Source organism: Coffea eugenioides, chromosome 4 (assembly GCF_003713205.1).
Source record: "Coffea eugenioides isolate CCC68of chromosome 4, Ceug_1.0, whole genome shotgun sequence".
In the NCBI taxonomy this organism is placed as follows: Eukaryota; Viridiplantae; Streptophyta; class Magnoliopsida; order Gentianales; family Rubiaceae; genus Coffea; species Coffea eugenioides.
In genome coordinates this window covers 39,167,436-39,239,524 of record NC_040038.1, presented here as the reverse complement: position 1 = coordinate 39,239,524, position 72,089 = coordinate 39,167,436, and the positions used below count along the sequence as shown (strand labels likewise).

General features: G+C 38.5%; 2 protein-coding genes across 2 annotated transcripts; one reads left to right on the top strand and one right to left on the bottom strand.

The window, feature by feature from the left end:
- Positions 1-37,338: 37,338 nt before the first annotated feature.
- On the bottom strand, positions 37,339-38,916 carry LOC113768826 (GDSL esterase/lipase At5g22810-like). The gene is made up of 5 exons (XM_027313327.1): positions 38,667-38,916; positions 38,428-38,561; positions 38,099-38,332; positions 37,693-37,948; positions 37,339-37,531 (listed from the first exon to the last, which is right to left on the bottom strand). Exons 1-5 carry the CDS (start codon positions 38,902-38,904, stop codon positions 37,341-37,343), a joined length of 1,053 nt encoding a protein of 350 aa, XP_027169128.1. The 5' UTR covers positions 38,905-38,916; the 3' UTR covers positions 37,339-37,340.
- Positions 38,917-49,279: 10,363 nt separating this feature from the next.
- LOC113769328 lies at positions 49,280-49,585 on the top strand. Its single transcript, XM_027313786.1, has one exon. It carries the CDS (start codon positions 49,280-49,282, stop codon positions 49,583-49,585), a length of 306 nt encoding a protein of 101 aa, XP_027169587.1.
- The last annotated feature ends 22,504 nt before the right edge of the window (positions 49,586-72,089 follow it).

Here is a 72,089-nt window from a genome sequence, read left to right as displayed (position 1 = left end):
GCCAGTGAGCATTTCATTTTGTACCGCCACTAGCCGTTGGTTCAGTCCCACTAGTGCGCCTTTCATTTTACCCTGCCGCTAGCCGTGGGTCAGTCCCACTAGCGTGTATTCCATGATTTTAACTTTATTCGGGTCAGTCCCATGATTTTAAAGCTTGTTCGGGTCAGTCCCATGATTTTAAAGCTTGTTCGGGTCAGTCCCATGATTTTAAAGCTTATTCGGGTCAGTCCCATGATTAAAAGCTTGTTCGGGTCAGTCCCAGGATTTTAAAACTTGTTCGGGTCAGTCCCATGATTTTAAAGCTTATTCGGGTCAGTCTCATGATTAAAAGCTTGTTCGGGCCAGTCCCATGATATTAAATTTTGTTCGGGTCAATCCCATGATTTAAATTTTCTCGTTGGGATCAGTCCCCTTTTAAACTTCTTATTCCAGTCAGTCTTGTTTTAAAATTCTCGTCTGGGTCTATCCCATTTACATTTCTGTCTGGGTCTATCCCGTTTACGTTTCTGTCCGGGTCTATCCCGTGGGTCTATCCCATTTAAATTTCTGTTTGGATCAGTCCCGTTTTAAATTCCTGTTCGGGTCAGTCCCGTTTTAAACTCTTGTTTCGGGTCAGTCCCGTTTTGAATTTTCTGTTCGGGTCAGTCCCGTGTTAATTTCATGTTTGGGTCAGATCATTTTTGCAGCCGAATAACACAGGTAAGTATTTGGTGTCTACTTCTTTGTCTCAAGTTTTTCCAAAACTCAGACAAAGAGGGGCAAACTGTAGACACCAAATTTTTGGTGTAATTTCATTTTTAGTTTTTTTTATTTGTCGTATTCGTTTTTTAGTTTTAGTTTCTAGTTTTATTTTTATTTTTAAGTTTTATCATAGAATTTCTTGGAAAAAGGGAAAGAGAAAAAGAAAAGCATTCAAAAAAAAAATATGATTTAGTCATTTGTAATTTAAATTCAATGCTTTCTTGAAAGTGAAAAAAAAAAAAAAATGAAAAATGAAAGAAAAAGATTGAAAATGGCAATTTTGTTGTTTTAGTTTGTTTATTTTGATGTAAAATTGTTGTTTTTTTATTACTTAGTTTTTATTATCAATTTTGTTTTAATTAATTTAAAAAAAAAAAAAGAGAGCAAAAATAGCCGCGGCATGCAAGCTGCATTTTTTTGCAGTTTGCAAAGGACGGCCACAGATGCTTTTTGGAAGGCTGGATTTTAAGGCAAAGCAGGCCTTTCATCCTCACCATTGGGGTGAGGGTTTAGGAACTTGGATTCCCATATAAATAGCAAGGGAAAGCAGCAGCCGCAGGGTTTTAGGAGGAGAGAGCTGACGGAAGGAAAAACCGAGAGCAAGAGAGAAAATCTGGGCTGAGGTCAGAGAGAGAAAGAGAGAGAACAGAGGGCTGTGCAAAAGGTTGGAGCTTTGAGGGAGGGAAAAGCAAGAGAGAAAGAGAGGTTTTAGAGAGCGGCGACTGAAATTTGGACAAAGGGCAAAAGAGTGAGAGAGTGGACGGGCTAAGAGGAGAGATAGCTAGGGTAGCCGAAAAGAGAGCTTCCGTGAGAGGAGGGCAGGAAGACTGAGAGTGGACGGCTGAGAGTTTGAGAGCTTCGTGAGAAAAAGGGACGGCTGAAAACCTGCAAGAGAGGGAGTGCAAAACAGAGGGGGACGGCTGCAGAAATCTGGAAAAAGAAAACGTGAGAGAAAGGAGAGTTTTGGGTTGACGGGCTGAGTGAAAAGGCTGCGGAAGAAGCAAGGTGAAGAGAGCTTCAGGCCAAATCAAAAGAGAAAGAGAGGCTGCCGTGGAGAAGAAAGAAAGAGATCTGAAAAAGAGAAAAGAAAAGCTGCAATTTTTTTCCTCACGACAAGGGTACGAGTTCGAAGCCGCAACGGGACGATTGCAGCAGCTCGTTCACGACATTTCCTGTCCGGATTGTGATTCAAAAAGCTTGGGCAGGTACTCTCCTAGATTGGTGTCTTGGTCCCTTCCAGTTTTGTTCATTGTTGAGTCGTCGCTTTGAATTTCTTGTGTGTTATTGCTGTTTACTTTCTCTGTTTCCATTCATTCCCGGTTCCTCCATGCTAGTTCAACTTGCCGATCCTCTTGTTCGAAACCTGGGGTTGCATGGTCTTGCTTTGGTTAGGATAATTTGTAGATTTGGATTTAGGGTTATGTGATGTTTGATTGGGTCTGTGATATGATTAGCTTCTTGATTTAGATGACTCATGCGGAGCTTGTTAAAGATAAATCCAGAAATCTGGTTGTTGTTTCTGTGTTGCTCGCTGGGTACCTCGTTTGATTTTTAATTGTTTGGTGTTTGCAACTGGGTTGTGTTAATCAAAATGTTCAGTTTGTTAAAGGTTTTGAGTGATGGGTCTGCTGACTTTGGTTCGAAGCTTGACATGAATTTTCTGCTTCAAAATTGCAGAATGTTGTTCTTCGATGCTTGCATGGTCTTTTTCGTCCAATTTTTGTGCTTAAATGCTTGGTAATCTAGTTACTTCAGTCCAGATTTTTTGTTTATTTGAGCCGTTGGTTATGTTCGGATTGCATTCAAAAATTCACCAGAAAATTGAACCCAACATTCAGGAACCTAGTAGAAGCAATAAAAGATGTTTTTCTGTCTTTGTGAATCTGTCAAGGCAAAGTAGTGAAGCTTAGCATGAGAAAACTGCCGAGAACTTTGTTGCATTTTTTCCTCTTACTGATCTTTCCGTGGCTGCTCTCTGAGTTTGTACTTCAGCCGCATGCTTAATTGTGTTTTGAAGGGAGGAAATGGAAGGTTGGGTGTTGAGTTTGAATGTTTAAACATCTGAAATGCTTGAGCTGGAAAATGGATTTCAGATTGCTGTCACTCTGCATGAATGTCTGTCCAGAATTTCTGTAATGCATTAGCTCCTTTATTGTTCTTGCTTGTTTGGAGTTTAAAGCTAAGTAGCTTGTTGCTTAGTTGATGTTGGGTTGGAAAATATCTAGTCCAAGCTGTGTATTTACATCAAAAATCTGGTTTGCATGATGAAGTAAAAAAGTCTCGGCTGGGAAAAATTGCAGAAACTTGCGGCACTTCCTCTCTTTCCTTCTATTGCTGTTTTGCTGTTTACTTTCACCCTTGATGATCATCTCCCTTTCCTGATTCAGTCATGTAATGAAGTTGCATGATTAGTGGATGCTGGATAGGCAGGATCTTGGTGTTGGATAAATCTGTTTTGCATGATGAATTGGATAGAATTGCGGCTGGAAAATTGCCGCAAGCTTGGAAGCAAAAGTCAGCAGATTTCATTCTTTTTAGTTGCAGATTTTGAAGCCCTTTACGTATGCATGCATGAAAGCTTTCTGAAATATTACACTTTGACCCCCCGAGTCTCCTTTTGTTTCACTATGACCCAACCAATTGAATAATCTCCTCAATTTGGTCCTTGGTAGTTTTTAATTTTACAACTTCATTGCTTGTTTGCTTCAATTAACTACTATGCTTTGTTTAAATTGCACTTCATGCATGAATTTAAGAGCTTTATGATCATGTGAGCCCGTGTTCGCATGTTTTCTTTAATTTTTACAAATAAATTGGTACCTTGACCATTTCTTTTATTTTGGAGGATAAATAAGTGACTTCACCCCATTAGAGCTCCAACTCAAGGGAGGTATAACTTCTTTTATTTTTTTTGTCTCTCCTATGTGATCCAACGTGCTACGTGAAAATTGCATGTCTACTTGCTTCCCTTGTTTTTCTTTAATTCCTTTCATTTACTTCATTTCCTTTTGCTTTTTATTTTAGTTATTCTTTATGGGGTATGTGTACACCTCTTGGCTTGTAATAGATAGGGCTTGGAAAGCACTTGATGAAGACCTATTGAAGACGTGTGCCTAGCTAGCAAATGTAATAGGTCCATTAGTTTGATTGCTTGCTTTTGTGGCTATGTGTTAATTTGCTTTATTAGGCTTTTGCATCTAGTCGAGCATGCTAAGTGTTATGTGCTACTTGTTTACGAGTGTTTGGCATGTCTACTCGCTTTCCATAGCCATGAATGAATGTGGTGGATGAATGTACGTCACCACACTAGTCCAACGCTAGTTGTGGCTTCTTTTATCGTTTCCACTAGTCTAATGCTTGTAGGAATTCATAGGAAGGGCTAGTCCAACGCTAGACCCAATAGGATTTTCCCTTTGTTTTTCATTAATGCATTATTTGCCTGTTCACTACATATCATGCATTTTTCCTTAGTTTTATCATTGGCATGCTCCTCGAACCCCTTTTTCCCCTCATTTTTAGGTTTTGCATCTCATACTAGTTATAGGGTTCATTTGCTTGAGTGTCCCCTTTCGATAAGGGAAACGAGCGAGTGTGGCTATCCAATAGCCTTAGCACGCTAGTTCCCCCTTCTAATCAAAGGGAAGATTAAAGTCACAAAGTTAGGACTCCCCGTTCCCATCTTGATGCATTCCTATAGGATTCATGCATTTTATTCATTCACTATCACATACACTTACTTTATATTCTATCCTTTTTCTCACTTCACACTACTTTAATTTTGCACGTTTTCACTCAACCACTTACACTTTATATAATATCACTCGCACACATGCACTTTATGTTGTTTTCACATTATCATTCTTTACTCACCTCACCTTGTAAATACATTTGCACACCTCCACTTACATCCTATTAGTTTATCACTTTTCTCACTTCACACAAACTCACATTTTCACATGGCATGCACTCCACTCATTTTTACGTCATTTAGGATTATATGTGACCTCTCCAAAGGATCATTATTGGGCTTCACAATTAATGTGATTGGCACCACTCAACCTTTGAAGAGAAATTTCCCCATGTCCCCCTAGGTCTAGGTTTTTGCATTCATATAGTCATATCCAACACGCGATACATAATTGGGTAGAAAAATTAGGAAAGGTGGGGCTAAATCACGCAACTAGCCTTGGCTAGGTCGAAGGGGTGCCTTGGATTTTTATCCTTGCCTTCCCCTTCGTCAAATGTGACTCCCGAACCTTTTTCGTTGGTTTACGTGGACTAGGAGTCGTTCAAAAGGGGTTTCTTTCTATCTTTCCTTTAGAAAATTTCTTTTTGGGTGACTTGGTACACCCTAACTCTATACCAAGTGGCGACTCCATTTTTCATTAAAAACCCCCTTTTGAACTTTGTTTTGGCCAAATCGTCGCATTCTCAAGTCCCATGGCCTTTTACTTTTCATTTACACACGTTCACATTCCACTACACACTTGCCGAAAGCTTCATAGGCTTGCTGAAACCTTGTTGCAGTTTGATTTTTGCATCATTTCTTGCTGTGTTTTCCTGATTTGAACGTCCAAGTTGTATGTTGTGTGGTTTAATTCAAAGCTTGGCCATTGGTTGAGAAAGTTTGTGCAAAGCTTGAGTTAGTTTTCTGAAATTTGTGGTTGAAGATGAAAATGCAGCAAGCATTCTAGTGGTAGCAGATTTTAAGTTGCAGAAGCATTCTTACGTGTATGCATGCTTTGCATGAAGAAATAAGTTCCAAAAATTGCACTCCAACCCTTTGACTTCCATCTAATCCTTCTAAGGCCCATAAGCTTTGAAAATCAATCAATTGGGTCCCTGAAATTTTGCAGTAATATTACAAAGACTCAATCAAGTCCTAATTTTTGCAAATAGATCTTGGAATAGTTGAATTTTAAGCCATTACTTGACTTTTTCTTTGCCTTTGGATTTTTGAAGTTCCTAGAAGTATTTGATAAGCTTGAGTGTTTGGTTAGTGTTCGCATTTGAGTCCTTGGTAGCCTCAATTTTCCAACTCGATTGCTTGTTTGCTTTCATTTGTCTTGGTGGTACTTAGGGCATGAATTTGTGAACCTTATGTCTACATGAGCTTATGCTTGCCTATTCTCTTCAATTTTCCTAAATAAATTTGTTACTTGACCTTTTTCTTGTTTTGGGACCTTTAAGGTTTTTAAAACGTTTTAATTGATTTCGGTTTGATTGATCAATGGTTGTTTTTGGATCCCAAAATGCAAAAAGTGAAATTCATGCATGAAGTGAAATTTAAACAAAGCATAGTAGTTAATTGAAGCAAACAAGCAATGAAGTTGTAAAATTAAAAACTACCAAGGACCAAATTGAGGAGATTATTCAATTGGTTGGGTCATAGTGAAACAAAAGGAGACTCGGGGGGTCAAAGTGTAATATTTCAGAAAGCTTTCATGCATGCATACGTAAAGGGCTTCAAAATCTGCAACTAAAAAGAATGAAATCTGCTGACTTTTGCTTCCAAGCTTGCGGCAATTTTCCAGCCGCAATTCTATCCAATTCATCATGCAAAACAGATTTATCCAACACCAAGATCCTGCCTATCCAGCATCCACTAATCATGCAACTTCATTACATGACTGAATCAGGAAAGGGAGCTGATCATCAAGGGTGAAAGTAAACAGCAAAACAGCAATAGAAGGAAAGAGAGGAAGTGCCGCAAGTTTCTGCAATTTTTCCCAGCCGAGACTTTTTTACTTCATCATGCAAACCAGATTTTTGATGTAAATACACAGCTTGGACTAGATATTTTCCAACCCAACATCAACTAAGCAACAAGCTACTTAGCTTTAAACTCCAAACAAGCAAGAACAATAAAGGAGCTAATGCATTACAGAAATTCTGGACAGACATTCATGCAGAGTGACAGCAATCTGAAATCCATTTTCCAGCTCAAGCATTTCAGATGTTTAAACATTCAAACTCAACACCCAACCTTCCATTTCCTCCCTTCAAAACACAATTAAGCATGCGGCTGAAGTACAAACTCAGAGAGCAGCCACGGAAAGATCAGTAAGAGGAAAAAATGCAACAAAGTTCTCGGCAGTTTTCTCATGCTAAGCTTCACTACTTTGCCTTGACAGATTCACAAAGACAGAAAAACATCTTTTATTGCTTCTACTAGGTTCCTGAATGTTGGGTTCAATTTTCTGGTGAATTTTTGAATGCAATCCGAACATAACCAACGGCTCAAATAAACAAAAAATCTGGACTGAAGTAACTAGATTACCAAGCATTTAAGCACAAAAATTGGACGAAAAAGACCATGCAAGCATCGAAGAACAACATTCTGCAATTTTGAAGCAGAAAATTCATGTCAAGCTTCGAACCAAAGTCAGCAGACCCATCACTCAAAACCTTTAACAAACTGAACATTTTGATTAACACAACCCAGTTGCAAACACCAAACAATTAAAAATCAAACGAGGTACCCAGCGAGCAACACAGAAACAACAACCAGATTTCTGGATTTATCTTTAACAAGCTCCGCATGAGTCATCTAAATCAAGAAGCTAATCATATCACAGACCCAATCAAACATCACATAACCCTAAATCCAAATCTACAAATTATCCTAACCAAAGCAAGACCATGCAACCCCAGGTTTCGAACAAGAGGATCGGCAAGTTGAACTAGCATGGAGGAACCGGGAATGAATGGAAACAGAGAAAGTAAACAGCAATAACACACAAGAAATTCAAAGCGACGACTCAACAATGAACAAAACTGGAAGGGACCAAGACACCAATCTAGGAGAGTACCTGCCCAAGCTTTTTGAATCACAATCCGGACAGGAAATGTCGTGAACGAGCTGCTGCAATCGTCCCGTTGCGGCTTCGAACTCGTACCCTTGTCGTGAGGAAAAAAATTGCAGCTTTTCTTTTCTCTTTTTCAGATCTCTTTCTTTCTTCTCCACGGCAGCCTCTCTTTCTCTTTTGATTTGGCCTGAAGCTCTCTTCACCTTGCTTCTTCCGCAGCCTTTTCACTCAGCCCGTCAACCCAAAACTCTCCTTTCTCTCACGTTTTCTTTTTCCAGATTTCTGCAGCCGTCCCCCTCTGTTTTGCACTCCCTCTCTTGCAGGTTTTCAGCCGTCCCTTTTTCTCACGAAGCTCTCAAACTCTCAGCCGTCCACTCTCAGTCTTCCTGCCCTCCTCTCACGGAAGCTCTCTTTTCGGCTACCCTAGCTATCTCTCCTCTTAGCCCGTCCACTCTCTCACTCTTTTGCCCTTTGTCCAAATTTCAGTCGCCGCTCTCTAAAACCTCTCTTTCTCTCTTGCTTTTCCCTCCCTCAAAGCTCCAACCTTTTGCACAGCCCTCTGTTCTCTCTCTTTCTCTCTCTGACCTCAGCCCAGATTTTCTCTCTTGCTCTCGGTTTTTCCTTCCGTCAGCTCTCTCCTCCTAAAACCCTGCGGCTGCTGCTTTCCCTTGCTATTTATATGGGAATCCAAGTTCCTAAACCCTCACCCCAATGGTGAGGATGAAAGGCCTGCTTTGCCTTAAAATCCAGCCTTCCAAAAAGCATCCGTGGCCGTCCTTTGCAAACTGCAAAAAAATGAAGCTTGCATGCCGCGGCTATTTTTGCTCTCTTTTTTTTTTTTAAAATTAATTAAAACAAAATTGATAATAAAAACTAAGTAATAAAAAAACAACAATTTTACATCAAAATAAACAAACTAAAACAACAAAATTGCCATTTTCAATCTTTTTCTTTCATTTTTCATTTTTTTTCTTTTTTTTTTACTTTCAAGAAAGCATTGAATTTAAATTACAATGACTAAATCATATTTTTTTTGAATGCTTTTCTTTTTCTCTTTCCCTTTTTCCAAGAAATTCTATGATAAAACTTAAAAATAAAAATAAAACTAGAAACTAAAACTAAAAAACGAATACGACAAATAAAAAAAACTAAAAATGAAATTACACCAAAAATTTGGTGTCTACAGAATACATTCGAACCTCTAATCAAAAGTGCCTCTAGTCGGCTTCTCCATAACTCTTTCCATTTCGGTCCCTACTAAGGAAAATAAATCTAATAAAATGAGCTAATACTCAATGAGACCAAGAAAACATGCAAAACACATAATTCAGGTAGTGATAGCATTTAAGCAGGAATCAAAGCTGTAACATTCAAGCAATTCACAATTTTCAATTGAACACATTTAATGAGAATACAGGAGCTCTCAGGAGCTAAATTCTACTTGCTTCGCCAAACCTCGATCGCATATCTTCCCGTGATGACACCTCGTCAACCGGGTCGGCATTTAAGTTCGTAGAATTACACTTATTTCACAGTTTCGTCCACCATACACCACACCGGGCCCAAACTTCTATAAAAGGAGCTACTACTCGAGTAGGCCAAGCAAGATCTCTCAATAGATCAAGCTTACAGTTATCTCATGGTTCACCAAGCTTCTCGACCAAGACCTTGCTGGCTCGAGTCACAAGGTCGACCAATTGAGATTTGGGCGTCCCCACAATTCAGTTATAAGTAGAGGAGATTCACTCCAACGACATGCAACAGTTCAGATATAGTTTAGTTACAAGCAGTTTAGTTCAGTTGTTTAATCAGTTAAAAGAGAACGAGTGCGATAAAGTACACACTCGACTCAACAGTTATAAACCATTCAGTCCATAAGAAGCAATTCACATAATTGCAACAAATCATGCACTTCTCAAACAATTTTTAAGTGTCCGCTTCGAGATCCTCTTGAAAGTCCCCTTGAGTGCTTGAGCAAATAATAATTGACTATCACACACTATTACTTACAAACGCCTTTGCTAACAAGGAAGATTGTACACCTGTACAATACTAAGAAAATGTCATAAAAGAGAGATTTAGTTACTCGTAAATTGAGACTCAAAAGTGGGGTTTAATAATACCAAGAAAATTGATTTCCTTCATGAAATCAAGTTTAAAATGGTCAATCAATCTCAAAGGATGGGGAAGAGTTTTCCAAAAACTCATTTCCCATCGAGTCGAAAAATTTCAGTTTTGCACGTCAAATTTAGAAAAATTAGAACTTGCAATCAGTAGGTCCAAAATTGGAAAACTTTATACCATTGGAATCTTGGTTCAAATTACTAAAAGTTCCTAGAGGACACTTTTCCAAGATTCTAAACGGAAGACATTCAAATTTCAGCTTAAAGTGGCTGATCTGAACAAGCAAGGCAGTTTCGGTCATGTTTTTCGGCAAACTTTGGAAATTCGGCAAAATTCACAGAAAGTGAACTAGCCTCTGAAATGTATACCACAAACGGGACTAAATTCGGAGTCTTGAGTATCGAAATATAGCAGTCCAAAGTCGGCTGGAATTTGAGCAAAAGTCAGGAATTTTTCAGATTTGAAAAGCAAACTTTGGGACATCATTTGGGTATCAAAATGATTTTAGAATAACACCAAAATTGGTACAATCCAACTTCCATATGAGGATTACTCCTCTATCAAATTTTACATAAAAAATTGCACGGGAAGGTAGTTAACAAAACTACCAAAGTTTAGGAAATTCTTAAAGCAAATCTGTCTCCTTGTTTTCTTTTCCATTTTCAAACACTTTGCACCATGAAATCAGTCCCATTTTGGTTTATTTGTAAAACCAAGGTCCAAGAAACATTTCAACTTTTATACAAATAGTTATGTTCGATCAAAGTAGTACTGTTCAGACTGCTAGAAAACATTTTCCAGTTTTCTTCAAATTTTGAAATTTCAAGTTTTGCTCAACCAATTCAAATGATTTTTGGTAGAAACTTTCTACACACCATATACAACATATATCAACCAATTTCACAGCAAAACAACCCACAAAAATTTGAAAGGAAGGTACGAAAAATACTGGACAGATTCGGCCAGTTCTAGCTCCTCTCATTTCTCAACTTTCTCTCCATAATCTTTTCATCTACACGCATAACAATCATATTCAAGCAATTACACCTCAAGCCAGCTACCTAGAGGTCACCACAAGACCACTAGCCTAACATTTAAAGCAAGAAAATAGATTGCTCAAGTCCTCTACCTAGTTTCATGCTTAGGGTTGCAAAACCTTGCAAATAAAGCTCCAATCTTTGAAGAAAATGGAAAGGTTCAAGGTTGATGAAGGCTACCTCTTAGCTTTGTGAAGAAACCAGAAATTTTGACCGAAAATCTCCCAAGAAAACCCGTAAGAAGGTGTCTTCCTCCAAACTTAAGTGAATCTCCAAGTGGTTTCGAAGTTGGTTGCAATTTGAGTGGTGAAATGGAAGCAAAAATTAAAATGAAATGGAGAGAGCTTTTCTTCTTCTTCTCCTTGAGGTTCAGCCGGCTATGAGAGTGAGGAGAGAGAGTGTGGTTTGATGAATGAAGCTTCTCTTGGAAGCTTAAGGAGTTTGTGGCGAAAAGTTGTCCAAAAGTCAATTAGGAATAGTGCGTGCGCGTGAGTACCGTACCACCATTTTCTCTCTTGTTTGTTGCACTAGTGCACTAATCCTCAAATGTAATTCCTTTAATACTATAATTATTCACTCTTAGTAGTCTAGTATAAATCTTAAATTTTCACTTAGTCGTTTTGACGCGAAATGCGCGAACTTTCGATTTACGCGCGATAAAGCGAAACTTAAAAGAAATTCTTGTAACGATAATATAACTAACTAATACTAGGGCAAATAATCATAAAATAATTATTTTAGAAATAAAAATATAAGTCCTCACACTCATGCTCTCAGCTATATGACTGGTCTAGTCAACAAGGTGGTGGCATTAGAGTTCAACTAGTGCGGTGGAGGACGAAGGAATCGGGTTGTCTAACACTGAATACGGGACTGTTCTTCCAAGGGCAATCCTGGATGGAGTGGCAGTAGAGGGGTCTTACGAGACATTTTAGGACGGCTTATATTGGCTTTCTCGGCGTTCTTTGGCAAACGGTTGAGTTTACATGCGGAAGCCCTCGCATTGTTAACTGGATTGCAGCTATGTGTAGAGAAGGGGTTTGCCAATATGGAGATTCAATTGGATTCTCATGTATTGGTGGGAATACTTCAACGACGCTTCAGGTGTCCATGGCAGATCCGGAACGAGGTAGAACAAATCTGGGAGTTGGTAGTGGATGTGGCGAGATTCTCTCATTGCTTCAGAAAAGCCAATCGAGTGGCAGATATTCTAGCCAATTGGGTGTCTCTCATCAGCATCAGAATTATATCATCTATGATCACATAAGCATGTTCCCAAAGTTAGCAAGGGGAGAGATCCGTCTAGATAGGTTAGGCATGTCATCTATTAGGAGGGTAACAGGGCAAAGGTGACAATACCGCGTGTTGGGGAAAATTTGTAGTTTTGACTCTTCTTATTTACTTCAATAAATAGAAAATTTACCAAAAAAAAAGAGATATGAGATAAGTATGATAAAATGTATCAATTACATGAAGAAAAAGGTATTAATTACATGGTGAACATGTAAGGATATGTGAAGTCATCTATTTGACTATTCTCAAGGATAGTCATTATGCTTTATTGGAAGCTAATCTTTATGTATAATTATAAGTTAGTTGATTAAGTTTAATTAGTAATAAATTAAAGATTTTAATTTATCTAGTTCATATTATTAAGGTACTAACTTCTATTTATTGCTAATGTAGTAAAAAGCCTAATGAGTCACATACATTAAGAGCTTCTTATTCAAAATTGAAAGACAAGTAAAGATTTGAATGACGAGTTTATAAAACTTATAGTTTACAAGATTGAATTTTCTAAAATAATAGTTAGGGTAAAAAAACTCAATGGTCCTCAAATTTTCCATTTGGCGCACTTTTAGTCCTCACACTAATAAATATATATATACTTTTAACCCTTCCGTCCAATTTTGCTATTAAAGTAGATGGGAAATGTATCATGTACTGCTCATAGGACAAATTAAGGGGGTTATTTTGTCAGCAGATGCAACACAAGGACCACAAAACTATAATAATTGGGCTTAAGAAAAAAAACTTAAACCCTGAGCTTCTACCTCCTCCCTATCAAATTTTCAGAAAAGCAATACAAAAAAATAACTATTAAAATGAAATTTAGATTCACAATCAATTGTCGATGACCATGTCGTTGTGGTATTGGATGGAATGGTGATTCAATCTGAATCGTAGAAAAGATTTGCTGCTATTCGATGATTGGAGGGAGAGATGGAAGTAGAGGAGAAGGAGATTTAAATAGATTGATGATGGTGTTACCCAAGAAGATATTGAGTAGTTTAATGAGATAGAATATCTCTACAGTAGCTAGACTACCCATCCTTCTCTATTTTACTTTCTAGGAAAGAGCTATTAACATTAACAAATACAGTAAAACCTCTATAAATTAGTACTTGATAAATTGATAGTCTTCATTAAATAATGATTTTTTTCAATCTTGACTTGGGCTACCAAGGTAAATTAATAATTTCAATAAAATAATAATTTTTTTTTGAAATCTTACATAACCCTTTGATTCCATTCATATCATAAGTTAATAATTCATTAAAATTACATATCATATTTTCCTAAAACATAAGTGTATTATTGTTTTTTATTAAAATTTAGATCTCTCTGAATCTCATCTCTAATTTTTCTTATTGCATCTGAAAAGTTCTAAACTTGAATTCTCATACTGCAATAAGAAATTATGAAGAGTTACTGATGCTTTAAGTGCTTCTTTCAGCATAACAAGCTCCAAAGCTACTATACTTACATAATACTTTATGCATTTGATTAGTCATGGTTAATTTGTGAACACCTTTTAGATAGGAAACTATAGTTTAATACTGAGACATGTAAAAAGTTTTTGTATTTATTTATTATAAGAAGACTTCCTTGTCATTTATATACATAGGGATATTATTAATTTGATTCATTGTATGCATTTAATAGAATGGGTGTGGACATTTATCATTTACTATTCTAAATTTTTTTGACCTCTTGTTAATAGAAAAATGATATTAGATACGTAAGTACATTGAAGACATTCATAGAATTAAATTATACTTGCAAATCAAGTTGATATGGATTAGTTTATATTCTTTAGAATTTTAGTCACCTTTTATTAATAGGATAATTCATATTTTTATAAAATAAAATAAAACTTTAGTTGATTAAATGAGTGTTTTTTAAATTGTAAGTAAACTCGATAAATTAATAATTAATTAATTTATCAATTGATTAATACCTCTTTAAATTAATAGAATTTGTAGGGTACCAAAGTTATTAATTTATACAAGTTTTACTATATCAGATAAGCAAGTCTACTCTTTTAAGAATTCAAAATGAGGGGCAAACAAATAAAAATAACACAAATATCAAGAGCTTCTTTCTTGCTGTTGCTACATCATCATTCTCTGTATCCTCACCATCAACACTGCCAACAATACTATCACCACCACCACTACTCACCCTCTTCATCAACATTAGTTGCTCCTAGATTTTCGTTTCAGCCTCCATCTCTATCTCATCTCCGACTTCCACGCCGCCATGTTTATCGCATTCCCCCTGTTCTCGCCTCTTTTTCTCAATTACTAGTTGTAGTACCAGTACTAAGTATAGTGTAACATTTTTTTCATTGATGTCTAATTGAAGATTTTTATGGTCTTTTTGTCTCTGTGCCGTACTAACAAAATTACCCCCTAAATTTGTCTCCGTGAATCATAAGTGATGTGTTTCCTGTCCACTTTAACAACAAAATTGGATTGAAGGGTTAAAAGTGTACATATTTTATTAGTTGAAGGACTAAATATACATCGTTATTAGTTGGAGGACTAAAAGTGCACCAAATGAAAAGTTTGAGGACCATCGAGGTTTTTACCCGAAGAGTTATAATTAAGGACAGAAATGAAATCCTTTCAAAAACTGTATGTGTTTCTTGTTGGAAATAAATTTGTCTATAAATACCTTAGAATTTAATTAAACTACGAAGATAGAATAAATTTGTGTATGATTTTAGAGAAAATTCGGAGAGAGAAAGATGGTGGATCGACTAGAGCAAACAAACCACATCAAGTCTCTCTCTCTCTCTCTCTCTCTCTTTTCTAGCCGTCAACCTTGGTTTTCAAGACTAGGGTTTCTTCTTCATCTCTTTAATCAACTTATGTAGTGTAATCTTGGTAAAGAGCTAATATTCATCTAAGTTAAATACATTTACCTAGGAGGTTTCTTGCACTACAATATTTGCAGATCCACATTAAAGTTTAGACACATGAACAACTTGAGTAAATCACAGAATTTTTAATAACTCTACTACAAAATGAAATCATCGTCTTCTTAAAGCGCAATTTTTCTTAATTGACTTCTAGTCAGGTGGAAATTAATCAAAGTGATCCACTTGAAGCATTAAAATTCTAATTTCGACTGCTTATACCTATTTGATTATCCTTACACTTTAGACTAATTATCCAATTGACCTACAATTTTGGGTTATGGTTTTTGGTTGAACAATCCCTAAATTGATAGGCCTTTTTTCTTTTTGTTTTTCTCTTTGGGGTTTAACTCTATTATTTCTCAACATATAATTTTCAACCATTTGTGAATTTTCTGGTCTACCCATAACTAGACTTATCAAATGTGAGAAAAATTACTTTTGGTAGTGCCATTACATAATGATAGGAATGGCCACAAACTTTTCCTTCAAGGACTTTATTGCTAAATTTTAGAACAAGGAACTGGTTTGGTTTAAGTAAAATACTTATAGCAATATTAAGATGGTTTTCCTTTCTAAAAATGTTTCTTTCTAGAAAATTCACCAAATATCCTGATGAGGCAAGTAAAAGTGATATTTAACAGAATTGACAAAGAAGGACATGCGACATAGTTTCAAGAACATAGCAACTTCATAGAAGCAACTGAAATGATAAAGTTTTGGCTAATAGCTAAGGCTACAAAGCATTTGTGACACGATTTTAGCCGCAATATATAGCAGGACAAGTTATGGGATTTAGATGTTGATGTCTAAGTTTGGTAGCAGAAAATCTAGCTCGATCTCTACATTTCTAGATTGATAAGTCGGATGAACACCAAAGGTCAACTCTAAGATTCTTAAAGAAAGCTTGCAAGAAGCCAAGAAAATTTTACTCTTTTTTTTTATTGCTGGAAATCTCAAGTTAATGTTTTACATAGCGAAAGTAAGGCTATTTATAGCCAAAGCTTTAGTCAAAATTTGAATCGAATATGGATTACATCACTTATTGCATTTAAACAACTAATGTAGTGACCCAAATAGCTAACATAGTTCGCCATTTATTTCTAATAACCAACAATTAAGTAACTAAATAAAATCCCAACAAATCCAGGAAAAATTAGAAAAAACTCTAAAAATTGTCCGAATCAAATCGGCGTATGAATTCTTGGCCGGATTCTCATGCGGATTGAAGGCAAAGACTGAACAAGAAGAAACTAAAATTAGTCTGTGACGCCCCACTTCTCCCTAAGGCGAACCAAAGGGTATTGACGGGACGCCTGCCCAACTCTCGTCAGGACTCGGTACAATTCCCTTCAAGCTTATTACCATAATAACTAATAAGACAAGACGAAATAAGAAAGAGAAGTCGCTTCCATATATAAATATCTAATCTTACCCACAAGTTCAAAATACATCCACTTTTCAAAATATACAACTTCCAAAAGATGTCTAGACAAAAACATTCTAAAATTCTAGCCAAAAGAGCCATCAAGTAGGCTTTTTCGTAATTCCTTCCAGTTTAGCTCCTGTTAAGGAAAACAAATCTAACGGGGTGAGCGGATGCTCATAAGGCCAAGAAAACATGCAAAACACGTAGTTCAAATAACAATAACACTTGAATAAGAATGAAAGCTGTAACATTCAAGTAATTCACAATTAACAATAAAACACACGTGATAAGAATACAGGATCTCTCAAGAGCAATTTTCCACTTGCTCAATAGTACCTCCACGCGTTGACACTCCGTCAACCGAGTAGGTTAAAAGTCCGTAGAACTTCACTTATTCTTCCCTGTTCACCGTTACTCCCCCTGCTCCGAACCCGCACTTTTTTTATATAAGGCGATACTATTCGAGTATGCCAAATGAGATTTCTCCAATAGATCAAGCCTATACACTTTTCCCATGACTCACCAAGTTTCTCGACTAAGCCCATGCCGGCTCGAGTCGCAAGGTCGGCCGATGAGATTTGGGCGTCCCCCACTATTATCACTAGGAGTCGAGGAGATTCACTCCAATCGACATATGCAACCATAGCATAATTAACCATTGCAACACTTTACTTAATACACTTAACAATTCACTTCAAGCAATTCAAATATACTTCACTTAAACGAGAACGAGTGCGATAAAGTACACACTCGACCCGGCATATTCAACTTACTCAATCAATAATAACAATTAAGCACGTAACAATTTTTCACACACTTGACACTCACCAAGTCAAGATAAGAGTGAGTGAACGAGCAATTAAGTTGTTAGGCGTCCGCTTCGAGATTCTCTTGCAGATCTCCTTGAGCACCTGGACAATTAACAAGTATTCTCACTCACAACCATGTATTTATCAATAAAGACGATACACTTATTTAGACTAGTCAATACCTCAAACAAAGAACATTAACCACTCAAAATAAAGGTTCGAAAGTGAGGATTTATTAGCACAAGAAAACTGATTTCCTCCATGAAATTGAGTTTAAAACGATCAATCATTATCAAAAGGTAAGGGAAAAATTTCCAAAACTCATTTCTCATCAAGTTGGAAAATTTCAGTTTTGCACGTCAAATTTAGGAAAATTAGAATTTACTCTCAGGAGGTCCAAAATTGGAAAACTTTATACCGTTGGAATCTTGGTTCAACGTACTAAAAGTTCCTAGAAGACGTTTTTCCAGATTCTTAATGGAAGACATTCAAATTTCAACTCAAATTGGCTGATTTGAGCACACAAGACAGTTTCAGTCATGTTTTTTAGCAAACTTTGAAAATTCGGCAAAATTCACAGAAAGTGAACTAGCCTCTGAAATTCATAACACAATAAGAGTTCTAAACAAAGTTTCAAACACAATAAGCAGAACTACATTTGAAGTTTTGAACATCAAGATATAGTAGCTTAAAATTGGTAAATTTTCACTACTAAACAATGAATTTTCCAGATTTGAAAGTAAACTTTGGGACATCATTTGGTATCAAAATAGTCTTTGAATAACACCAAATTTGGTACAATTCAACTTCCATATGAGGACTACTCCTCTGTCAAATTTCATGAAAAACCTCGTACGGGAAGGTAGTTATCAAAACTACCAAAGTTCAAGAAATTTCCAAAGCAAATCTGTCTTCTTGCTTTCTTTTCGTTTTTAAACACTTTGCACTATGAAATCAGTCCCATTTTGGTTCATTTGTGAAATCAAGGTCCAAGAAACATTTCAAAAGAATTGATAGTTGGTTGACATCAAAATTTCGAAATAAAACATCTCACAAACAACTAAACCAGTCGGTCAACAAAAGGAAGGGTTTTCCAGCTTTGCCGCAGTTTGGAAATTGAACCATATTTCACTCAATACAAATTGGAATCGAGAATGGTTGGTGGCGTTGGAAACGAGAATCATAAAGCTACATTTAATCAGAACAAATCATTTTCAAAATCAAATCATAAGTGAGATAAAATAGAGCCACAAAATGCAGCTACTACTTTTCTCTCGGATAGGCCATCAGAACAGGACATCAAACTTTGCCGAATCACTACAGCTCACTCATTTCGAACTAGAGGGTGAATTTTATACCGTTGGAAAGCTACAAACGTCTAGTTTCAAATGCCATAAACAGCACTCAATTTTGACTTTTGTACGAAGAGTTATGTTCAATCAAAGTGGTACTGTTCAGACTACCAGAACACATTTTCCAGTTTTATTCAAATTTCGAAATTTCAAGTTTTGCCCAGCCAATTCAAATGATTTTTGGTAGAAACTTTCTACACACCATATACAACATATATACACCAGTTTCACAGTCATTTGAGCATCAAAAATTCAAAATATAAGCTAGGCAGTAACATGACAGATTTGGCCAGCATTCCTGTAAAATTTTCCTTTGGTCTTTCCTTCATTTCTCACCATAATCTTTTCATCTACACACATAACAATCATATTCAAGCAATTACACCTCAAGCCTGCTACCTAGAGGTCACCACAAGACTACTAGCCTAACATTTAAAACAAGAAATTAAACTCCTCAAGTCCGCTAGCCTAATCCATGTGTAGGGTTCAAACCCTTGCAAATAAAGCTCCAATCTTTTAGGAAAATAGAAAGGTTCAAGGTTGATGAAAACTACCTCTTCACTTTAGAAGAAACCAGAAATTTTGGACCGAAATTCTCCCAAGAAAACAGCAAGAAGGTGTCCTCCTCCAAGCTAAAGTTGCTCTCCAAGTGATATGTGAGTTGTATGAGAAATTTGAGGTGAAATGGTAGGAAGAATTTGGAGTAAAAACGGTGAGCTTTCTTCCTTCTTCCCTTGCTGTTTTTGGCCAGCCAAGATGAGAGAGAACAGAGAGGTTGGTTGTGTGAATCTTCCTTTGGAAGATTGAGGGATTTGTGGTCAAAAGTTGTCCAAAAGTCAACTAGGAATAGTGCGCGCGCGAGTACCATGCCACCGTTTTTTCTCTTGTTTGTTACACTTGTGCACTAAACCTCCAATGTAATTCCTTTAACACTATAATTATTCACTCTTAGTAGTCTAGAATAAATCTTAAATTTTCACTTAGCCGTTTTGACGCGAAATGCGCGAACTTTCGATTCGCCCGCGATAAAGCGAAATTTAAAAGAAATTTTTGTAACGATAATATAATTAACTAATACTAGGGCAAATAATCATAAAAAATAATTATTTTAGAAATAAAACATGAGTCCTCACATAGTTGCTCATGGGGACACAATCCGTGACCCAATCTGAGGGTGAATCCAACCATAGATCCGTCACCCTTTATTTTCTCAGCTTGAATCAACATATAATGATCAGTTCCCTCAAGTCCAACTCCTATTATGTGTTTGTAAGATCCAAATTGATCTTGAAAGGCATGAACCAAAGTTTGCAATACATCTTTAAATCTCTTAGCCACAAGCTCTAGTGACCAGACCTAAAGGAACCTTCACTCGAACATCACTTGAAGTTGGATCTCCCGCATCATTCCTCTCTTCTCGAGAAGGATTTGTCCTCAAATCACATTCATCATCTATAATAAAAGGGTTTAAGTCAGCAACATTAAATGTATCATTTACATTATACTCACCTAGAAGATCAAATTTGTAGGTATTGTCATTGATCAACTCCACCACTTGGAAAGGTCCATCACCTCTTGGTGATAATTTGCTATGCCTTTGGATAGGGAATCTTTTCTTGAGCAAATGTAGCCCAAACCTAATGACCGAGCTCAAAGACCATCTTATGATGACTTTTGTTAGTTTGTTGAATATATTGAGAAGTTTGTTTCTCAATGTTGATACAAACTTTCTTATGCAAAGCATGAACAAAATCTACCTTTTTCTTACCATCTAAGTTAACATATTCATTCATCGGTAAAGGCATCAAATCCAAAGGAGTTACTAGGTTAAAAAAATATTATATTCCTTCTATCCCATTGAAAGTATCATACTTTCCTTTTTGGTCTGTTACAAAATTAGTGTCACTTACCACAATTGGCAATGAAAACTTTCCCCCATTCCCATCTCATGCCCTTAACTATACCAGATTCTTTTAATCTTTCGATGGGCCCGAAAAAACTACAAGAATTGCACTTGATACGCGTGAGTCCCACAGCAAGTGCAAACAATGGCCGTGCAAGATACTTTCTCAAAAAATAGCTGGAGAAGATCTTGAGGCATGGGTCCCACACATCTTGTCACCACTCCATCATTTTTCTGCCATTCAACAAGTTATAATGCATAGAAATTGAATAAGGGTATTGCTAGAACTTAGACCAAAATCATTTCAAATTGTGGCACTGTTGAAAATAAGTATGAGACCCGAAGTGGAACAAATATTTCGGGATGGAGGGAGTAACTCTTTTTGTATCACCTCATTAAAATAATCATATTAATCTATATTTAATTTGTCGCGCCCCATTTTTAAAAATAAAAATCAATTACGAGTTTATTCAGTGAAAAATGAACTTTGATTTAAAAATGAATAACAAAATGGATTTTTGATTTATTTTTTGATTAAAAAAATGAATTCTAATTTTTAGAAAATAAGTAAAGAAAACGGGCTTAAATGGGACTAAAAATGCGACGATTTGGGCCCAGATTATAGTTTAAAAAGGGTTTTTGAATAAAACATCGGAGTCGCCACTTGGTATTGAGTTAAGGTGTACCGAATCAACTAAAATATTTTGAAGAAAAAATAGAAGAACCCTTTTTAAACTACTCCAAGTCTACGTAAATCAAAGAAAAAGGTTCGGGAGTCACATTTGAAGAAAGGGAAGGTAAGGATAAAAATTCGAGGCACCTTTTCGACCTAGTTAAGGCTAGTTGCGTGATTTAGTTAAAGATTTTCTTATTTTAACCTAAACATTTATCACATTTGGATGTACTATATGAATGCAAACCCTAGACCTAAGAGAGTATCGGGGGGTCAAAATATCTCTTCAAAACTTAATTGGTGCCAATCACATTAATTGTGATGCCCAATAGGGGCTCTTTGAAGAGGTCACGAATAATGTAAAAATATGAGACTCTAAGAAAAGAAAAGGAAAATAATAATATACAAGTATACATGACCTAAAGGGATGCATCATAACCAGTATGGGGAGCTAATGTTCGTGACTTAATTTTTCCTTTCATAGAGGGAATATGAACGAGTTTGGCTTAAAAAAAACGTGCTAAGGCTAGAAAGCCAAACTCGTTCATATCCCATACTCAAGGGGTTTTTCCTATCTAATCATGCAAATGTATTAGTCTAATTTTAATTCTTAAATGGGAACGCAAGTCTAATGTCATGTTTTCATACAAAGGGGTAAGAAATATACATATAAGGGGAAATACGGAATAGGGAATATAAATAGAAGGGAATATGGGATAAAGGATGTACATATATAAGAAAAGTGTCATGCAACATGGTAAAAATCCTAAAAAGTGAAAAAACATGCATGAGATGAAGTGACTTTATCACACAATCATAATCTAAAGGACGAATGAGTCTTAAGGGTCTAGCGTTGGACTAACTCATATCTATGAATTCTCACTAGCGTTGGACTAGTGAGAAGAGTCAGAGTGAAGGAACCACAACTAGCGTTGGACTAGTGTGGAGACGGGAAAAGGGGCCACAACTAGCGTTGGACTAGTGTGGTGACGTCACACATTAATTATAACTAAACAAAAAATATAAAACATAATAAAGCATGTAAACACATAAGATTACATAAACACATAACACATAATCATGATATCTAGATGCAAGACCCTAAGAAAGCGATGAACATGTAACACATAGGCATGCAAAACACACAAAGCAAATATTACACTTGGGGCCCTAACTATTACACTTGGGGCCCTAACTACAATCGAAGGGGGGAAATGAAATAAAATAAGCCTAACTATTACATATTCTATCTAAATACATATCTTGAACCCCCTAACTATTACAATTTAGCATTTAAATGCCTTTCAAATAATCAAAATTGAATTAAAACAAATATACAAAATTAAAACAACTCAATCCTAAATAAATAAATAAATGAAATGAAAACATTCAAAAGGCATGCAATTAAACACATAAAGTCATATAGGGGCACATAGGGTCAAGTAGAAAATCAAAATAAAGGGGTAGAGTGTACCTCCCTTGAATTGGTACCCTAATGGGATGGAATTTCTATTTTTACCCTCCAAAACAATAAAATGGTCAAGGCATCACTTTAATTAACTAATAATCACAAGAAATAAAGATTAAACATGAAATGAAAATTAAACACGAAGTGAAATCAATTAAAGTATTTACATAAAACAAACCATCCATGTGCAAGAAATTAAAGCCAACAAGAACCTAATTAAAATAATTAAAAAGTTTTAAGGGTCTAAAACAAAATACTAAAATTGATGGCTTAAGATGCGATCTATTACATCAAATGCTAAAACTTCACAAAAAATGAATGGTAATCTATTTATCATAATTAAACGACAAATTATTCGAAGTTCCACTAAAATCCAAATCAAACTATGAATCTATTACCAATTGTTAAACCTTCAAAAATCATCATAAAATTCACTAAAACCAACCCAAAAGAAGTTAGATTAAATCATATCAAAGAGATTAATACTTTAAAGGGTCAAGATTGACTAAATTTCCAATTTTATGAGCCATGGTAGCATTAAAGGAAAATCAAGGGGTTAAAGTGCAAAATTTGGAAAATATTTCCATGCATGCTACGAAGAAAGCTGCTGCAACATTGTTCTGCAACCAAAAACCTTTGCAATCTTCTTCTGGGTTCAAGATACAAACTTCCATTTGCATAAAGTCTCAACCAAACATCAAAAACCTTAATCTAAGCAACAAAATCACAGGACTTCAATCGTCCAAACAAGCAACAAAATATAGAAAGAAATGATGCAAATTCTTGGAAAACTTTCATGCAAAAATGGTTCGGCAATCTATTATTCGACCATCTGCAACTTCGCAAAAGCTTGGGCATAACTTTCATGGTTTCTTATCAAAGAAAATCAACACTATCCATTTTTATGATGACCAAATAATTCATGCACCAAATCCAATCATTCTAATGGGATTGATGACCGAATTCAGATCACAAACCAAAAGCATGCATCTTCAACTTGAATCAAAAATAAACCCCAACCCGAAAGCATAACACAATACAAGGACAGAAAAATAAGGAAAACATCAAAACCCCCAAGACATGATTCTCATCCTTTTTAGCTTCACACATGAAAACTAACAGCTTTGATAACAAACATGTTCATGGCACCCCAGTTAAACAACAAACAAAACAATAACGTCAAACACAGCCACAACTTCAGCAACCAAAGAAAGAAAAGGAAAAACTGCTGCAACAAGCCGAGATATTCAAGCTTGTTGCAGCAAAACCCCTCAATCTGGCTCTAAAGATCCTAACAGACTTAACTCGCTATCATGATGGATCTAGGGACAAGGGCAAGAGGCCATACTCACAAGAGAGACATCAACGTTAGCCACAACAAATAATACATGAGTCATCAACGATCAAAACAAAAGAAAAGCATGAAAGATACACGAGGAAAAGAAAAAAAATGCACTGGGTTTGTATTTCTGATAAGACCGATAGTGGCATCATCAGGAACCAAAAGAAATTTTCCAGTTACATCATCAAACATCCAAAATGACAGCCATAACACAGATCCACCCTTCAACCGTGTCTAATATTCTTTTAGTAAAACTTTTAGTCATTTAAAAATAGATCTTTGAATAAAAAACAAACAAAAAAGGAACTAACAGATGAAATATGTATTAACCAAGAAGAACTAATGCGATGGTTCACCAAACTTCATAAAATGGACTGAATTGGCTAAATCAAGATGCATTTGTTACCTGCAAGTAATTACAAACCGAATCAATATAGAGGAAGCCGAGAACTTGCGTCTGAAGCGATGGAGTGAAAAATTTTCCACAGTTTCGTAAATCTGGTGAAGCCAATAGGCAAGGTCTCGTCCCAAGTTCCTTCCAGATTTCCAAGCCTTGAGCTTTTCTCCCTCTCGGTCTCTCTTTCTCGATATTTCCATTGATGTCTTCTTTTCTTAGTTAGTTTTATTTATTTTTTTTACTTCCTGCCCTTCACTCTCAGCTCTCTCTCTCGCTTTTTCCTCAGTTTTTCTTCTCAATCTCGTTTCCTCTTTTCCCTTTGGTTTTTCTCTCTAACTCAGCCGCCACCCCTTTTTCCATCTCACTTTTTTTCTCTTTCAACCGTCACTCCTCTCTCAACCCTTGCTGCCTGATGCGACTGCCAGAAATGTGATCCGAGCCGAGGTGCTGCGAGCTAGGCGAACAGAGGAAGGTCGAGCTGATGGGAGGAGATCAAACGAACTGTCTTGCAAAAAGTAGGAAACGAGGGGACTAGTTTCCCGGAGTGGCTCCGACGATCAAGTCAGTAGAGCTTATAAGTAGGGAATCAGCATAGAGTACTGTTGAAGGCGTACCTTGTATCGTCTTGTGGTGATATATTTATAGGCTTGAGGGTGAGAGTTTCCTTATAGGACTACGAGTCCTAGTCAAGGGGGAATCTTTCCAGGATATCCCCTGCTAATTCCGAAAGGCGCGGGAGGCGTGGCCCACTACGCCCTTACGGTTGAATGGCGGTGGAAACGGCCGAACTGGTGCCCACTATGTCCGAACTGATCTGCCCGAGCTGCTGCATACGGGCTGATACGTGGCGTGTATAGATTGGCCCCACTACACTAGCCCCCCTTTAAGTCTAGGGTCATCGAAAAGTCGCATGAACCTGGACCAAATTTCGAGACAAGTCAGTTCCTTGTGGGGCCCACAATCCCATGATAGCTGCTTTTCCTCGGGTAGCTGTCACGTCTGTTGACGTAACTATCACTTCAAGCGTCACGTCTCTCATAATGGTAGTTACCAGCTCAACCGTCACGCAACACAGCGGTTTTTCGGTAATAAATTCAAATTTCAAGTCGGGACGCTTCGTCTTCCCACCCTGGTGGCCTATAAATAGGCCCCACCAGATGTCACTTTCACACTTCCTTTCTCATTTCCTCCTCTCTCCAATTTCTAGCAGCTCGCACATCTCTCCCCTTCCAAGTTTGTCCGATCGCTTAGTGAGTTCGACCAAGAGTCAGTTCGTGCCACCTTTTAAGCACTTCTTAGCTTTCCTTCCCTGTTCGGCAGTAAGTCCTCTCTCTCTTTTATGTCTTCTTCTTCTACACATTTCGATATAACCAGTTCGCCCCCCAGGCGTAAAGTATTCCGGCCTATTCCCATAGAAATCATTTCTTCCTCTCCCTCTTCTTCTAGTTCTTCGTCTCCAAGTTCATCCGAGTCAGAGTATATTTCTTTCTCCATTCCTTCTCCTGTCCGAGCAATGGTTCAACCCAACTAACCTGCTCAGCCCGTAGCTGGAATTGCTGATGAAGCAATTCCGCTCGAGGCAGCTCCATTCCGAGCCAGGGAAGAACCCTTCAGGGGTCCTGACATTGATTTCGGAGAGGTAGACCTTATCCCCCCTATCCTAGATCAGGGGAATGTGGATAAATTGGTGGAGAAATATGGCATTCCCTATCAGTTTGAAACCCGAGCTGCCCAACCTGGGGAGATTGCCTGCCGACCTCCTCCTGAGTTTGTGGCAATGTACAAGGACCAGCTCATACAGGTCTCCGCCTTGCTATTCCCCAGTTTTTCTTTCAAATTCTGATTTTTTGGGGGATCCGGGCGACCCAAATTGCTCATAATACAGTTCGGTCAATCCTAGGTTTTTTCATGCTCTGTAGGATCCTGGAGATTCCCTACTCCTTAGAGCTGTTTAGATCCTTCTTCCAAATGAAGGTCATCGGTCAAGTTCACGGTTGGTTCTACTTCGCTCGTAGGAACGGAGTGGAGCTCCCAACCCGTGAGCTGTTCTTTAGCGCTCTTTCCTTTATCAAGGGCTAGGAGGCCTAGTTCTTTTTCGTGAAGAACACCGGTTTTTCTCCCCCGACCTGGAGGGAGAATGTCCAAGTGTCCGACCCACTCCCTTCATCTCTTCCTGTTGTCGAGCTATAGACCGTTTGGTCAGTTCGGACACGCGTTTGAATGTGAAGGAGTTCAATAACGCCCAACTCTGGTCTGCGGGACTGATTCTGACAGAGGTGACCGACCCTATTCCTGATCTCCGGCCACTCATTCCAACTTTCCCGAGATCATCGTTTTATCAAGATGGCCTCGAGTCTCAAGCTGCTCGGACATTACTACCTCAACGCGGCTCAAGTGAGTTCCCAATGCTGGCCGCTAGATTCTATTCCTTCCACCTTTCCTGCTTGTCTAACTTTACGTTTGAACGTAGCTCAACGTGGCGGGCGCCGAGCTGACGCAGAGGTACGCGAACATGGGGGTGAATCTGTCCCAGGTCGGGCTGCCAGGGACAAGCTGGTGAACCAGCTTGAAGCGGCTGACGCTGAGTTGGAAACCGTCAAGAAGCAGCTCGCGGATGCCCAGTCCACCTGCGAACTGGAGAAGAAGAAGGTGGCCGAACTGACCTCCCAGCTGGAGATCGAGCAGAAGAAGTCCTCCGAGCTCCCCGACTAGATCGAAGCGGCTAGAGAGGAGGGGCGTCAGCTAGGCATCCAAGAGTTCAAGAAGTCAGAAGGCTTCATGAACGATCTAGCCATTCTAAATGGCCCAGTTCTACAGCTCGGATATATCAAGGCCATAAACGATGTGCAGGCCATGAACTTGCCTGGTTTCGAGCGGGGAGTGTGGTCGGACTACAATCCGGGCGCAGTTGACCAGATAGACAGGCTGGTGGCAGGCTACGCACACTGCCGCCAGCTTACCGACCTCGTGGTTGATCCCTCTCTACCCGCGACCTCCCCCGAGGCCGAACAAGAGGACCAAGGGGAGAATTAAATAGTACTTAGTGTAGGCGTAGTCAGAGTAGGGTAGGAACCCGAACTGGCCAGTTCATTTTTGTATGGCCCTCGTTTTGTACGCTTACTTGAAAATGAATGAATTTTTCTTTGTTCAACACTTAGCCAAAATTTCATTTCATGTCATAATATCTCAATACATATATGTGCAGATTGCCCTGCCAAAAATTGCGCTTAACATGTGTAAAAACAGCTCATCCAGCTCCCCCTAACTGACTTCTAACTTATCCAGACACGCGAATTAATCCCAGGTCATGCACTCGAATACTAGCGAAAATTCCTTAGATTGGTCCCTCCCGATTAGGGCGAGCTAACTTACAGTAGCCAGCTCGGTCTGCCTCCTTCACCATGTAGGGGTCTTTTCAGTTCGAGTCTAGTTTGTTCATGCCCACAACTCGATTTACCGAGTTCTTTCATAACACCGGGTCTCCTGGTTTGAAGGAGAGGTGTCTTACCTTAGCGTTGTAGTACCGTGCGACCTGTCCTTTATACTTTGCCATTCTTATGGCTGCTTCCTCCCACTGTTGTTCTAGCAGGTCTAAGTTGAGTCGCATTTCCTCCTCATTATCTTGGGCCACAAAATGCTGGACCCTGCCCGAGGGTATTCCAATTTTTGCTGGGATTACAGCATCTGCCCCATAAGTTAAGACAAACGGAGTTTCCTGTGTAGCAGTTCGGGGCATGGTTCGGTAAGCCCACAGTATGGTTGGCAGCTCGTCTATCTACCCAATTCGGGCAGATTCGATCCGTGCCTTCAAGCCATGCAGGATGGTCCTATTGACATTCTCGACTTGACCGTTAGCTTGTGGGTGCCCTACGAAAGTGAAGTGTTGCTGTATTCTGAGCTCGAAACACCAGTCTTGGAAGGAACTGTTAGTGAATTGTCTTCCATTGTCTGAGATTAGGGCCCGTGGTATGTTGAATCGACAAACTATATTCTTCCAGAGGAACTTTTGAACCGACATGCTGCTGATGGTGTTGAGGGGCTTAGTTTCTACCCACTTAGTGAAGTAGTCTATTGCCACAACTAGATGCTCATATCCTCCGGGAGCTCGGGGAAAAGGACCAAGCAGGTCAATTCCCCACTAAAAGAATGGCCATGGGCTTTGAAGAGGGACCATCTCTTGAGTCAGGGCATGATGAACCGGTGCGTGTAGTTGGCATGACCTGCACTTTGCCACCAGTTCGGTCGAGTCCCAAAAGATGGTCGGCCAGTAGTATCCGGATAACATGCCCTTCTTGGGCAGAACTCGCGGACCGACATGATTTTCGCATATGCCCTCATGTAGTTCGCGCAGAATGTAGCTCCCCTCCTCAGGCGTCATGCAGCTCAACCATGGACGTAGATATGACTTCCTATAAAGCACTATATCCGCGAGAACATACCTCTGTGACTTGAGAAGGACCTTGCGAGCCTCTATCTTGCTCAGGGGAAGTTCTCCCCTGACTAGGTACTGTACAATGGGATCCATCCAGGAGCTCATCACTTGTACTACTGCCATGTCTAGCTGCTCATATGCACGATTTTTTACGACCTCTACCAATACTTCCCTGTTCAGCGTGCCAAAAGAAGTGGAAGCTAGTTTAGACAAAGCATCCACTCTCTTATTGCGGCTTCTCGGGGCTCGTTCGAGGGTGAACTGCTTAAACCGGCTCCTTAGCTCAAGTATTTTAGCAACGTACTTCTTCAATGGCTCTTCCTTGACCTCGTAGTTCCCCAAGACTTGGTTTACTATCAACTGAGAGTCGCTATGGACCCTTATTGATTCAGCCCCCAATTTTCAAGCCATCTCCATCCCTGCAATTATGGCCTCATATTCAGACTTGTTATTGGAGGCCCTGAAATCGAATTTCAAGGAGTAGACCAGCTCTTCCCCGGTAGGGCTGATTAGAAGGAGTCCGGCCCTGTACCCTTCTTTGCTGGAGGAGCCGTCGACGTATAGTGCCCAGACTGGAACAGCCTGTCCGGCAATCTCCTCGGTTTCATTGATGTCAGCCCGTACAAGGGCTTGTTCGGCCTCAGCTGATTGGATGCCAGCTTCTCTGGTCTGCTTGGCCTCGGCTCGCATGGAGCTTCTCTGGCCCGTATAGTCTCAGCTCGCATAAGAACCTCTCCGGCATGCATGGCCTTATCTCTGGCCTGTATGGTTTCAACTCGTCCGGGAGTCTCTCCGATCTGTATAGCCTCATCTCGCATAGGAACCTCTCCGACCTGTATGGCCTCGGCTCGCGAGAGAGTTTTTCTGGCCTGTTTGGCCTTAGCTCGCAAATGAGTCTCTCTGGCCTATTTGGTCTCAGCTCGCAAAGGAGTCTCTCTGGCATGTATGGCCTCAACTCGCATAGGAACCTCTCCGACCTGTTTGGCCTCAGCTCGCGAGAGAGTTTCTCCGACCTATTTGGCCTCAGCTGGCTTGGTGCCAGCCTCTTCGGCCCATTCGAATTCTGGCTGCCCAAAGGAAACGCCATCCGCTATGAAGTCCGCCAATCCTGGGGCTTTGATGGCCGTCCGGGGCTGGTACCCGAGATCGTACTCGGAAAACTCGACAGTCCACTTGACCATCCTCCCTGACACGTCCGGTCTGGACAGGATTGATTTCAAGGGTTGGTCAGTCACTACCATAATGGGATGAGCCTGGAAGTATGGCCTGAACTTTCGTGCCGCGTGAATTAATGCCAGGAAGTAGCGCTCAACCGGCGAATACATGACCTCCGCCCCCTGTAAAGCACGCTGACATAGTACACCGGTCTCTGGACCTTGTTTTCTTCTCTTACTAGCACCGCGCTAACGGCCTCCTCCCCCGGCGCTAGGTAGATGAATAGAGTTTCACCTCGTTCTGGGGGAAGTCAGGGCAGGCAGCGTGGCAAGGTGACTCTTCAGTTGATCGAATGTTTTCTGACATTCTGAGGTCCATTCAAACTAGGGACCTTTCTTTAGGGCCTTAAAGAAAAGCAAGTCCTGGACTGCCGATTTGGACAGGAATCTATTCAAGACTACCATCCTACCAGTTAGGCGCTGCACCTCCTTAATGTTTTTGGGAGGAGCCATATCCATGATAGCTTTTACCTTATCCGAGTTAGTCCATACCCCGTCTTTGGATATCATATATCCTAAGAATTTGCCCGACCTGATCTCGAAAGTGCATTTCTTGGGGTTCAGTTGCATGCGTGAGCTCCAAAGAACGTTGAAAACAACTCTGAGGTCTGTAATGAACTGCTCCTCAGTTCGACTTTTCACCAACATGTCGTCCACGTAGACCTCCATATTCCGACCTATCTGATCTTTGAACAGTTTGTTCACCAATCTTTGGTACATCACGCCCGTGTTTTTTAGTCCAAACGGCATGGTGACATAACAGTAGGTACCATACTCCGTGATGAATGAGGTCTTCTCTTGATTTTCCTCGTCCGTAGCTATTTGGTGGTACCCCTTGAAAGTATCCAAGAAACAGAAGATTTCATACCCAGTGGTCGAGTCCACAAGCAGGTCGATTCGGGGAAGAGGATAGCAGTCCTTCGGGCAAACTTTGTTCAAGTCGGTGAAATCCACACACATTCTCTAAACTCTATCGTCTTTCTTGACCAACACAGGGTTGGCCAGCCAGGTCGGATAGAAGACCTCCTTCACAATTTTGGCCTCTAGCAGCTTGCCTACCTCATCTTTGACAACCTCATTCCGCTCAAGTGCAAAATTTCGCTTCTTCTGCTTCACAGGTCGGATATTGGGATCTACGTGTAACTTGTGAATTGCCAGCTCGGACGAAATTTCAGGCATGTCATCTGCACTCCAGACGAAGATCTCCGCATATTTCTCAAGAAGAGCTTCGAGTGCCCTCCGTGTCTGTTCGCCCAGGTCTGAGCTGGTTTTGACCACATGATCGGGTCTCTCCCTACTTACTGGCAGTTCGAGTAGCCCCTCGTCGGTCTCCAACCGCTCTTTCTTCTTTATTGGCTCCCAGGGCTCTAAGCGAGTTGTCTGAGCCACCAGTTTCTCCTTACCCTTGAGAGTCGTAATGTAATAGACCCTAACTACTTCTGAATCCCCTTGCACCTCGGCCACCCCTGCCAGTGTAGGAAATTTCATGCTAAGGTGCAGGGTGGAGCAGACGGTTCGAAACGCGTTTAGGGTAGACCGTCCCAAAATCATGTTGTACGACGAGGGCTCTTTTACCATTTCAAAATTCACCGAAACAGTTTGACATTTTGGCGACATCCCCACCGTGACCATGAGGTTATTATCCCTTCCGGTCTCACCGGTGGACCTGCAAAGCCTATCAGGGGAGTTCTGACTGGTATGAGCTGCTTGTCCTCCAATTGCAGTTCTTTAAAGATCTTGTAATATAACACGTCAATGGCACTCCCATTGTCTATATATACCTTTCTGACTTTGTAGTTACACGTGATGACTTCTATCACAATGGCCTCATGGTTATTAGAAGCCAAGGGTACTGCGTCTTCAGGTCCATAGATGATCTCCTCGTATATTTTCAATCGCTTACTTGGGTTTTCTTCGTTAAGAGGGGGCGGTTATTCTGCCGAGCTGTGTGGCTATCTTTCCCAACAGGTCCTCCTGCAATGGTGTTAATTACCCTTGCTAGGTTTTGTACGTCTAGCTCGGGAGTTCGGTCACGGGGGCCCTGAGGTCGATCGTGTGGGTAGCTCGCGTGCTCCCGCTTATTGCCCCCTTGCCTCTGGTCGGCCCGTCCCTCCCGTATGAACTGCTTGAAGTGTCCTCGTTTGATCAGCTCTTCGATGTCCCTTTTTAGATGATGACAATTCTCAGTATCATGACCTACATCGCGATGGTAGGCGCAATACAAAGTCCGATCTCGTCTGCTCCTATCACCGAGCAGCTGCAGAGGATATCGAGAGAGGCCCTCCCGTTCCATTACCGCCAGGACCTGAGCTCTGGGCGCTGTGAGGGAGGTCCAGGCCCTCTCCTTCTCGAAGGGCCGACTCGTTCCTGACCAGGGGCCGCTCCTGGGTTGGCGGTCGAGAGTGATCTTCCGGGCCTAGCTAGATTGCGCTTCACCCGAACTAGCACTCTTTCTGTGCCTATCATCCCTTAGTCTCTCCTGTGCGCCTTTCAGGCGATTGACTTCCTCAGCATTAGCCTTCTCATGAGCTCGGTCCAGCATATCCCGAACTGATTTGGGAGGCTTCTCCACAAACTCGGTATACAGTTTCTGTTTGCGCAGCCCATTGATGAAAGCAGCATGACAACCTTATCGTCCCGATCTCGGACTTGGAGGGACTCATTGTTGAATCGAACCATGTATTCACGTAAGGACTCCTCAGGGCTCTGATGGATCGTCATCAAATGAGCGGTGTGAAAATAGCCGCGCAAGCTGTGTGAATGACCGAATTGACCTGGAAGGCAACCCCTGGAACCACTGACGCGCCTTCCCTTCCAAGAACATTGGAAAGGTCTTGCATTTGACCGCGTCTGCGGCTGTTTGCAGGCGCATCTATGTTAGGAAGGCAAACAGATGATTCTTTGGGTCCGTGGTCGCATCATAAGATTTCATGCTTGGTAATTTGAACTTCGCGGGTAGCGGGTAATCCTCGATGTCAGGCACAAAGGGGGAGGCGATATGTTTATCAGCCTCCGGATCTAGCAAAAGATCCAGTTCGTCCTGCACCCGGTATTCATCTCTCCTAGGAGAGGGCTCCCTCCGTGGGAACCTTTGGAAGGGCTCCAGGTGCTCAGTTCGGGAGTTCTTGTTGGAGGATTCCATGACCTCGACCTGTTCGCGGGTGTGCTCTTTTCGCGCCCACTTTGGGCGAGGGTTAGGGCTCCCCGTCCTTGACTCTGTCAGCCCGACTCCATCCGCCTTCCGTGCCGTGTGTTCCCAGTCATGATGGCCTCCGGACTGCCCCTTTAGGTAGTTCATAATAGCTTCAAAGGTGGGCAAATTGCCAGCCACTACCTGCACTAGTTGTTCAGGCGGGACTCGCCAGAGCTCCGCCCCTTCGTTCCCCAGCGGGGGATTCTGATGGGAATTTCGAGGGTTGCTCCGTTCGTCCCCCTTAGACCTATCGGCGTTTCTCTGGAATCTAGTCCTTGGCATGATTCGCAGAAAAGGAGAATTACTTTCCCACAGATGGCGCCAATTGATGCGACTGCTAGAAACGTGATCCGAGCCGAGGTGCTGCGAGCTAGGCGAACAGAGGAAGGCCGAGCTGATGGGAGGAGATCAAACGAACTGTCCTGCAAAAAGTAGGAAATGAGGGGACTAGTTCCCCGGAGTAGCTCCGACGATTAAGTCAATAGAGCTTATAAGTAGGGATTCAGCATAGAGTACTGTTGAAGGCGTACCTTGTGTCGTCTTGTGGTGCTATATTTATAGGCTTGAGGGTGAGAGTTTCCTTATAGGACTACGAGTCCTAATCAAGGGGGAGTCTTTCTAGGGTTTCGCCTGCTAATTCCGAAAGGCGCGGGAGGCGCGGCCCACTAAGCCCACACGGCTGAATGGCGGTGGAAACGGCTGAACTGGTGCCCACTATGTCCGAACTGATCTGCCCGAGCTGCTGCATACGGGCTGATACATGGCATATGTAGATTGGCCCCACTACACTGCCTTTTCCTTTTAAGCTCTCTAAACCCTTGGCTGGACGATGGGATGAAGCTGCCTTTTTTTTTTATCTCATTTTGGAGCTGTTTGATGATTCTTGTTAGACAAGACAATTGAGGTTTCTAGATTAAGGCCAAATGGCCTGTACTAAAGCAATCCAACGAAGCTAGAACAACCAAAAAAGAGTGAGGAAAGAGCTGCTACACTGCTGCATTTTATATACTGTAGCACCGCTGGCATGAAGAAATAGCGCGTACATTGCACACGCGCGTGGTTCCCTTTTTTTTTTCTTTTTTTAACAACAATAAACAAATAATGAAATAATTTTAACAACAAAAAATAGAAATAAAACAAGATTAACCAAATTAAATGAAACGCTAATTTTTTTTTAATTTTGATTAATGATTTTTCCTTTTTATTTTATTAATTTTCACTTAATTTAGGTAAACAAACAACAAATTTTCATAAATTGAATCTAAAAGAATTAAAGCCTATTTTTGTGAACAATTTTCTTTTTTCGATAAATTTTAATGCTAAAAATGTCTTAAAAATAAAAATTAAGAGACTAATGAGCAAAAACGAATAATAATTATCATTTAATGAAAATAATAATAAATAAAGCTAGATTAAAAATTTGGTATCTAAAATGCTAAAAAAAGTCTAAAAACAAAATCATGAGATTAATAAGTAAAAATAGATAATGATTATCAATAAAATAAAATAAAATAGAAATAAATTAAAGATAAATTAAAATTTGGTGTCTACATAATTTAATAAGGGAAATAGAACAAAGTAGGAATTCTTAGAACAGAATTCCATTTTAAACTTCTTTTTTTCCAACATGGAAATTTTCAAACAACTATAGATGAGATAGAGACAAAAAATAATTTCAAATAATTGAAATCAAGCCTTTGAAAAATAATCAAAGCATCTAGTATCTACACCAAAAGAGACACCAAGGGAATTTACCTTCTGCTCGCTTTGAAGTATTTTTTTCTTTTTATTTGTGGACTTACTATTGCAAACTAGGAGAGAAACATATTGTAATGCAAGTGAAAATATACCTACTGCCCAATCATGCCTTGCAATATTGTAAATTGGTGTGATGGTAGATGTTGAATTATTTGAGGTGGTGTAATTAGGAGGCATATAATTACTGAAAAATTGTTGATTAAAAGAGTTTAGTGAAAGTTGGACAAAATTAGGAGCTCCATAATTGGCCCATATACACTATATTATATGATATACGAGAACAAAAGATATCCACTCTACAAAATGCAAACGGTACATATTGTCTGAATCCACAAACAAAGCAAATTAATTTTCATTATAAATCCACATACATACAACAGATTGAAATTACTCCGTCTTGAATCTCGGAAAGATGCCAAAACAGCATTCCAATCATGATCATGCAAGGAAAAAAACAGGAGGCCTGCCTCCTTTCTCTCGATCTTTTTCCCATTGGTAAGCTAGAAAGTGGGAAATAATCAGTGACTCATTTTGAATATTTTTTTGATTTGGTAACTAATGTCTAACTTTTTTTGAGCCGCAATGACTTATTCAGCTAATTAAAATGTAGATTTTAAATCCTTATTTGTTCAGTGACAAAATATGCTTTTAATTGTTGAGTGCCCAAAAATGTCCGCTTTCATTAGAGGTGACCTTTTGACTGAAATAAAAATTTAGTGATCGAAAAATTAAAAAAAAAAAAAGGGAAAAGAGTCCCATTGACCCTCGAACTCTTTACCAGGTAAAATTTTAGCCCTCCAATAATTAACGGGTAAAGTTTTGGCCCTCAATCTAATAAAATAGCATATTCATGACCCTTCTGTCAGATCCAGCAATTAAAATTGACGGAAAGCATTATCTCGTGAGATGCACAACTAAATATCAAGGGCATTTTAGTCTCTAAAGGAGGGAGCCTGCAAATCTAGAAAGGGAGAGCTTTGGCTGACCCATCAAGATTGCAGATCTGAATTATAAATTTGAGGCTTGAAGTAGCAGAAGGGGTGGAAATTGTTGGCAGCTGCCGAATCACGATTCATCAATTTTTGGAACAGCAGGGCAAGACCGTAGGCAGTATGCGCCTGCACCACAAGCTTCCATGTCTGCAATTGTTTCTTCGGCGTCAGCTTCCAGCGGGCAGTAGGAGTGGAGTGGGAGAGCAATCGAGTCTGATAGTGCATCAGTGGCAGCAGGCTTAGGACTTGGGCTACCATGTGATGGTGGGTCTTTGGATGAAATTCTTCTTGTCAACCATTAAAGACTACCTTTGGTTGATCCAGACACAAGGAAAAAGGTATGTCTGAGATTTATTGCAACACCAAGGTACTCTAGCACTTCCGCAAGTACTTTGTCAGAACCTTCAGAACCTGAACTCCATTTTATGTATTTACCTCCAACAGCCCAAGATGCAGATGGTGGGAAATTTGAGTTTTGTGAAGGCGTATGGACATTGAGATGCCCAAGCACTGCAGAATACTCGGATTGACTAAGAGCAAGCAATGAATTGTGACTATCTGGTTCCAGTTGATGCACAACAATTAACACTTTCGCTGCAGCATCCAGATCGAATAGTTTGATTTTTTCGTACTAGGGTTTTGGAGCAAAAGGGGTGGAAATTGTTGGAGGGAAAATCAGTGGTTAAAGTGTTTTTACCCTTTCTTTACTCAGAGACTATAATACCCTTAATATTTGGCCGTACGTCTCGCAAGATGACGCTTCCCGTCAAATTTAACTGCTAGGTTTGATAGAAGGGTCACGAATGTTCTATTTTATTAGATTAAGGGCCAAAATTTTACCGTTAATTGTCGGAGGGCTAAAACTTTACCTGGTAAAGAGTTGGAGGGCCATTGGAACTCTTTTCCCAAAAAAAATTAATTAGTTGGTTTAATTTCGTATATTGATTAGTTAACAAGCTTTCATATGAGATTTCAAATTGAGCGCAAGCATTGCTGTTAATTGAAGGCATTTTGTTTTACATGTTGCTTTAAATTTTATTGATGAGGTGACAAACTACACAGTGCTTTTCTAAGTTAGTGAGATGAAAAACCATAAGAAAAACTAAAACTATTTGATTGGTCACTAAATTTTGTGACATCTCTAATTACATGTTCCAAATGTTAGGTTTGTGTCGGTTAGTGAGAGGATTTTGCTCAACATTCACCATTAAATGGATTGAAAGAACTGATAACACTAACATAAACAGCAAGAGGATTGGCTAATAAAATTACTCATTTGTCTAATGCTTGTTTTATAATCAAATATATTAAGTGCTCTGTAATAAAACTGTTGATGGATGCACGCACAATTCATAAATTTCATTACGATCAAGGGAAATACTCAATTACAATTGCAACAAACTTGACGTGGGGAATACATCAAATCATTACTCTTATGCATTGTCTTTAATTTGTGGAAGACATTAGATAAGGTTGAGGCCGCTGACTAGCAAGTCACTAGATAAAACTTTGTTTGCAGCTTCTGTTGGGTGGAATCCATCCCAAAACACATACTCTGATGCATTTGCACATGTTCCTGGAGACTTGGCATTGCACAGAAAAGATGTCTCTATCAGCCCCGAACCACAACATGCCTTTCTTGCTTCAAAAAATCCTGCAAAATAATTGATTTCAGTATATGTATAATCTTGCCTCAATTCAACCTTTGGCCTCACTCTTTCCACTCTTGAATGAATAACAAACGAGAGAAAAATAATTTAATCAGGATTAGTAGTTTTCTGCATTCAATTAGAGAATGAGGAAGTTGACAAGTACCATTATCTATAGGTTTGGTGACAAGGTCTAAAAGTGGCTGATAGATATCCAAGACAAGAAGATTGAGATTGGGGAGCTTTTGTTTTAAGCTTTGCGATGTCATGTTAAGCTTATTGTTGAATGAAACAGCTGCTGCATTCATCTTCTCAACGCATTTGTTGGTATCCTCGCTAAACAGAGTTATGGATGCTGGAAGACATCCAATTGGTGGCAATGTTGTGACTCCAATCTTTCTTGCTCCCAACTTGTACAGTGCCTATTGCAGAATTTGCAAGAATTTAACTTTAGAGCAGATGGATTATATAAAATTCACCTAACTTATGTGCTGCATCAAGATTATTACTCCTGGAATTGCAGTTGCAGATATGCAATCAGAGAGCAATAGTGTTCGTGGAGAAAACATTACCTGTACAAAATTTACATAGGATTGGATGAGGATGTCTGAGAACTGATCAGGTGTGTATTTCTTGTAGAGCAGAGGATTGATGTAGTAGTTCTGAACAAAGTCACTGCTTCCATCACTCAGAAAGTGGATTGAACCATTTATGGTGGCTGAAGCATTGACTTTCCCCAGAATCACAACTAGCCTATTCTGGTAGTCCTTGTAAAGTGCCAGCTGCTTGCTTAGTGAAAGGGTATTCTAAACCATATAAAATATACAGTTAATATTATCATCTGATCAGCATTACACTTGTATATAGAATGTCTGTACATAGTAAAAGACTTTGTACTTACATATATTTTTGCTGTAGCTTCATAATAACCAGAACCTGCTGAAGCAAAGTTGGCCCCAAGCAACATGTTTTTCGTTGTTTTCGCCTTATTGCTCAGATAAGGCTTTGGATAATCAGTGAAGCCTAGATTCTCACCTGCATTAGCTAAAATTCGTTAGATACCTGTAAAAATCATACATTTGCATTGAGAAAACAAAGGGAGGAGAAAATGATAGGAGGGTTGAGATTGAAGAGAAGTACCAGTAAAATCTGTGGCAAGCTTCCCATTGCAGAACCTCCCAGTTGCTTCATGGTTAATGAAGTCTCTTCCATAAGGGGGGAAGTTGGCTTTGATTAGAGTCTCTAAATAGTTATTGTTTCCCACATCAACAATAGAATCCCCAAACAAGTATAGTGCAGGAACTAGAGGCTGTCCATTGACAACATTGAGGCCCAAAACTAGTAGGAAGCATGTCAATAGAAAAACTGAAGCGGCCATTGTTTTCAAGCAGTTAATCAGTGATGTAACTCAGAAAAAGAGAGGAATGATGATTGCAATGCAGCAATTGGATGATGCATTTATATAATTCCATTGATGTAGTATTCATTAGCCCAATTGGTTGAAAGGCCTACATCTCAAGAGATTCGATTTGCAATTTTAAAACTCAACCCTCTTAACGTGGTAGATTATGGGAAGTAGAGTACTCTTCTGGTAGAGTATCTAGATAAGAACAGCATTCAAACAGTTGAATGTTATGCCATATGTATGTTCACCAACTTGGTTAATTACAGCTACAACTTTCAGAGCACATCAAACTTTTTTTTAAAAAAAAGAAATAGAAAATTCCAGTTGGTCAATTAATATATTTGTGGGAGGGGGGGGGTGGGGGGGGGAGAGCTCTAGGTAAACTTGGTGTGGTTAATACTGTCTTCGGGGAAACATATTTAACATGTTCATTCCATAGTGGAAGCTATTCTCTTGGTGTAATAGCTGCTAAGACAGATTTTCGTTTTCTGAACATTTGATGCTAGAATAGCCAATTTTTGAAAAAATGATAAATGAATTGACTATAGTTTATGGTTGTCCTCCAGATTAGCCTAAATTTTGGACTCCAATTAACATTCGCTAGTTATCTGATCTAGTATTCTGCAACTCCTTTCTAGATGCAAGTAAGGTTGTCAGTGAATAGTTCTGACATCCATGAGCTTAGTTGTCGTTTAATTTAACTAGAGCAACATTTAGCTGGCAATAGTTCAAATTAAGTTTATTTGGCGTGTCTTGCTAGAAGTGTTATTTGAGCTGTATTGGTTTCTAATGCACCTTTACTTATGCATAGATTGTCCAAAGCCACAAGATTTCTCAACTTGAATTGATCAACAAAGGCAATGGCACAACAAAGATCAGATACAATGGCTCAAAGTCGGTTGATTTTTTCAACTATTCAACTTTCTTGTATGTGTCTTAAATTCTTACTACCACCAAATGAGTCTTTACAAACATCAGTAGCCTTGCAATCAACATCTAAAATCGAAAGCTTCATGAATAAAGTCACGGCAGTTTAGCAAGGGTAACATTCAGTGGAAAGCTGTTTTTTTTTTAAAAAAAAAATCTTTTCACCTATGAAGATGTAAATTTTAAAAGGAAAATGTATAATAAAGAAGATCCAACAGAGAAAAGTTATATTAGGGAGATGATTAAAATTGGGGCTACTTTTTCTTTTCTTGAAATTTTCTCGCAAATGATTTTGTTAGCATTGCAGATTAGTGCTTTAAGGCTCTATGTATATTAAACTTCATGCTGCTGTAAAGCATGAAATGGATAAAGCAGAAGAAATATCATTATCTGCTTGTAAGAAGTATTGGTGAAAAGAAAAGGGAAAGTTAATTAAATTGCCTCCTGTCGGGCGGTGGAAATTGTGATAAACTATTATGAGCTTGATAAACACGCCTCTCAATTGCTGCCCGTGGAGACACACACTTTGCAAATAAATCATTCACTTAGCATAACTTTCGAAAATTAATTAGCAGCACAATCACGAATATTCCTTTAATGGTGATTATCATATTCGGGCAATATCAAATTACGTTTTTATTTTTTTTTTATTTTTTGCAATACGAAGAGATGTAGAGTAATACCAAGTAATTTTTTATGTTCGTAAATTCGAAATATTGAAAAATAAACATAGCTAAAAAGTTGTAAAAGAAAACGTTACTCTGAATGCTTGCTTGCTAATTTGCCGTATGGATTGCAAAATTCTTATGTTCGCATGCAATTCTGACTTATAAACTTTTATATGGCAGGGGAAAAGAAACGTCAAAAAGAAAAAGAAAATAAAGTTGCACTTTAGTCCTTACTCTATCAAAAGTTTAGAATTCATACCCCAGCCATGGAAACTTTGCGAACAGATTGGTGAAAGATGGCCCAAACGCTACACTCCTATTTTCTGTTGTGAAACTATACAAATTGATTTCTTGCCATAAATCAATGGATACCCATACTTGAATCTGGTTATCACTGATGAAACAAGTAAAGTTTGTCTTGTTGATCCAATTATCCTAATCATCTATTGAAATTGAAGAACATTAGAGGCACTTGCATAAGAGGAAATCAAATCTGTCATCAGACTTGCCTTGTTCAAATTGTCCTGATAAATGAATTTTTTTTTAAAAAAGTGTACATTCAATTATATAACTGAAAGTCACAATTTTGGTATTTCATCAGTGTTGTTTGTGCATTTACTTGGATGTTAGAAGACCCCATGGCCTGGAATTTTTTTTTCTTAATAGACGCTTTTCTTTTAGACTAAAAGTGCTTACTATTGAGCATAGACAAAAAAGTAGCTGTTAAGTGCTTAAACACGTAAGCCTTCTGATAATCATCGCCATAATGCTTTTAATGATAAATGATGGAGAACCCATCAAAACCGATGGGTGATAATCATTGGCATAATGCTTTAAGTCATAATCAATTCTATGTGCACAAGCACAAAATTGTGGATTATCTTAGTATAGGATTAAAAATCAATGATTGTTTATCACATATGTACTAATATACTAGCATCGTTATCTTATCTAAAGAAAGAAACAAGCAAATTCAAAAGTATTTTGTTGTTAATTTGATACAATTAGATTAGCCATCACTTAATTAAAGTGGAAGCATTTTTCTGAATACTTGATGGTAAAGCAGGAGTAAAGAGATTGGTCCCAAAGAGAAAATGTTATTACAGAAAATCCTTTCGGATGGTGAAAATTGTTGTAAACTATTATGAGCGTGAAAGTTAAACCTCCCACCGCTGCACGGGAAGATTTTTTCTTGCATTTTAATTATTTTTTGACTTTTTATTAAGGATTAATTTTATATATGTGATAGCGTATACATTATCATCATTGTATACTTGACAATTAATCTGAATTTTAAATTAAAATTAAAATTTTATATTGTTATCAAGCATCCAATCATAATAATGTATACATTGTCAGTATATGTGTGATTAATTCTTTTTTTAACCCTTTCACCCGTATCCACACCATTCCTACCCCCAATTTGTGAAGTTAAGGATCCGAACCCTGAACTTGAAATCTAGGTAATTAGTTACTTACTAAACTTTTAAGAAATAACTGGAGGCAATTCATGGATTGTTCTTTCTGTGACGCCCTCATTTCTTCCTAAGGCGAACCAAAGGGTATCCGCGGGACGCCAGTCTAGCTCTCGCCAGGACTCAAGGCAACGATTCACGCTTAACGATACATAACGATTAATACAAGCCAAACAAAGGAAAAGTCGCTTCCATAATCGAATATCCAAGTCTTACACCACGAGTTCAAGATACATCAGTTATCCAATTCTTACACTAGGTTCCCAAAAGATACATCAATTTTCAAAATATACAACATCCACAATGTCTAGTCAATTACATTTAAAACCCTAATATAAAAGTACATCCAAAGGGTTTCTCCGAGTTTCGCTCCATGTCCATACGTGTTAAGGAAAACAAATCTACGGGGTGAGCAATTGCTCGTGAGGCCAAGAACACACATGCATGCACGTTGTCCAAGTAACAATCCAATTAACGAGTAGAACAATAATATTCAAGTAAATGACAATTCAAGCGAGAACAGTAAACAGAAACAATTCAAGGATATAGGAGCTCTCAGGAGCTATTGTCCACTTGCATGATCAAGAACCTCCACGAGTTGACACTCCGTCAATCGGATAGGTTATAGTCCGTAGAACTTCACTTATCCTGTCCCCTTTCACCGTTACATACCCCTGTACCGGGTCCGCCTTTCATTTGTTTGAGGCGATACTGCTCGAGTATGCCAAGCAAAACCTCTCAATAGGTCAAGCTTTTGTTTTCTCATGGTTCACCAAGGAGCCGGACCAAGCTCATGCCGGCTCGAGTCCAAGGTTGGCTAGTGAGAATTGGGCATCCCCCACGCTTATCATTAAGAGTCGAGGAGATTCACTCCAATCGACTTATGCAGCCATAGCATAAATAGTCACTTAAATACTTCACTTAATTCACTTAACAAGTCACTTCAAGCAATTCAAACATTTCATGTCAAGTAATTCAAGTACACTTTGTTTAAATGAGAACGAGTGCGATAAAGTACACACTCGACTCAGCATTTTCAAAATCTCCAATCACTAATAGCAATTAAGCACGTATTAAGTTCACATACACTTGACACTCACCAAGTAATTCAAGAAGTAAAGCACACTTGAGGATTCAGCCGTCCACCGTGGGATCCTCTTGAAAGTCCTCTTGAGTGCCTGAGCAATTGATAATGAACTACCACTTAGAACTCCAATTATCACGGAAGATTGCACACTTGTACAATCTAGAAAAATATCATGAAGATGAGCCTTAATTACTCGTAAGTCGAGACTCAAAAGTGGAATTTTAAAACACAAGAGAAATCTGATTTCCATCTTTGAAATCAAGTGCAAAATGATCAAGCAATATCGAAGGAAAAAGGTGAGTTCTAAAAACTCAATTTCCTTTAAGTTTGAAAATTTTAGATTTGACAAGCAAATTTTGGAAAATCGTATCTCACTTTCTGTAGATCCAAAATTGGAAAACTTGGTACCATTGGAAACTACTTCCAAAGTACTAAAAGTTCCTAGAAGACATTTTTCCATGATTCCAAATGGATGACATTCAAAATCCGGCTCAAAGTTGTTGTTTTGGGCTACCAAGACAGTTTCGGGGTTGGTTTTTGGCCAACTTTCGAAATTCGGCAAAATTCACAGAATATGAACTAGTCTCTCAAATTTGAAAATCATTTAGAGTTACAATCAAAGTTTAAAACACAACAAACAGAACAAGAATCGGAGTTTTGAGCGCCAAGATATAGCAGCTCAAAGTTGGTTCAAAATGAGGACCATTGAGCAATTTTCCAGGTTTGAAACATGAACTTTGAGACTTTGGTTGGGCGTCTAAATGAACTCAGAATGGTACCAAATTTAGTAGTATTACCCTACCATATAAGGGTTATTCCTCTGTCGAATTTCATGTAAAAATTCGTAAAGGAAGTCAGTCAACAAAGCCACTAAAATTTCAAGAATTTTCAAGGCAAATCTGCCTTGTACTTCAATTTTCCTTTTCCTAACTTTTGGGTCAATGAAATCATCTTAAGCATGGTTCATTTATGAAGACAAGGTCTAGGAAATATCCAAAATATGTTTGGTAGGTGATTAACACCAAGAGTTTCAAAATACCAAGTCCCAAACAAGATCGGCCATTGATCAGTCCAAAAATGAGGGTTTTCAAGCAATGATGCAGGTCTGCAGTTTGGCCATAATTCACTCAATTCAACTTGGAATTGAGTGTGGTTGGTGGCGTTGGAAAATAAATTCACAAGGCTACAATTTCTCAGAAGAAATCATTTTAAAATTCTGTCCACAACTAATTCATATTCGAGCATCAAGTCGCAGCTCATAACAGATTTTCCAACACAGAGGAGAAACAGGACAGGTGACTTTGAAAGGCTGGTACGGTTCACTCAAGTGGAATCAGGGGATACATTTTATACCGTTAGAAAACTGGAAGTGTCTAGTTTCTAATGCTGCAAATGGCACTCAATTTTGACGTCGAGCAAAGAGTTATGGTCATTTCAAAATCACTGCCAGAACAACTCTGGACACGTTTTCCAGTTGTAAAGAAATTTCAAAATCTCAACTTTTGGCCAACCAAATCAAGTGATTTTTGGTGGAAACTTTCCACACAACCTATACAATATATCTACATTAAAAAAAATTCAATTGGACCACAAAAATTTGCACCAACAGGTGCGGCAAAGCAGGGGCAGAACCGGCACTTTTCTTCCTTTTGTTTCCTTTGAGTTTTCTTTCCACTTTTCAACTTATAATCACTAGTTTAACCACTAATTCAACATAAACAACAACCAATATCATCACATCAGTTCAGCAAGTCCATTGTGGGATTTCATAGAACCCACTCACAAGATCTACAACAATCCAAAACTACCCACATGAAGCTACAAGCTTCTAAGTGCAATATAACTTACAAAAACTAAGATTCAAAGGTTTGATCGTCATTACCTCCTAGATGTTGCTAGAGCAGAAATTTTTGGTCCTTTGAAGCTCAAGAAAACCGTGAGGTTGAAGTTTCTTTCCTAACTTAAGTTGATCTCCAAGTTATTTGCAAGGTGTAGTGTGAATTTGAGGTGATTTGGTGCAAGAAAATGAGGTGAAATGAAGGAAAATTTTTGGTCTTCTTCTCCAAGGTGATGCACGGCTGTTTGAGTGAGAAAGAGAGAGTTGTTGCAGCTGCAAAAGCTTCTTGAGAAAGCTTAAGAATGTGTGGCCAACAATGCTCAAAAAGTCAACTAGGAATAGTGCGCGTACGCGCGCGTTTCGTGCTCGTTTCCTCTCGGCTTTGTTTCATTTGTGCACTAAACCTCTAATGCACTTCCATTGATACTATTATTATTCACTCTTAATAGTCTAAAAATAAAGGTCTAAAGTCCCTCGATTAATCGCGCGCGTCGAAAATGCGTACTTTCGATTTATGCGCGATAGAACGAAATTTCTAAGGAATTCTTGTAACGATAGTATTTCTAACTAATACTTGAGTACTTAAACATAAAAATACATATTTTAAAACTAATGTATGAGTCCTCAATCTCCAAGCTCACTGTACCCTCAAATCGATTATTGCCTCCAAACGCGTGTTCACTATTCTCACTAGTCGAGCTTCCAAAAATTAAATTTTGTAACAAGTCATTTTAAAAATATATACAAGTCATAGTTCCATGTAATTGGGTCTAAAAAGGTTAGAATAAAATATTCGGAGCAAACGGGCAATTAAATATTTAAATAAGCTAGTAATAAGAGTTTAAAATAAGTAAATTTGCGAGTCCTCACACGAGTCTAGTATTAGTTTCTCAAGTCTCCAATTTGTCGTGCGGTACGACTTTCGAGAAATTATCGACGTACGCATAATAAAAACTTTATTTAATTTAATCACATCTAATCTCTCAATTAACTCTTCTTAGTCCCCTATTGATCATCCTTAATTCTCCAAAATCATTGTACTCTCAGATCGACTATCATCTCGAAGGTGTGTATTTGTTATTCCTTAATAAACGAGCCTTCGAAAAATTTAAATTTGTTAGCGAGACGTTTTAAAAGTATAAATAAGACATGGTTCCATAAAAATGAATTTAAAAGGGTTGACATAAATTGTTCGGAGAAAACAAGTGAATAAACATTTAGAAAAGCCAGTAATATGAGATAAAATAAGAAAATTTTCGGGTTCTCACACTTTCACGCCCATGAATATATTTTGACGTTATCAAATTGTGATCGCGCAATTTTGAATTACGCAGAAAATTAGACTAATAGAAAGGTAACAAAGCAAGTCGTTTGAAATCTAAAGTAGGTAACAAACCAAGGTTTTGTTTGTATGTCTGAAGCATCGGAAATTAAATAGAGCAAAAAGGTCATTTAAAAAATTTGTACCCTTTTTTTTATTAAAGTAAATTTCATTTACGAAATTGTTAAAAATTATCCAGCACAATTTGATTTAGATTAGAAAAATCTACAGTAATTATAAGTTAAACATGCACTAGAAATAACATATCTATACTAGGAAAAAAGTTACTCTTGATAATACGTGATTACCAAGTTGCAGCTAGCACTTGTGTAGTTATATGGATTGCAAACTTTTCTTCTTTGAATACAATACACATAATTGATTTTCAAAACCGTAACTTCCAGATTCCCAACTAATCAGTCTAATTTATTCATATACAAGTGCAAAAGAAAAGTCAAAAAAGAAAAAGTGGGAGAAAGAAACAAAAATAGATAGACATACAGCCTGAGACACGGACACTGGAAACAGATGTGAAAATATGCAAATTACAGAAAATAAATTTGTACTTTTGTCCTTACATTCTCAAAAATTTTATGACTCTTAACCCTAGAAATTTTGCGAACTCTTGTAAAAGGTCCATGGATCAAAATTCCATTTTTGGGATAATAAGCAAATTGCTTTCTTCCATTAAATGGCTGGAGGCATTACTGCATTTTGGTTCTCAGTTCTCAGACTCGTTAATTAAGAAGGAAAAGTTCGTCTTGTTGGTTGTAAGCATCCTATGAAATTGAACGATACTTAGGGATGGCAACGGGTGGGTGGCTGCCAGTAGGGTGAGGGCGGGTCTGGGGGGAGTTTTTCTCACCCGGGCTTTTAAACAAGGGTATGTTCCCCTTCCTGGCCCGTGCTTAATTTTTTAATATTATATATATAAATATATAATATATAATTAGATATAATTGTATACATATAATATAAAATTGATAATGTGATATTTTCTTATGACAAATAATGTAATCCTTCTTGTTAATTTTTTGTGGTTATAAAATGATAAACATATTATGTTAGTTTACCTTTTTTTTTGGTTATGGTATATAGTTTAAAAAAAATAACAATAATTGTTTTAGATTTTATGTAATATCAAATATAGAGAAACAGATTCACAAGATCAAAATAACTTTTAAACTTTGTTTCATATTAAGTTTTTTCTTTTGCAAAAGATACAAAGGAATGATTAGTATACAACAATAAAGTTAAATATAAAATAAAAATAGTAACTAGATGGGATAGGGGTAAGGGCAATGAGGGACAGGACAGGGGATGAGGGGAGCTTTTGGATGACTGGTTAGGAGCAAGGAATCCCATCTCACCCCTGTTTCATTGTCATTCCTAAGAATATTGAAGGTATTTGTGAGTTGTCATGATTAATCAAAACAGAATAGAATTTGTAAGTCAACTATATTTATTAGGAGTTAATAGCATGGTACCTGAATTCGTTTAGAGTAACTTTTCGGTGTGACATAAAATTAAAGACCCCTTGACCTGGAGCACTTTTCCCAAAAGATGCTTTCTTTCTGTCTTCAAGTGCTTACCAAATTAGCAATGCCATTCGGAAGCGGACAACTCCAAAATATAAACCGTTTCATTATAATGGTTCCCAAAAAAAAAAAAAAAACCGATGGCTAAGATTTTGTTAGTCATCTTTTGTGGCCATATGGTTCCAATTATTCCTACACATATAAAAAGGAGTCTATGGTTTACTGTTGATAAGCTTTCATCCACCTCTTATAGAGTTAATTTAGTAGTTTAAGTCACTATCATAAAATAGCTAAAGTAAATTGTACATGAATGTAATGCACGTATATATAAAAGAAAATGGCACTTTTAACCTTTATGTGCTCATCCAACATATAATGCACGTGTAGATGCATTATTAAATGTTAGTATTGGGGTGGATTTACCTATTTATCCTCAAATGTGGTTTTTAAGTTTTGCATTTGTCTAAATTAAACGGTTTTTGCGGAAATTCATACTAAGTAATCATTTAGAATACTTAAGATTACATTTAATATCTATGAGAAAAGTAATTTAATTGTAGTCCGTTACAATCATAACTCTTGCTTACTTAAAATTCTTGCTTTTACTTCCGTTTCACTGGAATGCAGCCTTCTTTATTAATTTCTTTCTTTTCCCCTTTTAAGTCAAATAAATTGATCTAATAGCCAATGTTCTTCTTTATCTTCTTTCCTTTTGCTTCTACGATCTTTTGCTTACCCTTTCTAAGTTTGTGTTGCTATCTATTTCTTTTTTCTTTTTACAGGATTTGTAGGTACTTTAAGCTAGAATTTTTGGAGAGACAAATTCAAGAAGCAGCTCAACATTTTGTGAATGTCGGACAAAACGTCCATCCAATTGTAAAACACTAAGAATAGCTATAGAATAGCAAGAGATACCGGACTCCATATGATAAGAACTTAACTGCATATACTTTCTTGTCATGATAAACACAAACAAGCCATCATCTCATGCTTATAATCTTATTAACATAATGATTTAGTTTTGAAAGCCAATTAAAATAATTGCGCTATGACAATATTTCAGGTACAAGATAAGTTTCAAGTCAATAAGATAAAAAAGAACATAACTTCTTTCTTTTTTTTTGTTCTTCCACCTAAAATAAGTAGTTTTGGTTTTCATTCCTTAGAAGTTAAAAATTTAGAAGTAGTTTTGATTATGATTTAGAAGTAAATTTGACAAATGCAGAAGTAAACCTGATAAAAAAGGTAAGATCATCCAGTGAGTGTATGTGATAAATGAGGCAAAAAAAACCATCTAAAAAGGCAATGATAAATATTACTGTATAAGCACAAATATTTGCTAGAGAGATCCAACAAAATAAGGTTAGTAAAAAAAAATAGAGAAAGGGCCAAATGTGGTTGTCTTGTTCGTAGGACAGAAATGTTGAAACTCTTCTAAATACAATATAATAAAAGCAAAACCTTAAACCCTCTTGGAGCTTTGGAAGCTTCGATTATGGCGAAGGACAGGAATAAGAAGAAGAAATTGAAAAATGGATCAGCCCCGATGGACCTCATCTCTGATGAGCAAGTATTCCATGTCCCTCAAGCAATGGATACTTCAGAGCCGGGAGCTTCCAGAACATCTATTGGTGGGCCACATAGGAAGACTAAAGGCATCCAAATGAAGCGAACAAAGAATGTCCGGAAGATGAGAGCTATTGCAAAAGCTATATCTAAGAATGAGCAATCGGAACAGAAAATCTCGAAGAATGAAAGCAAGATAACTAGAATCCAATCTGCCAAAAAGCTATATGATTGAATTATGTTGTCGTGAATTCTTATACAAAGAGTTCATCAACTTCAGTATAGGTGCAGTGTGTAGCAATCACTTTTGGTATTATTACAGTTTCTATAATCACATCTGATTTCTATGCCTCTGTAAAAAAAAAAAAAAACAATATAATAAAAGCACCTTAAAAGAAAAAATTTAATATGAACAAAATATGTAATTTATCTAAAAACATCATTGTCTTATTAAAAAAATTGGTTGTCTTGTAAACCTAAAATAAATAAATGATATTCTTGTAAAAGGAAAAGGAAAGGCAAGATCTATGCAAATACATAAGGAAAAGGTACTTAAACAGCTATCTAAGTTAGCGGGCCTCTATGATCACTTGCAGTGCTTTTGACTATTTATTTAACAAAACTCGAAAAACTCACACACAAAAAGTGTTCTTTTTAAGCATTCATATACAAAAGCCAAGGCCTTAATTTTTAGAAAGGGAAAATCAGAATTCACAAAATAAAACATGAAATTTACCAACTTCTTTCACATGCAGTCACAAAAAAAGTCAGGTTCAGATCAAGTGAATGAAAGGAGAAAACAACATGAACAAAAATTTTAATGAAAGAAAAACATCAAAATGTTCAAACTCAAAACCTAAAAGATTTCAAATTTGTCTATGCTACTTGCCTATCACATAGAAGGAAAAGGAAGCAATAACTTGTAACTTTGAGAAAGGGGGATGATTTTAGGAGATGACCAGAATTAAATCAAAAAAATTGTGTGTGTTTGTGTGTATCAATTTGCAACATGGAGGGTAACATCAAGTTTCGCATTCCATATAGCAAGAACAAAGGGGAGGAGAGAGAGACCACTTCCTCCAAGTATTCCAGCTAATCAATGTCTTTCCCCTTTCGTAAAAGTTAAGATTGACACAAAAAAAAAAGCACTAACTAAAACCACAAGCAAGAAAGAAGACAAAAAAACCGCTTGGCAGACAATTGAAAGTTCCTCAATTATGATTCAAGAGAAAAGAGAGGAAGAAACCTAACAAATGCAGTGATGAAATGGGCAATAAATGTCTTAGCAAAGAACATGAGCATCCATTGAGATATTATAGGGTAAAGATGCATTCTCAGAATATTTAGTCATTAAAGCAATAAGAAGATGCATTAGTGGTGAGAATGATCTTATACAAAACAAGCAGCATAGTTCTGGCAAAAATAATATTGTACAGATTGTTGCAAATCAATTGAAAAAACACAAGTCAAATAATGATCTAAACATTTTAATGATATTGCAAAAAAACATATCAAATACTTAAAATTTAGTCTAACTTCCCTAGATTCATAAACTCTGTATGTCTAGAAGAAAATAACCAAAAAAGAAGGTCAACTCCTGCTTAAAAGTAGATGAGAAAAAAAAAAGACAACTCTAAAAAAAATTACAATAACAATAGATAATTTTTGGATGGTAAAAAATTTTTTATGAAAAAAAAAGAAATATCTAGGAGGGAAGTTATTCAAGATAAAAGAAAAAATAGCAGTAAGAGAAAATAGAGAGAAATAATTTACCAAGAAGATGAAATTGGTACCATGCGAACCTGCAAATCCAAACAATAGAAAAGAAGATGATAGCAACAAAATAGATCATAAATAGCTACTTTCATAAAAGGAAAAAAAATAAAAAGCTATATAGAGAAAGTTGTAAAAAAAAATAAAAGTGAAAGTTAAGCTAATTAAGAGACAAAGAGAAAGGGAAATACCCTTCAACTTGCAAGAGGAAAACCAATGTGTGACCTCTGATTTGTCTTGCATTGTTGTTCAATGTTTAATTAAAGAAAGAGAAGAAATGAATACGAGAGAAAGGAAAAAGAGAGAGAACCAAAGAAGAAAGAGGGAAAGTGATTTCGGAGAAGAAAGAGACACAATGAGTGGCGCACACGAGATTCTCAAGAACCCTATCCATTCAATAAGGAGGTGAAATCTCAATTTTGTCCTTAATTCAATTCATCAGCTCAATCAATGAGAGGAATACCACCAATTGGCCAATGAGGATGCGACATGGTAGCAATTGAAACTCTTGCATTCCCCAATAGACTAGATATGTTAATGAGTTGCTATTAGTAAATCTCTAGATTTAATTGGATAATAAATTTGAATTAAAAAGCATCTAAAAATTGTTAAGCATCAACTAATTAAGCCTTGATTATGATAATAACATGCCAAAATAAATGGTTGCATATATAGTAAAAGATTGTCTTGGTTCGGATAAAACTCCAGTTGCATTATATGTTGGACTACCGACTCAGGTAACCATTCCCACAATAGCTGAACATTCCATCCTTGAGTAGTGTAAAACTCTCCCACCAAGAAATGTGAAGGGTCATAAACACTTAGCTCCAATGCTAAAGATATCTCACCACACCAAATATCATATCAAAATTCAACTAGGCCCTTACCAGGACTCCAATAAATCCTTGTCTTCGCAAACTCTCTAACCCCCAACAAACATCTCCAAGAAGTTGGAGGTCTATCCATAATCACTAATGAAGGATATACTTTAGCATGCATGAAATCAGCCCTTACTGAATCTTTTTTCACAACTGCCACCATGTCTTACATGCGAAAGCCCTAGATGTATTAAAGAAATAATGAACTCCCAACCCACTTTGTTGAGTTGGGTAGCACAACTTCTCCCAAGCCACCCAATGTAGTCTTTTGGACCCAACATTTTGGATCCCACAGAAATGAATTACATATTTTCCCCAAGGCGATCAAAACAGATTTGGGGCGTAAATCATTTGTAGTAGATACATAGGAATCAAACTCAAAACATGTCTGATCAAGATGATTTTATCACCCATACTCAACAATCTAGAGCTCCAGTTAAATAATCGAGCTCAAAGTTTTGCCAAAAGACCACCACTCCCATCTTTCCTCAAATTAAAGGAACCCCTAAGCATGTTATTCAAAATGACTATTGGTGAAACCATAATAACGACACCACAAACTGAGTTTGATTTGGAGACATTTTCAAAGAACCAATAAATGCACTCTTCCCTGCATTCACTTTGTGACTCAAGTGCTTTTGATAAACAGATAAAAAGTCTTGGAGTGGCTACAAGCAAGCTTCAGAGCATCATGTGAATATAATTGTATCATTTGCAAAGGCTAAATAAGCAACCTTAATGCCACTAGATAGAAAATAACGCTCCTCATGATTCTGACACAACTGTTGAAGAGCACTATTAAAAAATTCTCCTATTGTCAAGGTTTTATTGTCTTTTCAGAGGGGCTAATTGCTAAGGAGGTATGGAGATACTTTGCAAGCATGTGCGGGATCATGCATGTAGGGTCATCACTGAGGGCTAGGATAGTGGCTTGGTGGATGTCATCCCCGAGGCAAGAGAGAAGGCGACTCCTATTTACCATGATGCCTGGTTTCATTTGTTGACACATTTGGAGAGTGAGGAACGGAGCAGTTTTTGAAGGGACTCGGATACAGCCGGATCATATTTGCCGGGCCGTTCTCTTGGATATTACATCAGGATTGGAGATTCATTTTAATATAAAGTTGGGATGGGTCTCATTGTGACGCCCACACTTCTTCCTAAGGCGAACCAAAGGGTATCGGCGGGACGCCTATCCAACCCTCGCCAGAACTCAGTATAATTCCAGTTCAAATTTAAAGTATAATGCCAACAATGAAAGTCGGAATAAGGACAAGAAGTCATTTCCATAGATCAATATTCAATCTTACATCACAAGTTCAAAATACATTCACTTTCCCAAAATATACAACTTCCAAAATAGATCTAGTCGAATACATTCGAAACCCTAATCAAAAGTGCCTCTAGTCAGTTTCTCCATAACTCTTTCCATTTCGGTCCCTGTTAAGAAAAATAAATCTAATGGAATGAGTTAACGCTCAGTAAGGCTAAGAAAGCATACAAAACACATAATTCAGGTAGTGATAGCATTTAAGCAAGAATCAAAGTTGTAACATTCAAGCAATTCACAATTTTCAATTGAACACATTCAATGAGAATACAGGAGCTCTCAGGAGCTAAGTTCCACTTGTTTCGCCAAACCTCGATCAAATACCTTCCCGTGATGACACTCCGTCAACCGGATCGGCATTGAAATCCGTAGAATTTCACTTACTTCACAGTTTCGTTCATCATACACCGCATCGGGCCCACACTTCTATAAAAGGCGCTACTACTCGAGTAGACCAAGTAAGATCTCTCAATATATCAAGCTTACAGTTATCTCATGGTTCACCAAACTTCTCGACCAAGCCCTTGCTAGCTCGCGTCGCAAAGTCAGCTAATTGAGATTTGGGCGTCCTCATAGTTCAGTTATAGGTAGAGGAGATTCACTCCAACGACATGCAACAGTTCAAATATAGTTCAGTTACAAGCAGTTCAGTTCAGTTGTTCAATCAGTTAAAAGAGAACGAGTGCGATAAAGTGCACACTCGACTCAACAATTATAAACCATTCAGTCCATAAGAAGCAATTCACATAATTGCAACAAATCATGCACTTGACACTCACCAATCAAAATAGGGAGTAAGTGCTCAAACAACTTTTAGGTGTCCGCTTCGAGATCCTCTTGAAGGTCCCCTTGAGCACCTCAGCAAATAATAATTGATTATCACACACTATTACTTACAAACCCCTTTGTAAACAAGGAAGATTGTACACTTGTATAATACTAAGAAAATGTCATGAAAGAGAGCTGTAATTACTCGTAAATTGAGACTCAAAAGTGGGGTTTAATAACACCAAGAAAACTGATTTCCTTCATGAAATCAAGTTTAAAACGGTCAATCAATCTCAAAGGATAGGGAAGAGTTTCCCAAAATCTCATTCCCCATCGAGTCGGAAAATTTCAGTTTTGCACGTCAAATTTAGAAAAATCAGAAATTGCACTCAGTAGGTTCAAAATTCGAAAACTTTATACCGTTGGAATCTTGGTTCAAAGTACTAAAAGTTTCTATAAAACACTTTTCCAAGATTCTGAACGAAAGACATTCAAATTTCAGCTCAAAGTGGCTGATCTGAACAAGCAAGGCAGTTTTGGTCTTGTTTTTCGGCAAATTTTGGAAATTTGGCAAAATTCACAGAAAGTGAACTAGCCTCTGAATTTCATACCACAATAAGAGTTCCTAATAATTTTCAAACAGGACAAATAGGACTAAATTTGGAGTCTTGAGTATCGAAATATAGCAGTCCAAAGTCGGCTGGAATTTGAGCATAAATCAGGAATTTTTCAGATTTGAAAAGCAAACTTTGGGACATCATTTGGGTATCAAAATGGTCTTAGAATAATACCAAATTTGGTACAACCCAACTTCCATATGATGATTACTCCTCTATCAAATTTTACATAAAAACTCACACGGGAAGGTAGTTAACAAAACTACCAAAGTTTAGAAAATTCTTAAAGCAAATCTGTCTCCTTATTTTCTTTTCCTTTTTCAAACACTTTGCACCATGAAATCAGTCTCACTTTGGTTCATTTGTGACATCAAGGTCCAAGAAACATTTAATAAGCAATGGATAGTAGGTTGACATCAAAATTTCAAAATAAAACATTTCACAAATAACTAAACCAGTTGGCCAGCAAAAGGAAAGGGTTTTCCAAATTTCCAGCTTTGGCACAGTTTGTAAGTTGAACCATATCTCATTCAATACAACTTGAAATTGAAAATGGTTGGTAGCGTTGAAAACTAGAATCAAAACTCTACATTTCATCAGGCAAGCCGTTTTCAAAATCAGTTCATAAGTGAGAGAAAATAGAGCCACAAAATGCAGCTCCTACCTTCTCTCGGATAGACCATCAGAACAGGACATCAAACTTTACCGAATCACTACGGCTCACTCATTTCGAACTAGAAAGCTATAAACGTCTAGTTTTATGGCACTTGATTTCAACTTTTTTACAAAGAGTTATGTTCGATCAAAATAGTACTGTTCAGACTGCCAGAACACATTTTCCAGTTTTCTTCAAATTTCAAAATTTCAAGTTTTGCTCAACCAATTCAAATGATTTTCGGTAGAAACTTTCTACACACCATATACAACATATATCAACCAATTTCACAGCAAAACAACCTACAAAAATTCGAAAGGCAGGTACGAAAATCACTGGACAGATTCGGCCAGTTCTAGCTCATCTCATTTCTCAACTTTCTCTCCATAATCTTTTCATCTACACACATAACAATCATATTCAAGCAATTACACCTCAAACCAGCTACCTAGAGGTCACCAAAAGACCACTAGCCTAACATTTAAAGCAAGAAAATAGATTCCTCAAGTCATCTACCTAGTTTTATACTTAGGATTGCAAACCCTTGCAAATAAAGCTCCAATCTTTGAAGAAAATGGAAAGGTTCAAGGTTGATAAAGGCTACCTCTTAACTTTGTGAAGAAACCAGAAATTTTGACAGAAAATTTCCCAAGAAAACCCGTAAGAAGGTGTCTTCCTCTAAACTTAAGTGAATCTCCAAGTGGTTTCGAAGTTGGTTGCAATTTGATAGGTGAAATGGAAGCAAAAATTGAAGTGAAATGGAGAGAGCTTTTCTTCTTCTTCTCCTTGAGGTTCGGCCGGCTATGAGAGTGAGGAGAGAGAGTGTGGTTTGATGAATGAAGCTTCTCTTGGAAGCTTAAGGAGTTTGTGGCCAAAAGTTGTCCAAAAGTCAACTAGGAATAGTGCACGCGCGCGAGTATCGTACCACCGTTTTCTCTCTTGCTTGTGCACTATTGTACTAATCCTCAAATGTAATTCCTTTAATGCTATAATTGTTCACTCTTAGTAGTCTAATATAAATCTTAAATTTTCACTTAGCCGTTTTGACGCAAAATGCACGAACTTTCGATTCGCGAGCGATAAAGCGAAATTTAAAAGAAATTCTTGTAACGATAATATAACTAACCAATACTAGGGTAAATAATCATAAAAATAATTATTTTAGAAATAAAAACATGAGTCCTTGCATCCGCTCTCCCTTAAGAAAAAATTCCGTTCTCAAAATTTATACCTTGATCTGAGAATAGGTTTGGATACTTTACTCGAATTTCTTCTTCAATTTCTCAAGTTGCTTCCTCCAGTCCGTGGTTCCTCCATAGAACTTTCACCAACGGAATCTGCTTGTTTCTCAATTCTTTCATTTTACGATCTAGAAGCTTTATCGATTTCTCCTCATAGGTCAGCGCTTCATCAATTTCAATATTCTCCAGTTGCAGAACGTGAGACGGATCTGAATGATATTTCTTGAGTACGGACACGTGGAAAATATTGTGAATTCGATACAGACTTGGTGGCAATTTCAACTTATAAGCCACATTCCCTACACGTTGAATAATCTTATATAGTCCTACAAATCTTGGTTGTAATTTTTTTCCTTTACCTGCCAACAAACTTGCTTTTAAGGGAGTAATCTTAAGAAACACTTGATCTCCAACCGCAAATTCTAAATCCTTCCTTCGGTTATCTGCATAACTCTTCTGACGACTTTGTGCGGTTTGAATCCTCTAACGAATCAACTTCACTTTTTCTCGTGCCTCCTCAATCCAAGGCACTGCAGTGGGGTCTAAGATCTTCCGTTCTCCTATTTCATCCCAACAAATTGGAGTTCTACACTTCCGACCATAAAGTGCTTCATAAGGGGCCATTTGAATGGATGCATGGAAACTATTATTATAGGCAAATTTCACTAAAGTCAAATACTTACTCCAACTCTCCCCAAAATCCAAAATACAGGTCCTCAACATGTCGTCAAGAGTCTGAATTGTCCTCTCAGACTGTCTATCTGTCTGGGGATAGTAAGTATTGTTAAAATTCAATTTAGTCCCCAACACTTCTTGCATCTTTTGCCAGAATCGCGAGACAAATCTAGCGTCTCGATTAGACACAATACTCACTAGAATTCCATGTAGTCTTATAATCTCATCCAAGTATAATTTAGTTAATTTCTCCAACAGGTATTTCATACTAATCGGCAGAAAGTGAGTCGATTTAGTCAACCTATCCACTATTACCCAAATGGCATCATGACCCTTTTATGTCCTAGGTAATCCAGATACAAAATCCATGGTGATATTTTTTCATTTTTACTCGGGTATCTCTAAAGGTTGCAAAAGACTTGATGGTTTCTGATGTTCAGCTTTAACCTGTTAGCAAATTAAGCAGGTCTGGACAAAGTAGGCAATTTTCTTTTTCATATTCTCCCACCAGTACAAACTCTTCAAGTACTAGTACATTTTATTCCTTCCAGGATGTACCGTGTACTTATATCGGTGTGCTTCTTCCAAAATTTTTTTCTTAAGCCCTTCGTTCTTTGGTACTACTATCCGATTTCGAAACCTTGATACACCATTCACTCCCAGATTAAAATCCGACTTTTCTCCCTTTTTGACTTTTCCAACCACTTTTGTACTTCAGAATCTTTTCCCTGAGTCTCCTTGATATGTTCCAACAAAATGGATTTCACGACGATATTTCCAAGGATCATTTTTCTCGGTTCAAGTCGAGGGTTCGATATACTAATCTCCCCCAACAAGTGCAACTCTCTAATCATCAATGCTGCCACTTGCACTTGACGACTTAAAATATCGGCCACTACTTTGGCTTTCCCTGGATGGTACTTTATCGTGCAATCATAATCTTTCAAAAATTCCATCCACCTACGTTGTCTCAAGTTCAGCTCCTTTTGGGAAAACAAATACTTAAGACTCTTGTGGTCGGTAAAAACTTCAAACGTCTCTCCATAAAGGTAATGCCTCCATTTCTTTAATGCAAACACTACAGCCGCTAACTCCAAGTCATGAGTTGGGTAATTTCTCTCATGCGGCTTTAATTTCCTAGAGGCATATGCTATCACTTTCTCATTTTGCATTAATACACATCCCAAACCTTCCTTGGAAGCATCTGTGTAGACCACAAAACTATCTTTCCCATTCGTACGGGTGCCCCTGTCAAACGTTTTTTCAACTCTTGAAAACTTTCTTCATACTTAGGACTCTATATAAACTTCTCACTTTTCTTAGTCAACTCAATCATGGATCCAACAATTTTAGAAAAATTCTTGATAAATCTCCAGTAATACCCTGCTAACCCTATAAAACTTCGAGATTTAGTAGGGTTTTCCGGTCGCTTCCACTTAGAAACTGCTTCCACTTTGGCTGGATCTACTTTAATCCCGTCCTTGAAAATTATATGACCTAAAAATGTCACTTTTTTCAACCAAAACTCACACTTGCTAAACTTGACATACAACCGATATTCCCTCAAAATTTGTAAAATAATTCTCAAATGTTTCTCGTGATTCTCCACAGTCTTAGAGTACACTAGTATATCATTGATAAACACCACTATAAACTGGTACAGATAAGGTTTAAATACTCGATGCATTAAATCCATAAAAGTCACAGGTGCATTGGTCAATCCAAACGGCATCACTGCGAATTCAAAGTATTCATACCTCGAGTTAAAAGCAGTTTTTGGTATATTTTTCTCCAAAATCCTCAAATGGTAATAACCTTGTTTGAGATCCAACTTCAAGAATACCACCACCCCTTGGAATTGGTCAAACAATTAATCAATGTAGGGCAAAGGGTACTTATTCTTAATGGTGACATCGTTTAAGTCTCGGTAATCTATACACAGCCTTAAACTCCCATCATTCTTCTTAATAAACAAGACCGGGGCTCCCTACGGTGAATCACTCTCCTTTATAAAATCCCGCTCTAGTAAATTCTATAACTGCAATTTCAACTCTTTCAATTCAGTTGGAGCCATTCTATACGGCGTCTTAGAGATAGGTGCTACCCTCGGAGTCACATCAATTTTAAAAGCTATTTCCCTTTTCGGGGGTAAGGACTCTAACTCTTCAGGAAAGGCATCCGGATACTCCTTCACTACAGGCATATCTTCCAATCTCACTTTATTGTTAGGAGTATTTATAAGAAAAGTCAAATATCCCTGAGTTCCCTTAACATTTTCATAGTTCGAATCCCTGAAATAAGTGCAGATGGGACTAATCTACCCCTCACATCCAATTTCAGGGTTGCCTCTTCTGGAATTTACAACTCTACCATATTTGTCTTTCAGTTCAACTGGCATTATAACGGGCTAACCAGTCCATTCCTAAAATCACATCATACCCCTTAATTGCTAAACCCATCAAATCGGCCAGTAATTTTCGTTTATCAACCCAGATCTCACAATCCTTATATACTAAGTTAGCGATTAAATTTTGATCTCCAGTAGGTGTTCTAACCTCCAGATCATAAGGTAATTTAATTGGTTTCACATCTATCCCACTCATAAAATTAGGGTTCACAAAAGATTGTGTCGCACCCGGATCAATTAAAACCTTAGCTAAACGGTGGAAATAGGAATCGTACCTTCGACCACCTCAGTAGCATCGGGGATCTGCTGATAGTCTAATGCGTAAACCCTAGCAAGTACCTGTGGTCGATTCTCTCTAGCACTAATCTGCTTAGAAATTGACTTTTCTAGCCTTTGAGTGATACTTCCTACCTTCAGCTGATTTGGACAATTTGCGAGTTGATGCTCGACACTACCACAGTACAAACACTTTCACGACTTTCTCCAACAATCATTCTCCGAATGATTTGGCTTGCCACAGTAGCCACAACTAACTTGAGGGATTACGGCCGGACCACTAGAAGGTACTCCTCTCGCTTGAACCGGCCCACTACGATCTCCTCTGGATAAAACTCCTCTTGAAGTTCCAGCGGTTCTTACTCCTCCCATTCCTTTTTCCATCTTGGAAGGTGGGGTACTTTTACTAGCCTGTCCAGAAGTATAGTTAGAGTGTTCCTTTTCTTATTGTGGAAGTCCCTAATTTGCATTCTTGTGCTCTCAACTCTCTGTGCTTTCTCCAAAGCATCAGTAAATGTAGAGATTTGGGCTACTGCCAACCCTTCCTGAATCTCCACATTAAACCTTTGTACAAAACGTCTTATCCTTTTTCGCTCATTAGTCACCAATTCGAGAGCGTACTTAGAAAGTTTAGTGAACTTCCCTTCATACTCGGCTATACTAAGAGTTCCTTGCCTTAACTTTATGAACTCGTCCTCCCGTTTCTCTTGGATCAGAGGCGAAAAAAACTTCTCATTAAACTCCCTCGTGAAGTTTTTCCAAGTCCAAGGGGTTTGGACTCTCTCCCACTTTCCCCTTATTATATCCCACCAAGCACGTGCTACTCCCTCAAATTGGAAAGCAGCAAAGTTCACTCGCCTATCTTCGGTATAGTCTAAGGAGGCAAATATGTTGGTCATTGTCTCCAACTAGTTTTCCGCTACCTCGGGATCAGGTTCCCCAATAAACTTAGGTGAGTTAAATTTCAGAAACCTCTCCAAGCCTCTATTTTTCCCTTTATCCTGACCCCCGGGTTGGTTAAGTGGCCCTGGACCCTGTTTCTCTACTAGTCGTTCAAGGATATCAGTCATCCTATTAATGACAGTAGCCACTTGGTTACCCTCTACATTCTCTTATCCCTGGATCGGTCCAGTTACCGATCCCTGATCATCCCTTTGAGGTTGGGTTTGCCTAGTCCCTCGCCCATGACCTCGACCACTCCTTCGTCCATCCATAATTCTAGTTATGCCTAATGCAAGAAATAAAATAATTACACGAGAAATTACTTAAAATAAGAGTCAATCATGAAAATATTGGAAATAGCAATAATTTACATATATTAGCACTTTAAAACCCACACAATTAGCAAGCCATGGGGTATTACAAAAATATAGCACACAGGTGCCACAAAAGTACTTTTGGTCATATACGACTAAAGTAGAACCAAGTGCCTCAAAAGTAGGCCACACAGTCAAGCAAAATACAATGGCCTTTGCACTAGTATCACTCTAACTATTTCTAACTACAAAAGTCAAAAGTCTATCACTCTAGGTCTAGTCCACAGTAGGGTCATCAGGTGGAATCTTCTCCTCCGGATCCTCCTCCTGAGTCGGACTCTGAACACCGTCCATCACTTCAATAATCAGCATAGTAGTATCTGCCAGGATTCCAGCGGTCCGATCCCGAACCTCCTCACCTATCCTAGTAAGTCGAGCCCTAACTCTCTGAAGTTCATCACGGGCGGCCTCAGCCCTAGTCACCCTGCCCATTAATGTCCCCTCTAGCTCTGCAATCTGATCACTCTGAGCGTTCACCATAAGGCTTAGCTCCTCCACCTCCTGAAGTAGAACTATGTTGGTATTCACCAACTAGCAATGCTCATCTTCAATAGCAAATACGAAGTCATTTAGGTAAGCATATGTCGCCCTACAGAAACATCGAGGATACCTAGAAGAAGGTGAGTAACGCACACGAACTCCTCCACCCTGTGCTCGATAGTAAATAGACCTAAGGGATTCCACATGGCCATTAGCCTGACTATTACCATTAGCAGCAAGTTTCCCATTTTCATTCTCCATCCCTGCAAAACAACCAAAATTTTCGGATTAGAAACTTAGAGTCACTAACTCGCTCAAATATTACTTAGAGTATAACTAAATTATCTCATTCCTAATCTCCATAGTAAAGTCTCTAATATTTCTCCCAAATAGATCTCTAACCTAGCGCTCTGATACCAACTGTGACGCCCCCACTTCTCCTTAAGGCGAACCAAAGGATATCAGCGGGACGCCTGCCCAACTCTCGCCAGGACTCAGTACAATTCCAGTTCAAACTTAAAGTATAATACCAACAATGAAAGTCGAAATAAGGACAAGAAGTCATTTCCATAGATCAATATTCAATCTTACATCACAAATTCAAAATACATTCACTTTCCCAAAATATACAACTTCCAAAATATGTCTAGTCGAATATGTCGCGCCCTACTTTTTGATGATGTGTTGTGGTGTGGAAGTGTGTAGTGGAATGTGAACGTGTGTAAATGAAAAGTAAAAGGCCATGGGACTTGAGAATGCGACGATTTGGCCAAAACAAAGTTCAAAAGGGGGTTTTTAATGAAAAATGGAGTCGCCACTTGGTATAGAGTTAGGGTGTACCAAGTCACCCAAAAAGAAATTTTCTAAAGGAAAGATAGAAAGAAACCCCTTTTGAACGACTCCTAGTCCACGTAAACCAACGAAAAAGGTTCGGGAGTCACATTTGACGAAGGGGAAGGCAAGGATAAAAATCCAAGGCACCCCTTCGACCTAGCCAAGGCTAGTTGCGTGATTTAGCCCCACCTTTCCTAATTTTTCTACCCAAGTATGTATCGCGTGTTGGATATGACTATATGAATGCAAAAACCTAGACCTAGGGGGACATGGGGAAATTTCTCTTCAAAGGTTGAGTGGTGCCAATCACATTAATTGTGAAGCCCAATAATGATCCTTTGGAGAGGTCACATATAATCCTAAATGACGTAAAAATGAGTGGAGTGCATGCCATGTGAAAATGTGAGTTTGTGTGAAGTGAGAAAAGTGATAAACTAATAGGATGTAAGTGGAGGTGTGCAAATGTATTTACAAGGTGAGGTGAGTAAAGAATGATAATGTGAAAACAACATAAAGTGCATGTGTGCGAGTGATATTATATAAAGTGTAAGTGGTTGAGTGAAAACGTGCAAAATTAAAGTAGTGTGAAGTGAGAAAAAGGATAGAATATAAAGTAAGTGTATGTGATAGTGAATGAATAAAATGCATGAATCCTATAGGAATGCATCAAGATGGGAACGGGGAGTCCTAACTTTGTGACTTTAATCTTCCCTTTGATTAGAAGGGGGAACTAGCGTGCTAAGGCTATTGGATAGCCACACTCGCTCGTTTCCCTTATCGAAAGGGGACACTCAAGCAAATGAACCCTATAACTAGTATGAGATGCAAAACCTAAAAATGAGGGGAAAAAGGGGTTCGAGGAGCATGCCAATGATAAAACTAAGGAAAAATGCATGATATGTAGTGAACAGGCAAATAATGCATTAATGAAAAACAAAGGGAAAATCCTATTGGGTCTAGCGTTGGACTAGCCCTTCCTATGAATTCCTACAAGCATTAGACTAGTGGAAACGATAAAAGAAGCCACAACTAGCGTTGGACTAGTGTGGTGACGTACATTCATCCACCACATTCATTCATGGCTATGGAAAGCGAGTAGACATGCCAAACACTCGTAAACAAGTAGCACATAACACTTAGCATGCTCGACTAGATGCAAAAGCCTAATAAAGCAAATTAACACATAGCCACAAAAGCAAGCAATCAAACTAATGGACCTATTACATTTGCTAGCTAGGCACACGTCTTCAATAGGTCTTCATCAAGTGCTTTCCAAGCCCTATCTATTACAAGCCAAGAGGTGTACACATACCCCATAAAGAATAACTAAAATAAAAAGCAAAAGGAAATGAAGTAAATGAAAGGAATTAAAGAAAAACAAGGGAAGCAAGTAGACATGCAATTTTCACGTAGCACGTTGGATCACATAGGAGAGACAAAAAAAATAAAAGAAGTTATACCTCCCTTGAGTTGGAGCTCTAATGGGGTGAAGTCACTTATTTATCCTCCAAAATAAAAGAAATGGTCAAGGTACCAATTTATTTGTAAAAATTAAAGAAAACATGCGAACACGGGCTCACATGATCATAAAGCTCTTAAATTCATGCATGAAGTGCAATTTAAACAAAGCATAGTAGTTAATTGAAGCAAACAAGCAATGAAGTTGTAAAATTAAAAACTACCAAGGACCAAATTGAGGAGATTATTCAATTGGTTGGGTCATAGTGAAACAAAAGGAGACTCGGGGGGTCAAAGTGTAATATTTCAGAAAGCTTTCATGCATGCATACGTAAAGGGCTTCAAAATCTGCAACTAAAAAGAATGAAATCTGCTGACTTTTGCTTCCAAGCTTGCGGCAATTTTCCAGCCGCAATTCTATCCAATTCATCATGCAAAACAGATTTATCCAACACCAAGATCCTGCCTATCCAGCATCCACTAATCATGCAACTTCATTACATGACTGAATCAGGAAAGGGAGATGATCATCAAGGGTGAAAGTAAACAGCAAAACAGCAATAGAAGGAAAGAGAGGAAGTGCCGCAAGTTTCTGCAATTTTTCCCAGCCGAGACTTTTTTACTTCATCATGCAAACCAGATTTTTGATGTAAATACACAGCTTGGACTAGATATTTTCCAACCCAACATCAACTAAGCAACAAGCTACTTAGCTTTAAACTCCAAACAAGCAAGAACAATAAAGGAGCTAATGCATTACAGAAATTCTGGACAGACATTCATGCAGAGTGACAGCAATCTGAAATCCATTTTCCAGCTCAAGCATTTCAGATGTTTAAACATTCAAACTCAACACCCAACCTTCCATTTCCTCACTTCAAAACACAATTAAGCATGCGGCTGAAGTACAAACTCAGAGAGTAGCCACGGAAAGATCAGTAAGAGGAAAAAATGCAACAAAGTTCTCGGCAGTTTTCTCATGCTAAGCTTCACTACTTTGCCTTGACAGATTCACAAAGACAGAAAAACATCTTTTATTGCTTCTACTAGGTTCCTGAATGTTGGGTTCAATTTTCTGGTGAATTTTTGAATGCAATCCGAACATAACCAACGGCTCAAATAAACAAAAAATCCGGACTGAAGTAACTAGATTACTAAGCATTTAAGCACAAAAATTGGACGAAAAAGACCATGCAAGCATCGAAGAACAACATTCTGCAATTTTGAAGCAGAAAATTCATGTCAAGCTTCGAACCAAAGTCAGCAGACCCATCACTCAAAACCTTTAACAAACTGAACATTTTGATTAACACAACCCAGTTGCAAACACCAAACAATTAAAAATCAAACGAGGTACCCAGCGAGCAACACAGAAACAACAACCAGATTTCTGGATTTATCTTTAACAAGCTCCGCATGAGTCATCTAAATCAAGAAGCTAATCATATCACAGACCCAATCAAACATCACATAACCCTAAATCCAAATCTACAAATTATCCTAACCAAAGCAAGACCATGCAACCCCAGGTTTCGAACAAGAGGATCGGCAAGTTGAACTAGCATGGAGGAACCGGGAATGAATGGAAACAGAGAAAGTAAACAGCAATAACACACAAGAAATTCAAAGCGACGACTCAACAATGAACAAAACTGGAAGGGACCAAGACACCAATCTAGGAGAGTACCTGCCCAAGCTTTTTGAATCACAATCCGGACAGGAAATGTCGTGAACGAGCTGCTGCAATCGTCCCGTTGCGGCTTCGAACTCGTACCCTTGTCGTGAGGAAAAAAATTGCAGCTTTTCTTTTCTCTTTTTCAGATCTCTTTCTTTCTTCTCCACGGCAGCCTCTCTTTCTCTTTTGATTTGGCCTGAAGCTCTCTTCACCTTGCTTCTTCCGCAGCCTTTTCACTCAGCCCGTCAACCCAAAACTCTCCTTTCTCTCACGTTTTCTTTTTCCAGATTTCTGCAGCCGTCCCCCTCTGTTTTGCACTCCCTCTCTTGCAGGTTTTCAGCCGTCCCTTTTTCTCACGAAGCTCTCAAACTCTCAGCCGTCCACTCTCAGTCTTCCTGCCCTCCTCTCACGGAAGCTCTCTTTTCGGCTACCCTAGCTATCTCTCCTCTTAGCCCGTCCACTCTCTCACTCTTTTGCCCTTTGTCCAAATTTCAGTCGCCGCTCTCTAAAACCTCTCTTTCTCTCTTGCTTTTCCCTCCCTCAAAGCTCCAACCTTTTGCACAGCCCTCTGTTCTCTCTCTTTCTCTCTCTGACCTCAGCCCAGATTTTCTCTCTTGCTCTCGGTTTTTCCTTCCGTCAGCTCTCTCCTCCTAAAACCCTGCGGCTGCTGCTTTCCCTTGCTATTTATATGGGAATCCAAGTTCCTAAACCCTCACCCCAATGGTGAGGATGAAAGGCCTGCTTTGCCTTAAAATCCAGCCTTCCAAAAAGCATCCGTGGCCGTCCTTTGCAAACTGCAAAAAAATGAAGCTTGCATGCCGCGGCTATTTTTGCTCTCTTTTTTTTTTTTTAAATTAATTAAAACAAAATTGATAATAAAAACTAAGTAATAAAAAAACAACAATTTTACATCAAAATAAACAAACTAAAACAACAAAATTGCCATTTTCAATCTTTTTCTTTCATTTTTCATTTTTTCCTTTTTTTTTTCACTTTCAAGAAAGCATTGAATTTAAATTACAAATGACTAAATCATATTTTTTTTGAATGCTTTTCTTTTTCTCTTTCCCTTTTTCCAAGAAATTCTATGATAAAACTTAAAAATAAAAATAAAACTAGAAACTAAAACTAAAAAACGAATACGACAAATAAAAAAAACTAAAAATGAAATTACACCAAAAATTTGGTGTCTACAGTTTGCCCCTCTTTGTCTGAGTTTTGGAAAAACTTGAGACAAAGAAGTAGACACCAAATACTTACCTGTGTTATTCGGCTGCAAAAATGATCTGACCCAAACATGAAATTAACACGGGACTGACCCGAACAGAAAATTCAAAACGGGACTGACCCGAAACAAGAGTTTAAAACGGGACTGACCCGAACAGGAATTTAAAACGGGACTGATCCAAACAGAAATTTAAATGGGATAGACCCACGGGATAGACCCGGACAGAAACGTAAACGGGATAGACCCAGACAGAAATGTAAATGGGATAGACCCAGACGAGAATTTTAAAACAAGACTGACTGGAATAAGAAGTTTAAAAGGGGACTGATCCCAACGAGAAAATTTAAATCATGGGATTGACCCGAACAAAATTTAATATCATGGGACTGGCCCGAACAAGCTTTTAATCATGGGACTGACCCGAATAAGCTTTAAAATCATGGGACTGACCCGAACAAGTTTTAAAATCCTGGGACTGACCCGAACAAGCTTTTAATCATGGGACTGACCCGAATAAGCTTTAAAATCATGGGACTGACCCGAACAAGCTTTAAAATCATGGGACTGACCCGAACAAGCTTTAAAATCATGGGACTGACCCGAATAAAGTTAAAATCATGGAATACACGCTAGTGGGACTGACCCACGGCTAGCGGCAGGGTAAAATGAAAGGCGCACTAGTGGGACTGAACCAACGGCTAGTGGCGGTACAAAATGAAATGCTCACTGGCGGGACTCACCTCATGCTCCAGTGGCTGTGAAAATGAAACGCACACTGGCGGGACTAACCTCTGCTCCAGTGGCTAAGTAAATGAAATGCACACTGGCGGGACTAACCGCTGCTCCAGTGGCGATGTAAACGGTCAGCGGGATAGAACCCAGTTCTGCCGAGGTTGGCGGGATAAAACCCAGCTCCAACGTGATATAAACGGTCAGCGGGATAGAACCCAGTTCTGCCGAGGTTGGCGGGATAAAACCCAGCTCCAACGTGATAAGCGGTCAGGGTTGGCGGGATAAAACCCAGCTCCAACGTGATAAGCGGTCAGCGGGATAGAACCCAGTTCTGCCGAGGTTGGCGGGATAAAATCCAGCTCCAACGTGATAAACGGTCAGCGGGATAGAACCCAGTTCTGCCGAGGTTGGCGGGATAAAACCCAGCTCCAACGTGATATAAACGGTCAGCGGGATAGAACCCAGTTCTGCCGAGGTTGGCGGGATAAAACCCAGCTCCAACGTGATCTTTGTGAAGTCGGCGACATGAAGTCCAGACCCAATGGGATCTTGTGAAGTTGGCGGCACGAAGTCCAGGCCCAACGTGATCTTCCCAACGTGATCTTGTGAAGTTGGCGGCACGAAATCCAGGCCCAACGTGATGTTGTGAACAAGAAATTGAATTTGATTTGCCAAGAAACAAGAAATTAAACTTTGATTTTTTGATTTTTGACCTTTCTGATTTTTCCCTTCCTTTCGGATTTTTCCGAGAGAATTTTTTTCAACATAATTTGTGTGACGACCCCATCTCCCCCTATGGCGTACCAAAGGGTTCGGCGGACCGCCTGCCCAGCTCTCGCCAGGACTCACTCACTATTTCAATCGAGTCACGTACACACATTCATGAACCATAAATAACATTCCCAATTCAAGCTTATAATTTACATTAATAGAAATCGAAGTACGAAGTCTCAATACACCAAACTAGATCAAAACGAATACAATCCAAATACAACATGTTCCATCCGAGGAATAGCGTGAGTACAAGTCAAAATCAAACAGCTAGTCTATGCTAGACTTTACATATCTCACACCTCGCTCGTACCCCTGAAAGGAAAACAAATGGAGTGGAATGAGCTAAAAGCCCAGTGAGGTTCCAAATAGCAAATTGATCATTATTTATAAGTACGAGTTTTCGATATAGCAAAGTAACGAGCATAAAGTGTTCATAAATGTGAACAGTAACACGTCAAGTAGAAATCTTAAAATGAGCGAATGTAGAAAATTTTTCAAAAGAAACAATAATCCAATAAACAATAACTACTCCAAAGTATAAGGATACGGATGACTCTCAGGAGCCAAATTCCCATTACATTACTAGAAGCTTGATCCCGTAGTAGTTGACACTCCGTCAACTTTCAAGTAAGTAACCAATCCAGTAGAACACCACTTAAACGACTCTCCGTCCACCATTCAACCCCCAGCTGGGCCCAAAATCCTCAAGAACACGGGTGGTAATACTCGAGTATACCGATTAGTCGAGGAGATATCACTCCACTCGACAATACAAGAGACCCAGGGTTCGTTACCCAATCGACCAAGCCCTTGCCGGCTCGACTAGAGTAACTCGCCACAGGGTTTCTGGAATTCCAGGAAGTGCGCGCATCATAAACAAGTATATCAAGTCAATTGCAACAATAAACAAGTATATCACGTAAGGGCAAGTGCGATAAAGTACACTCTTGCCCTTACAATTCACGTATATAACATGTAATCAGATTGGTCACGTATCAAGTTCAAGTATCAAGTTCAATTCGGTATTTGAAAGCACTCACCCAAAAGATATAGTGCTACTGGTCACTTTCAGGTTATACTCCGAGTTCGGAGTCCAAATCTGCGATAAAACTCAATTTGAGAACTTTGAAACATGACTAGAGTTCGAAACTTAGACGTTTCGTTCAATAAGAATCAAGAAATTGAAATTCACTTGGAGAATACTCGTGAGATACTCGCTCACTTTTTAAATGATAAAACTTTGTAACATTTATACTTGAAATGGTCATGCGAGTCGAAAGTACAAGGGAAAACGTACTTTGAGCAATCATTATTTCATTTCTCAAGGGTACAAGTTCGGCCAAGTCCTTACTTATATACCTCGAACAAGAAGACTCAAGTACCCTAGATGGTTCAAGTACTATTCATATCAACTCGACCCAAGTCGCAAGTGTATTTATATAGTCCTCGACCGTAAATTTGGGCAGCATGCCCTTTGTGTTTACCTAATTTTTCAGCCATTTAGGCTTCATTATTTTTCTTCAACAACAGCCCAACAACATACATATCAGCAATTTATGTCAAGAGCCGTTCCATAGGCTCACAATATCATAACAACAAGAACCGCATCAAGTACAAGTGCAGAAATTCAATGTGGCACAAGACAGATTTGACGTATACAAGCGGAAATAACTTGTCCAAGGCTACGCTTATCGGATTAAGGCGAAACCTATGCCGTTTCGAAGCTAAGACACAAAGCTACAACATTCATGAAGGTCACTTAGTCCATTTCCTAATGTAACTTAGTCAAAATCTCAGACTACTAAACCAGAAACCAATTCATCGGCTGTTTAAACGCATTATGCTGTAGCGGACCTAACTCAGTGTACACAAGTCCGAATCAGGTTTTCTTTGAGGCATTTTAAAGCTACTTCATAACACTACAACTTTTATGTTTTGGCCCAGAGCTAAATCAGAATGGATCCTGATCAAAAATCGTGATAAACTGGACTGAACTGAAGAAACGGACTGCTGGGAAATTCTTAAAACAGTAGGGGTATTTTGGACTTTTCATGTTCTACGTTGCTCCGATTGAGCTGAAATTTTATAGGAACCTATAAAACATCATTTCCTACAACTTTCCTTCTTTGACCCAAGGCCAAATCGGCCTCTAACACATAGATACAAATTCGGACAGAAGTGATCAAGAATTTTCCAGAAATCTGGAATTTGTAGTTTCTAGTGAAATTTTCCCTAATTTCTCACTCCAATCACTCCCAAAACACCTTATAAAACCTCAATGGTAACATACAAGTATCACACATCAAGTTGGGCAGAAATTCCACAGCCCTAGTTCATCAATTAAATTGGGAAAAAACTTCTACACATGCTAGCATCCATGAATCCACCATCAATCAAGCTACTAAGCTTACTTTAACCATGATTGAAAGAGAAAGTTAGAGAGATATCATCCTCTTACCTTGATTTGAGTTCTCCAAGGGTAGCCCAAGCCTTCTCTTTCCAAAATTTCACCACCAAACACTAGCTAATCACTCAAGGAGAAGATTAATCGGTTTGGTTTGGTTTGATTCTTGCTTTATAGATGAATCCAAGAAGAAATGAAGAGGTTTCTCTCTTATTCTTCCTCTCTCCCTCTCTCGGCTCTTAGCAGCAGAAATGAAGGAAAAAATGGGGCTTAACTTGTCTTATAAGAGAGTAAGAGAATTAGGACTAATGGTGTCCACAAATCTTGGCCAACACTTGGACTAATCTTGACCACAAAATTTTCTTTCTCTTGCCTTGCCTTTGAGCCACACATTCGGTCAAGCTATCATCATGAGGGGGAAGATATTTTGCTCAATTAGTAATGAGCTTATACAGTAAGAAAGTGGTGGTCAAGTGGTGCGTTCAAACGGTAGTGCGCGGGACCCGCCGGTTGGCGCCGTTTTTCTTAAAACTCACGTGCTAGGGTTTTTACTTCCCATTCACTAACTTTATACCATTGCTACTAATCACATATTATTTCTCACTCAAAAGTCACTTTTAATCTCCAAATTTAATCCTTACTCTGTACCGAAAATTCATCCGGCGAAAAATCGCGAAAACCCTAATTTTGCTCCAAACTTGAAACCGAAGCGTAAAACCTTATTTTCTAGGTTTATTTACACTTATCATGGAATAATTGGATAGTAGGGCTTTAATAAATGATAATCTTCAAATAAAAAGAAATTTTTAAGAAAACGTGAGGAATTTTCCAATTCCAGTAATTAAAATTAGGGTTTCAATTAAAATATGAGACATTTAGGAAAACCGGTTAGTCACAAGTGAACTAGGGTTTTTGGCTACAATATTAGGGTTTCTAGTCTTTTAAACCAAAATAAGGTTTTAAATCAACCCAAAGAAATACACTTTAATATTTTCTTCACAAACAACCTCCTAATATTCGGGATGTTACAATTTGCCCCAGTATCGGGTCCATTTTTCCTCCTTCTTCTTGCTTCTCTTTGCAGTATCGGCCTTCCACCTCACTGGATCATTTTGAATCATGAATACCTGCACAGTGGGTCTTAACAAAGCATGACATGCACTTAAATTCCATGAAAAGAGCTGCGGGATTGATTCGAAAAAATGTTATTATTTGATT

Bases quoted from the DNA above. Each gene is read 5' to 3' on its own strand.
- LOC113769328 (XM_027313786.1), top strand. From the start codon at position 49,280: ATGGCGAAGGACAGGAATAAGAAGAAGAAATTGAAAAATGGATCAGCC.
- LOC113768826 (XM_027313327.1), bottom strand. From the start codon at position 38,904: ATGGCCGCTTCAGTTTTTCTATTGACATGCTTCCTACTAGTTTTGGGC. The intron at 38,333-38,427 runs GTAAGTACAAAG...TATATGGTTTAG, and splicing joins AAGCTACAGCAAAAATATAT to AATACCCTTTCACTAAGCAA. The intron at 37,949-38,098 runs GTAATGTTTTCT...ATTCTGCAATAG, and splicing joins CCTATGTAAATTTTGTACAG to GCACTGTACAAGTTGGGAGC.